At 42.8% G+C, this 72,089-nt stretch overlaps 2 protein-coding genes across 2 annotated transcripts in view; both read left to right on the top strand.

Annotated features, from left to right (window-relative positions):
* The window catches only part of LOC307241253 (nuclear pore membrane glycoprotein 210-like), a gene marked incomplete at both ends in the record, with an annotated part of 32,209 nt that extends 8,417 nt beyond the window's left edge, over nt 1-23,792 (top strand). Inside the window, 26 exons of the mRNA XM_080015293.1 lie at nt 1-11; nt 419-574; nt 666-873; nt 1,587-1,732; nt 6,712-6,930; nt 7,553-7,726; nt 8,806-8,998; nt 9,237-9,343; nt 10,650-10,754; nt 11,142-11,243; nt 11,444-11,572; nt 11,833-11,960; nt 13,671-13,806; nt 13,922-13,984; nt 14,429-14,608; nt 14,693-14,773; nt 15,155-15,286; nt 15,589-15,747; nt 16,092-16,183; nt 16,539-16,713; nt 16,948-17,123; nt 18,470-18,690; nt 19,051-19,187; nt 19,894-20,008; nt 23,079-23,225; nt 23,617-23,792. The exon at nt 1-11 is cut by the window's left edge and continues 127 nt beyond it. Coding sequence (XP_079871419.1) covers nt 1-11; nt 419-574; nt 666-873; nt 1,587-1,732; nt 6,712-6,930; nt 7,553-7,726; nt 8,806-8,998; nt 9,237-9,343; nt 10,650-10,754; nt 11,142-11,243; nt 11,444-11,572; nt 11,833-11,960; nt 13,671-13,806; nt 13,922-13,984; nt 14,429-14,608; nt 14,693-14,773; nt 15,155-15,286; nt 15,589-15,747; nt 16,092-16,183; nt 16,539-16,713; nt 16,948-17,123; nt 18,470-18,690; nt 19,051-19,187; nt 19,894-20,008; nt 23,079-23,225; nt 23,617-23,792 — 3,668 coding nt within the window. The remainder of the gene's footprint in view (nt 12-418; nt 575-665; nt 874-1,586; nt 1,733-6,711; nt 6,931-7,552; nt 7,727-8,805; nt 8,999-9,236; nt 9,344-10,649; nt 10,755-11,141; nt 11,244-11,443; nt 11,573-11,832; nt 11,961-13,670; nt 13,807-13,921; nt 13,985-14,428; nt 14,609-14,692; nt 14,774-15,154; nt 15,287-15,588; nt 15,748-16,091; nt 16,184-16,538; nt 16,714-16,947; nt 17,124-18,469; nt 18,691-19,050; nt 19,188-19,893; nt 20,009-23,078; nt 23,226-23,616) is intronic.
* Nucleotides 23,793-37,990: 14,198 nt separating this feature from the next.
* Nucleotides 37,991-69,813, top strand: LOC307240782 (nuclear pore membrane glycoprotein 210-like). Its single transcript, XM_080014641.1, has 40 exons — nt 37,991-38,265; nt 38,668-38,807; nt 39,441-39,572; nt 43,797-43,893; nt 44,056-44,206; nt 44,500-44,632; nt 44,856-45,014; nt 45,318-45,386; nt 45,487-45,593; nt 45,950-46,090; nt 46,211-46,348; nt 46,781-46,936; nt 47,043-47,250; nt 47,882-48,027; nt 49,262-49,480; nt 50,173-50,346; nt 51,139-51,331; nt 52,049-52,155; nt 52,688-52,792; nt 53,151-53,252; nt 53,452-53,580; nt 54,881-55,008; nt 55,098-55,233; nt 55,347-55,409; nt 55,843-56,022; nt 56,112-56,192; nt 56,781-56,912; nt 57,215-57,373; nt 57,721-57,812; nt 58,197-58,371; nt 58,612-58,787; nt 61,920-62,140; nt 62,447-62,583; nt 63,345-63,459; nt 64,155-64,301; nt 66,494-66,744; nt 67,176-67,380; nt 67,702-67,821; nt 68,111-68,188; nt 68,478-69,813. Exons 1-40 carry the CDS (start codon nt 38,099-38,101, stop codon nt 68,579-68,581), a joined length of 5,673 nt encoding a protein of 1,890 aa, XP_079870767.1. The 5' UTR covers nt 37,991-38,098; the 3' UTR covers nt 68,582-69,813.
* Nucleotides 69,814-72,089: the final 2,276 nt, after the last annotated feature.

Genomic DNA, 72,089 nt, shown 5'->3' with positions numbered 1-72,089 from the left:
ACACAATAAAGGTAATCATTGCTTTGAGTTGTAGACATGCAAATGTAATTCGAAACATTCCGTAAAAAATACATTCAAATAAAATAAAAAAATGAAATCAATGCTCAGTGCATGTTTTTACCAGAGCTTTTAGAAAATATCTTTACAGCTGTCCTTTGTCTACTTCATGGCATGTTACTCTGCCATCCACAGTGCATGTTTATAAAGCTGTGTCAAAGCACATGTTTTATGAACTTGTTGTTCTTTCTCTATAAAGTTATTTTCAATTATGACCTCTCGTACATGAAGTGGTGGTCAATATGAATATGCAGATACACGTTTACATGCAGAACACGTCATGATGCTGGTTTTAGCTGGCACGTGCTGCATTTTTTTTCTTGGTGTAAATGCAGCCACTAATATTTGCTGTTTGCAATAGGCGAGCGGAGGGAGTGGCAATTTCAGCTGGTCCTCCTCCAACATGGCTGTAGCCACAGTGACGGTGAAAGGAGTGATAGGGACCATCAGTAACATTGGCGTCAGCGTCGTGTACGCTCACGACGTACGCAACCCTCTGCACTACGGCCAAATGAAGGTAAGCCAATCATGCTTTTTTGCTGATAGTTTCATAGCAGTTTTAACATGTTCCTCTCTCTGCCCTTCTTTGACTCCTTTTACTCCTTAAGGTGTATGTTGTAGAGCCTGTGGCCATGGATTTCACTCCATGTCCAGTGGAAAGCAGGGTGGGCCAGGTGCTGGAGCTGCCTCTCAGGATTTTTGGGCTGGTGGCTGAGGATGGTGAGGCGGTGGGGGAGAGGGTCATGCTGAGCGACTGCTCCCACTTCGACCTGCAGGTGCAGGAGGAGAACCAGGGTGTTTTTCAGCTTCTGGAGGGTGAGTCACTGATCCAAATTGTTCAAATTCAGATGCCCAAGATGGAAAATACTGCTGATGATGATAATACCAAGATATCTTCATATAATAAGCAATTTGTCTGCTGTCCAATAAAGGGCGTGGTTTCTTTGTCCCATTTGTCTGTTTTTGATCAAAATTAAAGAAAATGTGTATATATATACATACACATACACACACACACACACACACACACACACACACACACACACACACACACACACACACAAATGGGCTTTATTCAAAATGTCTGGACAAGTTCCTTATATCCAATGTATCACTCTGTGTAATCTATTGAAAAGGGCGCTAAACTATTGTGTGGATGCTTTGGAGAATTATTTAATACTATTTTAGAAAAATATTTGAGAAATGCTTGTAGGCATCATTGTGATCCTTCAAGGTCCATCGATGACCCAAAACTGAAATTGAGTATACAGTATAGTGAAAAACCTTTATTTTTTATCAAATGCATTTTGCTGATTTGCTTTTTATATTATTACTCTTTAATTGCCTTCTATCAACATAAATCACTTAAGAGGCACATTGTGTATCAAAAGTTTCATAAGAAAAAAAAAGGTTATTATGGTCATTACGAATGCATGAGAAAATGTTATGATTCTCAATTTGTTCATCTTATTGACCTATTGAAAATAAACACATTCTCTGGCATGGGTTTATCCCTCCCTCTGTTGCAGGGAGGCTGGCTCCAGGCCAGGACCACTGCAGTGGTGTACGGGCCAAGGCCTGGTCTCCTGGGTATACCGTCCTCACCGTCAGCTACACCCTTGGCAACATTCATCTTAGTGCCAAGCTCACCATCGCTGCCTATCTGCCTCTCAGAGTGAGTGCATGGCCATCTTTACACCTGCAGTTATAGCCAACATGTTGGTATATGAATGGTATGTGATGGTATATGAATTACCTTTTTATTTTTTACCTGTGCTGTCAGCACGAGAGATGGGAGGGAGGTTGGACTCTTTTGACTGAATTTAGTTTGTTTTAGTCACTCATGAAAGAGAGTCGAGTTTTTGAGTCACCAAGTCAGTCACCCAGAGCTTGGGGAATCCCCCACTCACCCCAGCACCCACTTTGAGCCGGCTAACTTCCAGTTTAGCCCCCTGCTAACTAGAATGGGATAAAATAATGTGATCATGGGGCTCTTCTAGACTTTCCAAATGTTATCAAACCAAACGGATCAAATTCTGATAGTGTAACGAGTCATTTTGCAGGGGGTTGTGACACTCAAAGAAAATTATCCACCGTTTTACAGCCCCTTTTCCCACGATTGTGTGGGAAAAATGTTTTTGGGCCCCTGTCGGACCTGGCTGTCATTACACGGTTTGACCACTATGTCAAATTGGCATCAAAGCCCCCTACTGTTCCTGGGGACTTGCTCAGAAGATGCACTCAACCAAGTTCAAGTTCAAGTTCAAGAGATTATTTGTCACATAGAACCAATCAGAGATGACTCACGGCTCACGAGTCAGAGCAGCTCAACCAGAGTTGACAGCTGAGTATCAAGTCTCATCCAGCCTCACTCACACTCGCTGTACCAACAAATTCCATCCTCTCCAAGTCCCCACTGATTCAGACGATCAGGCCACCGATTTTCTACAGGAAAATGATCCTCATCATTGTGATTAAAGACTGAAAGACCAAGAGTTGTCAAAGGAAAAACATTTTATTTTTAAATGAGTTTTGATTTAAAATTCAAAACTCATGGACAGGCTACTGACTGTCACTGTGGCATGGATCTTATGGGTGAGTGAGTAAGTGATTTTGGGCAGCTGGAGTCAGACCATGCTTCGTGCAGGGAGAGCGAGTACTGACTGAGTGAGTGAATCCCCACTCCGAGACTCGGGGTCCGAACTTGACTTCACCTCTGGTCGGGCTGGGAGAGCGAGTGACTGGTGCAGCCCGTGTCTGACCAATCAGCTCAGGGCGTGAGGCGGGCTCCAGGCTGCGAGAGCTGAGTACTGAGTTGAAACAAGCACTAAAATAGTTTTTCTCACAGGGCTAACTCAATACAGTAATTTACTTGATACATTTCCACAAATACAGTTAATATAACAGTTACACAATAGTGTCAGTGACACATTGTCGAGCGAGTAGCAGGTAGGAGGGGCGGGTTAGGGAACGAGTTAGTGGAGATGAGTACTTGTCACTTCTGAGTCAGTAAAAAGAGTAGTTCATTTCGAACGATCCGTTCAGGACTCGATTATCATTATTTAGCATGCTTGACGGACAACACAGAGCATTTGTATGACATTGCATCTCGGACAATTAGTCTGCAAGTGGATTTCAACTTCTCAACCTGCAATGCCACTCTTTATTCATTAATCATCAAGAACTGCGTGCAACAAATTTGTCCTGTGGACGACCTGTATGATGACAAGAGCATAGCTGTTTTGTTACACAAGACTGCCACCAATCCCCCTCATTGGAGAACGATGTTACGATGTTTTGATCGATAAACAATTAATCATCATTACTCCTTCGAATTGGAACAGCAATTCGGCATGTGGCCTTTTCCTATGATAGCTATGGCAGTGAGTGTGTGTGTGTGTGTGTGTGTGTGTGTGTGTGTGTGTGTGTGTGTGTGTGTGTGTGTGTGTGTGTGTGTGTGTGTGTGTGTGTGTGTGTGTGTGTGTGTGTGTGTGTGTGTGTGTGTGTGTGTGTGTGAAGAGTTTGCTGCTATCTGGTAATTGCCGGTTTTTGACCGGATTTGTTGAAGACCGTCAGATTTAAATCTCTCCGGTCATATTGTCCGGTGAAAAAAATTCCCACCAAGCACAATTACAATTAGTGCTGGGGTGGATCATTTCCATTAAAAAGATTCCGCAGATCTGTTCATTTCCGCGCTCGACAAGTTGCAACGGGAAGCCAATCAGCTTGAACGATCTAAAGCTCATCTGAAAGCTTCACCTCTGACCAATCACTTTAGTGATATAGAACTATTACCACCCTCCCTGGTGGACGGTTGTGCGTGTATACACAGTAGACGCACACAGTTCACGCAGAGCGGAGAAAGAGCCGCAGCGATTACAGAAAGACGATGTGTCGTTGGGACACAAACATAGTTTGGTGTTTAAGTTCCGACCCAAAGCAGACCGTAAATATTCATTGTCACATCTCAATGAAGACGGACAACACCACAAACTTTATCATTTATTTAAACCTACTTGTCATTTTTATCTTGTTTTCATTTGATCAAAATGTTATTTTGTATGTATTAATATTCATAATTTGTATTTATTTATTTTTAAAATGGCGTTGACTGATGGGACTCAATATTATAAAAAATATTACACACACATCTACAGGCCATGATGATGTCATTCTCTACATAGCCTGCTTATCAATTGTTTTTAAGCTCAAATAACACAGATGCTATTTGACTGGAATCTCTCCCATTTTTCCGGGATATTGAAATCTTCCAGGACACACTCACACACACACACACACACACTGTGCGTGCGTGCGTGCGCGTGTGTGTGTCCGGACAGGGAGTGAGAGAACGTTCATTCTCATTCATTTTCATTCGTGCTGCATTTGTGCTCATTTGTGCCGTAAAATCCAATTTGCGCTGCTATGGTTTTTTAATATATTTAACATATTTCATGAGCTGTTGTGTAACTTTACACCACTCAATGGGTGACCAAATGTCCCGATGTGCGAGGGACAACATTTTAATGTTGTGAAAAATTCATAAAAAAAAACACATTTGCCTTATTTTTGTGCATGTTCAGAAAAAAATCTGCCCAAACCCAGAAAACATTTGGCGACCCCCAGGAACCCACAGTTTGAGGACCCCTGGTCAAGTCTATTGCAGTGGGACGTATAACATAATGTACGGTTGGGGAGAATCACACTGATTTAATAAACGTATAAATTAGAAATATAAAATGATTTTAAAAGGATTTAATTTAATAAAATAATAAACCCTGTAGCCTCGGGTGAGGACGGAGCTGACAGCGGAGTCGTGGAGCTCCAAGCTCCCGGCAGGGGAGGAAGGAGGGAGAAGCAATATTCATTGCAATTTCCCGGGATTTTAACCACGTCACCCTGATAAAAACACTGGCAACGTTCTTCCAGTTTGTGAAGTGCCCCATTAGGGAGAACAAAAGAAGAGTTTTTTGTATAGTCGTAATTGTTGTTGTTGTTGTAATAAATAGGAACATAAAACATTGTATTATCGCTTTTATTATTTTTCAAAAAATATTTTTTTATTATTTTCTTATTATTATGATGATTATGATTACTATTATTATTCAGGATTGAGGATTCAGTTTTTTAGAACAACGCCCAGCAGAATAGGGACGTCACCTGTCTACATCTTCATTGTTGAAAACTTGAAAACAAGAAGCTGTAGCCTACTTTTGAAACCAAATACAATACTGTTGCATGTCAATATGACTCAGTGTGATCACAGCAAGCTCCTTTCCCACCTGGAATCCGTAACATGCTGGACCTTGAAGCAGCGAAGGGACTCTGTTCCCTCTGCTGCTTTAAGGTCCAGCCCTCATCCCTGGACACAAAAACCCTAAAGCAATGTTATTAAATCAGAGCAAACGTTCTCCACCCGTTCCTCTCTCTCACTGTCCGCTTGCTCTCCCCTGTGGTGCAGCCGGTGGAGAAGCGAAGTACTTCTGCCCAATGTCCCCGCACTACACCCCTAACTATAAAAGACACAGCTAGGATCAGAGTGGCATTTTTAAGAAGAAAAATAATTAAAATTAAAGAATATAAAGAGCTTTCATTTCAATTTCTCCTCTTTGCAGCCGAGCGCCACCGTTCAGATCGGACTCTGGCAATGTCTTTTTTTCTTCCTAAAAGACAAAAAGAAAATTAAATATTTGTGCGAAATATATATTGGTGAAAACCTACAGTGCCCCACTCCCCCAATACCACGAGGCACCAAACCCACAGCGACCAGCCACAGTCGCAGAGCCCCGCTCCTTTTTGAGATCTTATGTTTTTGTGTCGTTAATGGCTATCCGATTACAATCCAATCACCCATGACTGATGATACACCCAGGTGTAAACGTATTACACGTAATGTGTTTTTTCTCCACTGTAGACCAATTTGTTTCTCTAATATTAAGTTTCAGCCACTTTGTTGCTATAATTTTAGCTCTTGGGGAATTACTCCCAGAGCTTACTGATATTTCAATCTGCAAATCTTCACAGGGTTAATTGGATACCTTGGCATTAACTTTATCAATGAGGGGCAGCACAGGGTTTAATTGTTCTAAATATTACCAACATTGTTATGGTGTCAAGCATTGAATTGTCATGCATTGTTATCGTTATATATTTTGTACGTTCAATTTTTCTCAGAGCAGCAGATTGTCTTATCTGATTTTATATACATACACGCAGGCTCTCACTGCAGTCATGACAAAAGTGCAAGGACCAGCTATTCTCAAATTTTCTCCTTGGTGTTGTATACAATTTTAATGTGCATCAAGCGCCCACAACCTTGATTTGTTTCCCCTACTTTGGCTCGGAAGTAAATAACATTTTTTGTTGTTTCTGGTTAGAAGACAAATTTCTATGGAGTACATAAATTTACAAGAATTATTCAGTAATTGTTGATTTTTTTTTCACATAATATGATGTTGTTTGCACCAACCCTTTTTGGGAATTATTCTGTCTTATTGTCTTATTCTGGTCAGGCAGGGTCACAAAATCCTTTTTAATAATGCAGCATATTGGGTTTTTTTCCCTCATTTTGCTCTGGCAGCTATAGCATGGCCCAATTTTGCTACCCTCTTTAAACTTAGCGTTGCTTTAAGTCATTGTTATTCACTGTTGCAGGCTGTTGACCCTGTCTCTCTGGCCTTGGTGACTCTGGGCTCATCTAAAGAAATGCTTTTTGAGGGAGGACCAAAGCCATGGCTGCTAGAACCCTTACATTTCTTCCGGAACCCGAATGCTGAGGATGAGGGTAGCGTGAGCCTGGCTTTGACTGGCCCTCCATCCCACAGCTACAACCAGCACTGGGTCAGAGCTACCTGCAGGACCCTGGGAGAACAGGTGAGATCAAGATTTTACCTTCTAGATTCTGGCCTCAAATTCCGCCATGTTTCCGCCAACTTCTGTGTTTGGTTTTCTTAACGAGTTTACAATTGTTGTAATTTTATACCTTCTCGGTGCTGTCAGATCAGTGAGGTGCTTAACTGTTTTGTGACCGTAACAATCTTTTAATGATACAATTTCACTGGGTGATAGAAAGAACATGATTTATACTGTAGCATTTATACTGTTCTGCTGTGTGGTTCTTTAAACATGTCAAAACCAAATCTACGCCTGTTGTTGCATTTCTCCAAATGGAGTTAGTCTTCAGTGTACTTCAAGGGAAACAACGCAGAATAATGCTAAAATGAAATGTAATCACAGTTCTCACTCCGAAGAATTCTAAAGAATTAGATTCTTCAGAAAAACAAACCACAGTCAGTCATTGGTTTTCAGAATATTATTTTTCATTGATCCAATGAAGACATGTCATTATGGAATTGTTGGCTTAAGTCGTGTTAATTTCACGTCAATATAGATCTGCTAAAATGATTGCATTTTGAAGGGGAACAAATTGTTCTTCATATTTCTCGCTGTATTTTTTTTCTTTGTTATTAAATTTGATTTTGATGCTCTTTTTAAGTTATTGGAGGTGACCGTGGGGAACAGGCCCAGTCTGACCAATCCTTATCCGGCTGTGGAGCCAGCAGTGGTCAAGTTTGTGTGTGCTCCCCCCTCTCGCCTCACCTTGGTCCCGGTGTACACAATCCCACAGCTCGACCTGACCTGCCCACTTATGCAGCAGAACAAAAAAGTGGTATGTGTCTCCTAACAAGGATCTAAGTAGCTTGTGGTGTCGGGATGGTGTGGTTTGAGCAGCCACATCTGTCCTGGGTCTAGGCAATTGGGCCTAGTAATCAACGAGCAACAGGTATACAAGCCTATACCAAAAAATCAAACACTCGTCTCTGAAACAGAGTTCCCATACCTCAAACCAACAAAAATGTCTTAACAAAACCAAACTGGTCAAAACTGGTCAGCTTCCAGGGGACCTGGTTCCCCGCTGCTGTGCTGGCTGTTGGAGGTGAAGCCGTGCTTGGCTTTTGCGATGGGTTCTTGGAGGGGTAGCCTGGCTGCTGGGGCTGCTGGACGGTCCCGGCTGTGGCGGCTGGGTGGAGCAGCTAGCTGCCAGCAGTTACTCGTGGTGGTTGCTGTAGCTGCTTCTCCCCCGGTCCGCCGCCCGGACACCATGGGTGCTGCTGCTGCCAGTCGGGAGAGGGTTGGTGCGGTCGCTGCCCGTTGACCTGCTGGTGGCTCAAGGGCGTCTTTGAACAGCCCTTCTGTGTCCCTTCCCTGTGCCGGAGAGTCCCTGTTCAGGGGCCAGTGTGGCTGATCCACGCCATCCCAGTGGCGTTTTCAGGGCCCTCGATCACACAGATGATGGGATTGAAAAGTACCAGTTTATTGTAGCAAGTGGGAAAGGTGCACATGGATAACGTGTCATGACAAGGACTCCTCTCCTGTGTGTGTGTGGGGATGGCACGAACAACAGGTATACAGCCACACTGATCCCAGGCCCAATTGCCGAGACCCAAGACAGGTGTGGCTTCTCAAACCACACCACCTCCACACCACATAGCTAAAAAGCTTTATGTTCAACTTGTAACTTTTTGATATGTTTACCGTGTGAAATCCTTGGAGGTACGGCTGCTGACTGAACTGTATACTGTACAATTCTTTGAAGTAAGAAATGCACAAAATGGCACCTATACTCGTAAATGATATAAAACACAAAATTTATAAGAATGCAGGCAAATAATAGGTCATGGTAATCCTTGTTTCGAAGTAAGGCTATTTCACTCCTGCAAACTACATACGTTATTCTTCTATACATAGGTACCTGTCTCAAATTACCAAAACCCAGTATTGGATTTGGCTGCTTTCGACAGTCAAGGCAGAAAATTTGACAACTTCAGCTCCCTCAGTATGGAGTGGGAATCGACCAAAGTGTCCCTGGCGAGCATTGAACCCAATATGCCCATGGAGCTGGAGCTGTATGAAGAGGCCAACAAACAAAGGAAAGTCCATGGTAAAATATCACATCCAGGTGTACAATTGAAGTTGTTCTCTGACCTCCAGCAGTTGTAATTTGATGATTTGACAGTTTGACATTAGCTTGGATGATTCAATAGGAAAGATGCATGACAGAAAGTTCAGGCAAGGTCCAGATGTGGTGGATGTTGGATACTTGGCACCTGATCTAGCCTCTGTTCATGCCCAGTCTATCCCTTGTGTTTTTATGATTTCCTCTTTATGTACTTTGGCAGGTCGTCAGACAGTTGTTGTCCACCATCAAACTGGGATTAGTGCCATCACAGTTACTGCTCTGACTTACCAACTTCTACATCTGGAAGCTGCTAAGGTTCTTAGTCTGGTAAGAGCAAAAGAGAAGACCAAGAATCAGGAATCTATGATTTTGTGCTTTCACCAATACCCTTCTGTGTCATATAGGGTTATTTCGAGAATTTTGGAATAACGACTCTATTGGACAGTATGGCAATCCTCATAAATGATAACATTGCACAAAACATGAATTATCTTTACTACCCTGACTTGGCTGTACTGACTTTTTCACAATATGTGAGCAAATATTAATCCTCCCTCTATGATCCACTTTCACTTCGAGCAGTATTTGTTTTTCAACATAACTTTGTTCAGGGCTTGACATTAAGTAAGCTTTTTAAGCCACTTGCCCTCAGGCTGAGGGCAAGTGAGCTGAGCTGCTTTAATTGCCCGATAGCCAAATTTACTTGTCCAAAATGAAAATGTAGGCCTATAAAAAAATATAAAACCAACAGGGATTTGGATTTATAAACAAATTATTTCATACAATTTCATAGTTGAAATAATTTTTTGGGAGCTGAGACAAACTTTTCAATGCTACTGCAACTTAAGTGAGTCTCTTCTCCTCGGCCCACCACGTCCGTGTCCGCTCGGTATGTTTGTCTCTTATTAAAACTTTTTTCTTAATTCTACGGATTATATATTAGCAGCATTTTCCGTCTAACATTATCTTATTTTTGATAGCACAATCCAACGCACGTACCGGTGCTGACGCCACCTCTCAAAAGCTGCCGCTCTCCGTTCTGCCCTCTCAAGTGGACAATCAAGTAGACATTGTATTGAGTTGGATCACACTATTTCTTTAAATGATTAGAACTCACAAGCTGTGAGCTCTGGCTCCTTCAGCTCCACCCCCCCACTTGCGCACAGAGCTCAGCTGGAAAAGTTCGGCTTCAGCGGTACAGGACGCATTTAATTTTCAGATGACATTACATTAGAGTTCACATTTATTTTTCACTTGCCCGATCAGAGAACTGCATGAGGCATTCCACTTGCCCGAACACAGTTTACTTGCCCCGAGCAAGGGGACAGGTGTTGATGTCAAACCCTACTTTGGTCAAGGTGTCATTGGCTCGATAAAACTCAGGCTTAAATTGCATTGGCAGCAGTTGGCTGCAGCAGTTGGCTGCAGCAGTTGGCTGCAGCAGTTGGCTGCAGCAGTTGGCTGCAGCAGTTGGCTGCAGCAGTTGGCTGTCATTGGGCTTTATTGCGTCACAAGATTTTAATTCCAAAGCTTGTTGCTGTTGAACAATTCGGCAATAACGGCATTGTTTGTTTGCATAACATGTACATCTGTAAATATGGTGATATTAACTATTACATTTTCTTCACAACAGTATGATCCCTTCACACCTGTCTCGGCCACGTTGGAACTTCTGTTGGTTGAGGATGTAACGGTTACCCCTGATACAGTCACTATATACAACCACCCAGATGTGCGGGTAAGGGACAGATTTGAGATTACCACAATGAAGTTTGTACTTTCTTTTAACCTGGCTAGAATTTTGTTCTTAAACAACATAGGACAATTTTGCTGCTATAGTACATAAAAAATTGCATCTTGCTTTGACTCTGTGACCCCTCTATTCAAATATTGTGTTATGTAGGATCCATGTGGATCAGGTGTTGGGGTTAAAAGGCAGCTAGTGACCCGTGTAAGAGGATTATAACGTTTTTGTCGTAATAATGATGCACTTGTAACATCAAGGGGATTTCTGTTCCAAGAAAAATGCGTCTATTAACTGACTTGTGGTTAGTTTGAGTAACCTTCTGTTTGGAATCATTTCATTGCGTTGTCTTCACGAGTTCTAATGCGCTTTGTCCTGCAGACTAATCTGGCCCTGCGGGAGGGCTCAGGCCACTTCTTCGTCAATACCAGCATTCGAGAGATAGCAGAGGTGTTTTTCCAAGAAGCAGAGAAAAGAGTACAGGTACACTTTCTAGACTACTATTGAATTCCCAAGAAAAAAGTTCCTCTAGAAACTAGGTTAATATGTGAATAAGGTTATCATAACGAATAACTTCCACACAATACTAATAAATAAATAAATAATAATGTCTTGGAATGTACAAAATCTTAATAAGTGTGGAAAAATGCATTTAACCAATAATGTGGTGTATATGTGCTCAGGTTGTTCCACTCCGTCCAGGCACGGTGAAGGTGATGGTCCATGACCTCTGCTTAGCCTTCCCTGCTCCTGTCGAGGCCAAAGTGCATGTCTCCGACATCCTGGAGGTTTACGTCAGGGTGGTTGACAAGGTTGGTGTCTCACTGCTTGAATTGAATCTTTTTTCTTATGCAGATTTAAGCCTCTGAATATATTTTATTTTTCCATTAAATGAAAGCAGTGTTTGTGTCCTGATGTTGTGTGCACAGGATTACATGCCAAATCTTTTTTGAATTGTACTTCAAGCTTAATTCCAAGCTCTAATTATCACATCTGTAACTCCTAGTGGTGACTGTTTACAGTGACCACGGGTTCTTATTTCCCTGATGGCCATTTATCCCCCGCGTTGCAGGTGGAGATTGGAAAATCTGTGAGGGCTCATGTGCGAGTCCTGGATGATAATGAGAAGCCATTCCTTGCAAAATATTTCAACTTCATGAATCTAAAACTCAAAGTAGCCTCTGGAATTTCAACTCTGCAGTAAGTTGTGAGAAGCCTCCTTAACACAGAGGACATCTAATTAGCTAAGGTTTCTATGCACGTATTTCTCATCTTCAGAGCATTACTCCAGCTGTCCAGGGATGCAAACTAGACTTTCGGTGAAATGCAGTTTTTAAATCCAAAATCACTTAGTGTTTACTGTTTGCATACCGTTTTTTTCTTAAAAGACTAATTTCTGTCAATGTCAAGCAAAAGTTGAGTTTCTCAATGTACCTTTGATTCAATTAATATAGTTGAAACAAGCACTGTTGTGGCAGTTCTCCTATCACCCAAGTGGTGTTTTCAGGGCCCTCAGGCACTGAAGACTGTAGGTTGTAAACACCAGTTTATTGTAGAGAGTTGGCCTGTTGGAATTAATTATTAGGAGCAGATTGAACATGTCATTACAGGGCTCCTATCCTGACTGTGCGTGTGGGGATGGGGGTTTTGACCTGTTGCTCGTAGGAACAACCAACGAGCAACAGGTATGCAGCCACTCTGACCCAATCACCTAGATCCAGGACAGATGTGGCTGCTCAAACCACACCAGCCCCACACCGCATACCCCCGACACCAAACTGAGGCCAGGGAGAATTCCTGGCTGAAGCCTACTCCCCCCTCCACCAAGCAGAGAACACAAAATAAAAAAACTCCTAAAATACAGACTCTGACACAGGGATCCTATACCTCAAACAAACGTCCAAAGAAAATTAACTGGTCCACTTCCAGAGGACCTGGTTCCCGGAACACTACGGTCGACCGGCTTCCTTCCACCAAAGCAACGAAGCAGACTCCCCTCCTCTTTTCTGGACCTCGAGCTGCTGTGTTGGCTGGTGAAGGCGTGGCCGGTCTTGAGTGTCGTGGAGGCTACTTGGAGGGGTGGCCTGGCTGCTGAATGGTCCTGGTGATGGCTGCTGGGCAGAGAAGCTAGCTGCCAATGGTTACCTGTGGTGGTTGCTGCGCCTGCTTCTCCCCAGGTGCCAGTGTGGAAGTTTCTCCTACCACGCGCTACCCAAGTGCCGTTTTCAGGGTCAGAGACACAGGAGAAGGGGGGTTGTAAACACCAGTTTATTGTAGAGATGGCTAGGTGGAACATGTGTCATGACAGGGCTCCTATCCTGAATGTGTGTGGGGATGGGGGTTTCAATCTGTTGCTTGTTAGACCAACCAATGACAACAGGTATGCAGCCACTCTGACCCAATCACTTAGATCCAGGACAGGTGTAGCTGCTCAAACCACACCAACTCTACACCACAACTGCATAATAGGGCCGTCTGATTTGCCTGGCCCCACATGCCCCCAACGTTAAAATGGGCCTGATCGCTCTACTTGCTCCAGTGTGGCGTAGGCCCTCGGGTCGCCACTGCCATGATTTCTCACCCGGTTCTCTTTGTGCCTCACATTCGCACACATACTCTGCTGTGTGAATGTGTCAGTAGCAGTGCACACATGCACTGCTACTGACAGGCCCAAGCTTTGCATCCACGACCCCATTGGTTAAAAAATACGTTTCCTGCCCACACTAAAAACTTGGATGCTAATAGTGGATGAATTCTGCCCTCCAAATCCCTAATGGGTCACCAGAAGTGAGCATTTAAAGGCTTGTATATTTTTTAAATTCCTTACGGCTGGGCATGCCCCCGGACCCCCTAGCAGGCCTCAGTTTACACTGCTGACACAATCTTCTCCCCTTTTTCGACCCCAACCAGTTTGCATTCCTGGCTGACGGAGAGAGATACTGCCGTTTTCCAAGTCAAGGGTCTCTCTATTGGCCAGATGACTGTTTCAGCTGTTGTAGTGGACAAAAATGGAATGAAAAAAGTGTCTGCCCCTCAGCAAATAGAGGTATAATGTTTTTTATGAGATACTAAATATTTGTCTTACATACTGACTGAGGAGTCTTGATTACTTTGTCATATATGATTGAGCAACTAATTCAATTTTTAAATCCACTTTCCAGGTGTTTCCAAAATTGAAACTCATCCCGAGGAAAATGACTCTGCTAATTGGATCAATGATACAGGTATGTATTGGAGTGCTCTCCTGCGTTTGTCAGACAAATGCTGGTCTCTGGCCCTTCCCCCTCATGGGACTTTCTGCCAGGACACAGAGTCAAGAGCCGAAATAGGCTGCTCAATTTACACTTCCAGTTTATAGTTTGTGAACGAAGTATATGCTCCGTCCACATGCGAGAGCAGCTACCTGAGGAGCCAGCTAATTCCAGAATCTTAACTCCGTAATGTACACAGGCAACACATCATTTTAATTGGTTCTCAAGCGTTAATTGGCTCAACACCCGAAAGGCTAATCGCCTTCAGCTAATTATCAGACGCTGCTGATGATACACAATGAATAAAACCCGCAGTGTCCGGGGAACCAAAGACAAATGCTTAGCGGTATTATTGTCTCATTGACGCTGTTATTGCTGTTTATGTTTTATGTTTTTATCCCACTGATTATTCCTTAGATCACATCTGAGGGATGGCCGCAGCCTCAGTCCAACATAATTTTCTCTATGGCCAATGAGGAGATCGCCTCTGTCAGCAGCATAGGCCACGTTAGAGGCATCACCATCGGAAACGTCACTGTGACGGGGCTGGTTCAAGCTGTCGATGCTGAGACTGGGAAACTGGTTGTTGTATCTCAGGTAAAACTAGTCCCATCTCAGTAAAAGACCGTTTGACTTATGTCATAGTCTTTACAAATGAGAAATCTGTTCTCCCTTTTTCAGGATGTAGTAGAAGTTGAAGTTGTAAAGTTAAAAGCCATTCAAATCAGAGCCCCCATCACAAGAATGAAGACTGGGACCCAGGTACCGTTACTGTGTGGAACAACTCTGAGGTGGAAATGTTGAGCAATATTCCAGAGTATCTGCTGGTTCTTAAAATATTTATATTTGTAAAAAGTACCCAGTATTCTTCTGGATCAGTCAACATTTCTGATGTGTAAAAACCCTAAGCCTAATGCTGAACCGAAATTATGGTGGCAAAGTATCAGCTTCATGCCAAGGAACCCAACTCAATTTATACTTTTGTTTTAGAGCGAAAGCGAAGGAAATCTGTGTACTCACCGGTCAGTAGTTCTGTGGAAAATTCTAATGTTGAGATTAATTTCCACTACATAATCACTTATCTTGCTATCGAAAGGAAACTTCAATTTGTCATAAAAACGTTGGTGTTGTTTGCATTCCTAGATGCCTGTTTATGTAATGGGTCTGACCAACAGTCAGACGCCCTTCTCCTTTGGCAATGCTCTCCCTGGCCTTGTCTTCCACTGGTCCACGACAAAGAGAGAGATCCTGGATGTCGAATCCCGGCACAATGAGGTAGTACCACATGCAGGTTTACACCCCACCTCCCCTCCATTTCCCCTACAAAGGACAGATTCACATGTTTCTATATGCTGCCAATTACAGATGTTGCCGATAAGCGACTTTCTATTTTTGTCTCTCGTCGTCCCTCCACTCCCTTGATATCAGATTGACATATTTAGGGCAAACAAAGATATGCTCTCCCCACAATATGATAAAATAAGCATCTGCCTTGTCTCATTCCAGCTCGCCGGCAGTGGGTTTTATTTGATTTATGTTGGCTATTTCTGTCATCCTAATGTCCCTCTCTCCTTCAGGCCAACATACAGCTCCACTCTGAGCATAACTTTGCCATGAGCTTGACCGGGAGAACCAGAGGACAGACTGGACTCAAAGTAGTGCTCAGAGCCACCGACCGCAAGGCTGGCCAGCTGGAGGGAAACGTCCAGGAGCTGAGTGATGCAGTGCAGATCCAGGTACAATCTTGAGCCCTTCCCCCCGGGCTTCACACTAGGACAACGCACTATAATAGGCCTCAGTCTGCCTCTGGTGGTTTAATGTGGGGTGAAATGATCTTCTTCACATGGATCCCTGCTCGTCGCTCTTCCTCTCATCGTCACTGTGACCCCTGCTGCTCCAAACCTCAGCTGCAACGAAGATCTGAATTTTAGCTATCTCAAGTGATAATGGTGGAGATAAGTCAGAGTTGAATGCATCTGTGACTTCTCATTAGAGTATATGACATGTCGCTTAAACCAAAGCATCAAAGGATAATTAAACCCCCTAACAATAAGGGTTTGCACTATTCTCTTTGATCAAGGTTTACGACAAGCTGCACATGCTTAATCCAGAAGTGAAGGCTGAGGAGATACTCTTGGCCCCAAACTCAATCCTCAAACTTCAAACCAACCTGTGAGTTGTAAATGTCAGAGCTGTAACATCCCACTCCAAGCCATATTTTAAATGGATCCCTCCACTGACACATGTGATGACATGGCCTAAATGATAATCCTCAACTTTTTTTTATATCAAGGACCCTCAATGTAATATGCATTAGGCCGATGACAGTGAAACTATGATCAAAACAATCATTATTATACATTCTCCAATGGTTCTAACGTAATAATTTTGTTGGAGACCCCCAGGGGGCTCTAGTAGCACCGCTGGGGGTCCCCAAACCCCACGTTGAGAACCACTGGGGTAGCATGTTGGTAATCAAGAGATATAGACTCATTTTAATGAATAACCATGAATGACATCTCAACAGGGACGGTGTGGGACCCCTCTCGTATCGGATGTTTGAACACCCCGACCAGGCTGTTGTTGCGCAAGTGGATGATAAGGGCACGCTGTCTTCCAACTCACTCACTGGCTCCTCCTCTCTGCTCGTCACCTTACTGGAGGCCTTCGGTGTCATTCAGACCCTCATCATTGCTGTGAAGGTTAACTCTGTGAGCCTACAGGAGAGGCTTTTTTATTTATATAGCTAATCCATATCAGTGATTTCCTATTTCCTATCTATTATTAAAATAAGCTTCAGGGACCAGGCTAATGCTCAATGGGGTGGACATCTAGTCACTCTGTTTTGTGAACAATTACACTGACCCTTGTAATGACGGCCGACGTTGACCTTGGATATGTGAAGTACGACACCAGCTCTTCCCTTGATTTCCCAGGTGGTCCCTGTGTCGTACGTGCGCTTCAGTACCAGCCCAGCTCTTCAAATGTCGAGCAGAGAGACCCTGTCGGCCATCCCCCTGGGCATGGTGCTCACCTTCACCGTCCATTTCCACTCCAACACGGGAGAGGTCCTTCACAGCTCCAACTCTCTCCTGACTTTTCACACCAACAGGTACCTCACAACAAAAAAGTCCTGTTACGTTACACATGAAATGATTCTGTCTATGTCCCAACATCAATTGTATGCATGGGTTATATTAGTGAAAACTAATTCACAGTATGCTTGCAAAGTGTCAGGAGATGCTATTTTTTAAATATATTTGCAGGTTGATTTGGGCATTGAGGTTGCAAAGCTATAATCTGTGCTATTCTTGGCTATAAACCGTATATCCATACCAACGCCTCACTTGAGTGCTTTGTTTGTGCAACCCCACCCATTCCTCCGTGAACCAATCTTTCACTATTTTAAACTCTGCCATACAAGTAATGACCTCACCAAAACTATGATGCCTCTACCAGTAGAACAGAAAACATTATTCACTCCTCGGTCCTGTGTGAATCACTGACCCACAAATGAAATGGACACAACCGGTCTGTTGGGATTCATTTTGCAGGGTTGTCAACATTTGATGTGATTTTCTACTGTCATATTATTGGAAGCAGCGAAATGATCTGACATTTGGTTTATAGCGTTTGTGTCGTAAATCTTTTGTTTACAGCACGTCAATACACAAAGTCACCAATAGGTTGAGCCAAAAGATCCAGTCTTAAGATATGAGCAGTATTATCTCATCACTATTTGGCACAGTTTTAGAATACATTTTTAACAGCACAATATTTCCCTGCAAACATAATTTCCTTGTTGATTTCACTTCTACCTTGACCCACCCACAATGCTGTAGAGTACCATAGCGGTTCACTCAACAATACACTTCCTTGCTCATCAAATCAATTGTCTGCTTCACTTTCTGTGGTACACAATATTGTCACGTATATTGAATGTTATTTATGAGAAAGGAGATGGTATCTTGTCATATTGAAAAATACACTATAAGTTCTCCATCTCCAACATGGGGGGGTGCACTCCTGTTGATGGATGATCCCCCATCTTTGCTGCCCAATAAAGTTATTTCATTACCTTGTTCTCTAGGTGCCAGAAAACAATTTTAGGGGGGAAGTAACCCATTCAAACTATAATTGGACTCTGTAGTTACCCCAGTGAATCAGCCGGATACTGCTGGAATTTGAGAAGGGAGCCGCTTGACCCCGTTTTCTCAGCAGTGGCATTAAAGCAGAAGGGGACATGGAAACTGTTGGAAAATAATTGGACCAGTGTAGCACAGTTGGACCCAGATATAGCCCACTAGACCAAATTAATGTCTTGCTATTCAAGGCATTCCACCGTTCTTTTTATTACCTTCAACCGTGATAACCCTCAGTTAGAATACAAATCATACAAAATAATGTTGTAACACACGGAGGGCATAATTTCCCCTATATTTGGGCTCCGTTGCGCAGAGATGACCTGGTGCAGGTGCGCATGGGCCCCAGGAACAACACTCTGATAGTGAGGACCGTCAACGTCGGCCTCACCCTGCTTGCGGTGCGCGATGAGGAGCAGATGGGGTTGGCGGACTACCTCTCGCTGCCAATCGTGCACGCCATCGATCCAGAAGAGGCTGACACACTGGTGGTGGGAGACGTGGTTTGTTTCAGCACTCCGTTAGTTTCCCTTGAAGGTAAAGAGTCAACTCTTCATTAGCATTTTGACCAAACGTAAAAGGAAGAGATGAGAAACACTTGTTAGTATTAATCTGGTAATTCAACAAGGGACTGAAAACATATTTGATTTTCTTTTAAACTGCATTTGTTTCGTTGCTTGATTGAATTTCCTCAAGTTTCCGTACAAAAAATATTGATATTTGATATCAATAATTGATATCAATTATCAATATTTTATATTTATCAAATATTGATAAATATAAAATATTATATTCTACTTTTTTTTTTTTTTTTTTCTAAATCTGGAATATTGTGTGGTAGTCTAAATGTGTCGATGAATTTTGAAGACTGGGGTCAATCAGCTGTGTTCCCTGCAGGCGCTCTTGGAACGTGGAAATCCACGGCCAGTGGTGTCCTTCAAGTGGATCCGAAAACAGGGGCAGCCGTGGCCCGAGACTCGGGTGTAGTCACTGTGTACTACGAGATACCGGGCATTCTGAGAACATACAGAGAGGTATCAGAATGTAGTATTTGTTTTAGTATTAGTAGTAAATGTTGTCATGAGCTAACAGAAAACAGGTTTGATAGATATAGTTATGCAAACAGCACACCCCTCTGGTTTCTACGCTGCACACCTCACTGCTCTGTAGAGGTTTTGCTCTATGTTGGTTTATCAAGGTGTGAGATACACTTGTATTTCAACACTAAAAGGAGGCATACACAGTACAATAGATAACTGCGTTCTTAATCACGCTTTAGAGACCTTTCCTTCACTGATCTGTCTCCCTGGTCAGTGCACATGTTATATCCTGCTGCGCTGTGGAGATTTTGCTCTAAAATTGGGCATGAAAGGCCTTACGTTTCTCCCCTGCTAATCATGTCACTGTATGCTACTTGCTTTTGATTCTTCCAACTCCAGAATACGGCTTGCTCGAAATTATAAAGATTAACTTCTAAATGCAAGTGAATGAATGACTGATGTCATTCATTAATCTCAAGAATTCATATTCACATATTATGTTAACAAATTGATGACTCACTAAGGCATTTACATACATGGGACAAATGCACTCTGTTCAGAATGAATTCATCCCATGACATTTTCATTTGTGAAATACCATTGCTAACCTTAGGGCAGTGCGACTTAACTGTCAATACAGATCATGAACGGCCTGAAGCTGCTTGTGTTTTGGTGAATGTCGTGTTTGTATTGTGTTCAGGTAGTGGTGGAACCGGCAACAATGACTGCCGTTATGGCTCAGCCAGCAGCCGTGAAGAGCGACAAGGAGGCCAAGGTCCTGCTCAACACCAGAGAAACAGGAACCAACCTCATAGGTATTGAGACTTTGCTCTACAGTAGTAGAATGTCAGCAAACCCCTGAGCTTTTGTAATTTTATATGTAAGCTTTGTATGTTGTTTTTTTTATTATCTATTTTATTTTAATTAAAACCCATGGCAGGTTTTAAATGAAGTAGATAGTCCCAAGCATCCTGGAAAATCTGAAATTTTATAATTTGTTTTCCCTGTGATGGAAAAGTCGTGGAATATGAATTGAAAATGCCCAAAATGTTCTGGAAAACACGAGTGGTCCTGGGATTATTCAAGAGATTATTCAATTTGCAACAAAATATTTTTTGTGTAACTATTTTTATAGTGGATATTTATATAATATTATATACAACTAATATAAAGCCAGAGCTACAGGTATACTATAACTTCATGTCAGAAGTCTCCAGAAGAAACCAACTGAAATTCAGGGGTGCTCCTGTTCCTCTGGCCGTGGTCTGTGCTGTGGTCAGAACCCAGCCTCACTTTGAGAGAGAAGAGACAGAGATGAGACACAAAGCATAGCGTGTAGAATTTAGTGGCATCTAGGGTGAGGTTGCAGATCGCAACCAACTTGATACTTTTCACCATGGCGGTACAACATGGCGTTCTCCGTGAAAGGGATGGTAGCCAAGAAAAAGGCAAAGTGGCTGGCTATGGGGTTCGATGGAATGACGGAGGGAGACAGGTTTGGCAACATTTCGCCGGCTTGTGGGTTTTATTTACAAGTTCAACACAGATCACTCTCAAGTGCGCAAATAATAATAACAATAATAGAGATAAAGGCCGGGACAAGATACCATGAACAAAAGACGGAGGGTTTCCGGCTCCAGACAGCGAGCGCTCTGCTCTGAGCGCTCTCTCTGCTCTGAGCGCTCTCTCAGGCTGTCTCTGTCTTCACCGAAAGACAAAACAGACATTAAGAAACAGATCACTAGCCACCACCAGCCAAACAGCTTATTTGGTCACAGCCGGAAGCCCCATTGTGAGCAGCCTGGTGACCTGACTTCCCATCACATCAAGCCAACGGCAATACCATGCCTCCCCATCTGCCACAGCCTTTGTCCGTTCTGGGCTACTGTAGTCAACATGGCAGTGCAACCCTATGTAGATAAAAAAAACACTCATTCTAAGGTAACAAAAACATTCTTATTTTGATGGGATTAGACACTAAAACATACTTATATTATATTCCATTTCTGCCAACTCTGTGCCGTAAATTTTACACACCGCACCAATAAAGCCTCTCTCAATTAGTTCCACTTCTACACACAGCTGTGTCTGCTGCTGCCGGTTGAGCCTCTGCTCCCTCCACCCCGACGCAGACGCCCAGCTTAGGTCAGGGAACCATCTGGCCAACAGCTAAGAATCTCCTCACCTGTTTTTTGTCTTGGGTAGGCCGCAATCGCCGCTGAATTCTCTATCTGAGGACACACCTGCCTGCCGCCCAAGTTTTTACCCAGATATAGTCCCTCCCTCCATTGATGCCTATACATTGGATACGCATCAAACTTGGACACGCCATTCACCCTGCGATAATCCACACAAAACCGGGTGGACCCTTCAGGACCAGCACAATGGGGCTACACCAGTCGCTGCTGGACTCAATCACTCCATGTCTAACATGGTCTTGATCTCTTCCTGGACCACCTTTTTTTTGTGGTTAGGCAAGCGATAGGGCTGGAACGTACCGCTGGGGATGTTTCGATGTGGTGGTCTATGAGGGTGGTGCGCCCTGGCAAAGGTGAGAAAACATCAGCAAACCGTCGTTGCAAATCAACACTTCTTCTCTCTGGCCCTGTGAGCGATGGTCATCACAAGGGACCGTTGGGTTAATTCGACTTTAGGACCTCTGTTCCCAACTCATCTCTCTCCACCACAGTTGTTGCCAGAGAGACGGGGGCCGCCTTCTTCTCTGCTTTTATGAGGGGGAGGCGGTAAATTAGGGTAGCCCCCCCACACACACACATAGTCTTGATGATAAAACCTCATAATCAACATCCCCCACTCACCGTGTGAACGCAAAGGGCCCTTGCCACTTGCTGAGTAATTTGGAGCCAGACGTGGGAAGTAAAACGAGGACCTATCCTTGTGAACAAACTTACGAACTATGTTCTTCAGCGTTTTATTGAACCGTTCCACCAGACCACCTGTCTGGAGATGGTACACTTTGGTCTGAATGTAGCGAACACCCAACAATTCACACAGTTCCTTGAGTGTGCGTGACATAAATAATGTGCCTCAATCAGTCAGAATCTCTTTCGGGTTTCCAACTCGGGAGATAACATGAAACAGCATGTACAACACTCTTTGCAGAGATGTTACGCAGCGGCACTGCGTCGGGATACCGTGTTGTACAATCCACCAGGACTAATACAAAGTGGTATCTCTGTGCACTCCAGTCTGATGGCCCTATGAGGGCCATCCTAACTCTTTCAAAGGGGTCCTTGAGTAAGGGAACAGGACGCAGTGGCGCTATTGGGGTGGCCGGCAGATTGACTAGTCGTGGCTGGACGCAGAACAACCGTCACAGGTCTGCCTGAATCCCCGGCCGATAGAAACGGGCCATAATCCAGCTCAGTGTTTCATCGTAACCCAGGTGACCAGGTTACGATGGAAAAAAAACCGGGAAAAGCCAATGGCTTTTCGGTACTAGCAATTCAGTAACCTCCTCTGCTTGAGTGTCGCAGAAGTACAGGTGAGTCACACCAGGGGAAACCAGTTGACCATCGATTTTTATCAACTGGTCAAAGGCTGAGCTCCAACAGAGCCTGATGTCTACCCCCTGTATATTTACTGGTACATTATACCTCCCTTTTGGACCAGGAGAGGGGGCTAGCTCGCCGATGACCCACGCCCAAACCATGCCCACCTACCACAAGGTCTTGTCAGTCTTATCAGCAGAAATACATAAACAGATGTAAAAATATGTGAGTGGAGATGGCCTTTTTTAATATAAATACACCTGTGGGTCATGAAACATGTGCCGGAAATGCCCTGGGAAATTATTTCTTGGACGTGAGTGGGAACTGCAAATGATCTTTGCACCTCTTCAACACAATTTGTTTTGCCTCACAGGATCCTGCTCCTCTGCTCAGACTGAAGCTGTTGCCCATCTCCACCCAGAGACCTCCATCAGCTGTCGCATCCGCTTTACCAGCAATGCTATTGACTTCTCTGCTAAAAAAGTCTTCAGCATACACACCGGTTTTGACCCCAACGCCGGTAAGCCTTATCAAGAGTCAGCAGCTTTTGATTTTTCATAACAAACATTTATACGTCCTACTGATAAAGCAAAATGTATTGCTTTTGCAGTAGAACTTATGGAACGTTTGGTCAAGGCCTTGAACTTGAACTTGAACTTGAACTTAACAACGAGATATGCTGTTATCAAAATATTTCTGAATCTTGATATTAATAAATGTTATTATTATAATCCTTAAAGCAGCATTATGTAACTTTTTGTATTTGCACCCCTACAGTTTCAGTGCAATTGCACTTTTACACAACTGTCTTGTACGAAAATAATTTATTTTACCCGACAAATTTGAACCTTGTTAGTCACATTTCAATAACAGTCTTATGTTACAAACGCAAATATAATGTACACCTATAGGTTACAGCGATCCTTGCACGGACCTCAGCGCTTCAGCAAGCACCCAGTCCATGGCTCCGGGGGAGCTGCGGGAAGAGAGGGCGTGGGGAGGGACGGGGCCCCCTGCTACCGACGCGACTGTCTACCGGGCCAGCACGTGCGAGTCAGAGGGTGAAACAAAGCCTGTGGCGCGATGAAAGTGACGTCTCTCCCGCGACGTCGGGGAGGTGGAGGACGCTACGTTTTGTATGAGCACTATGACCGGACATTTTGACCGGCAAGTTCATAATTTTTGAGCCAAACGGCAGGGAAGTGACGTAGTGACATAAAGCCTAACACACTTTTCCCACGGTTTCAAGCCCAAACCCAAACACAGAGGTGACAGAGTGCAAGAACAGGCGTTCGGGGCGGGGTGGGAATGAAGGAGGTGACACTCCCCATATTACAAGTCAAGGTTACCATCAAATTGATTTTGAAGCTGTTATTTTAATGTAAACAAAAGTTACATAGTGTTGCTTTAAATAATCCACACTTTTAAGGTGGTAAATAAACTATAGTAAATTGTCAAGTCATAGTCAATTGACGGCCTCCACCAGGAGTGCTGTCCTTGGCTTTGAACACATTAGATCAAGCTATAGTCCTGCATACCGTGTAATGCTTCATATCCAGCTGGAAATAACTGGCGTCCTTGAACTGTCCTCTTCCCTTTGGTGCACATGTGACAAGGTTTTCTATACAGTGTTTTCACAATAGGTCAGCCATTTTCTGTTGAATCTATCTTTGTGGTGAAACACCTTCGCATTAGCAATAGCAATGTTTTTTGGTTGTTGTGGATGAGAATTAAAAAGCCTTTTTAGGTATTTTGACTGAGGGCGTGTGAAATAATCATGACTAATGAACTCTTTGCTGGACCCTGCCTCAATTTTCTCCCTTTCTCTCTCTCCCCTTTCATAGTCCTCAGAATCTGCATCTGTTTTTTTTTTGTTTTGTTTCTTATAAAAGAAAAAAGCGCATTAATCAACTGATTAATGCTGTATATCTTGAAATATAAAGCGGTAGTCAAACAAAAACCTAGCCTCTAATAAATGCCGGGGGTGGTCTACAGGAACAAATACCAGCCTGCTTCAAATATAGACCTGGGGAAAAGCTGATCTGAGCTGCATGTGGAGTTCCACCCCCAAACAAAGCAAATGAAAACAATGTGTTTTTATTGTAGATGTATTTAATTAACTCCATTTCCTACTGCTGTGTAACAGAATGCTTCCTGGGGCAAATGCCCCGCTCTGAGCACTCTCGCGCGCTCCAAGCAGGAAGTGGTGCGTTCAAGGCGAACTCTTACCCGAACTCTCTACCACTACAAGTCAAGACTTTTGGGGTGGCTACTAGCTCTGGCTATTTACACCATACATGTGTTTGCATGGCATGGCAAACAGACAGAGGTTTGATTTAAAATTCAGACTATAATATGATCAAATGTACTTAACAGGGGGAATTAAATATAAAAGCCTGCCTCTAATTTGAGCCTGCTTCGAATAAAGGCCTGGTACCCTCTGCAGTTGAGGTAAATAAAAGCCACGGTCAGGAAATGTAACTGTACTCCGCACTCCTCACTTGAAATAAAAATGAGATAAAAGAAATCATTTGCAGATAATAACCCTGCTCACTTAAACAAACAACGATAAATAGGTCTAAACTGCTGTCTAGACTGTGCGATGGACTCTCTCCACTGTCCAGATCTGAGAGAGAGAAAAAAACCTCACTACAATTCTCTTTAATTTTCCATACAAGTAAAAAAAAAAATTGCGTTTAAAAGAAAAAAGTTAATGGCCACTACCAATCTGTCAGGCCGAGCACCAGATGCGCTCGGCCTGACAGATCGGCTAGCGAACGCGGGTCAAAGGGTGAAACAATCCCATGGCACAATGAAAGTGAGGGCCAGCACACGCCGTCGGGGAGGTGGAGCGGCTGAGTTTTATATGAGCATTATTACCAAACATTTTGACCAGCAAATTTATAAAAAAAAATTTTTTTTTTTTTTTTTATGTTACCAGGCAAAAAACAATGTATGCGCTTTGACAGTGCTTTATATTTATGTGCATAGCTCCTTTTAAAAAAAAAATAATTTGGTTATGATGACGACAGGATGTGACATTTTGGAGGATTTCTGTCATGTGATGGGGACAAATGGAGCACTGGTAAGCTGGTTGACTTTTGAATTACTATCAGTTATTCTATTAACTATAAAAATGATGAGTAGTGTTATTTAGGCCATTCACATGTCACTGCATTCCAAGCAAATCCCTGTATGATTTAATGGCGTGTGCTGGCTGTTTGGAGTGCTTTTACTGGGTCTTGACAGGCTGCGATCTCATCTGCCGCTCTGTCTGACAGGTGCTGCTCCGGGTGCTGGCCTGGAGGGAGGTCAGCCCCTGCAGTGTGGCATCAAACCCTACCTGATGATGATAGTCTTTTTTGCAACAATGGCTGTCGCCTCCAGCTCATACCTCAGTAGGTACCCTTCTCCTCAGGAGCCTAACTCTGTTTTCATTGGCCTCTGACCACAGGCCATTCCTCTCCGAAGGGGAGGTTTTGATTATATGGGGTTATATCTGACCAACAAAAACATTTCATGATTTATGATTCATTTTTATTCACTCTTTAGTTATTTTGTTTGGAACAATGGTTTCCTGCCATTTTCTCATCAAATCTTCTGTGGGATTCATTCAGAAACCGAGATCTTGTCCCACAATGAATGAATATTAGTTAGTGTATTAGGATCCCCATTATACCATATTATGCAAGTATGGCCAGGAACATTACTTGTTACCCAAGCTTGTAAGAATACCCATAAAATTGGGTCTTCTCAGTATAGATGTCAGAAAGAACAAATAGAACATCTGCTACTTAAGAATTATTGTTCTAGTCATGGGCGCCTGATTGTACCATGTAGTTTTACTGAGTAAAATAAAGTAACCTACATCTAAAATAAAAACACTGTTTTGGAGCACCAATCACCGCCCATCGCCCATTGCTGGCGCACCGTGGGTACGGTCGGAGAGGGAGTGATTGGGGGCGCAGAGCCAGCTCTGCCGGGCTATTTTAGATCAGGGGCTATTCATAAAACCTTTGGGGCTTCACCTAACGATGCCACTGTTGCCAATGTTCTATTACCGTAATACCTGATAATGTGGGGACAAAAAATCCCAGTGTCCCCCCTATTCCCCACTATTCCTATTCCGCCGCCGCCTATCACAGCAAACTGTCTAAACTAATGTGATTATAACTTGTATGGATATACTGTAAAACAAACAGTTTTGCTTTAAGAATTTGTTTTAAGTTATTTCTTTTGTTGGTTAATTAAGATTTTTATTTTTATTTTTCTTCAGTCTACCACAATGTCTTCGCCCGAAGGTACACAGCTCTTCACTCTCCTGTCATTTTAAGGAGACCGCCTCCGAGAGGGTCCAACTCCAGCACCTCAGGCTTTCCCCCTCAGATCTCTCTCAGGCCTTTCAGACCTCTCCCCTCAGGCCTCTTTCGTGGAGGTATTATCACCCTCCCGCTGAGCGAAGGATGTATTGTATTTTCTTTGGTTTTTCATGGTCCACAAAATATAATTATATGAAAACTATATATAAGGAATCAAATTATAAATATATGAAGACTGTATAGTGTATACTGTATTACAAATATTAAAATACATCAATATTAGTTATTAAAATAATTATTGATGTGCAAAAATATATGTATGTATTGATATCATTAATATATTAATATTTGTGTGTGACTTCTCAATCATTCCCAACTACAACTACAAGTATGAGCACTGAAGCTCCACAAACGTCCATTATTTCCATTACATTGATAATTGTCACTCCCGTTATGTAAACCTATACCTTAGAGAAAGCTGTATACCTATCAGATAAAAAAAAAATACAAATACCAGTGTAGCTGCAGGCGATGATTGTAGAGAGGATAACGTGTGACCAGGGACTAGGTCCCTAGATTATCAATGACTACACCAACCCCATTGGCTGGGGGTGGGAGGAAACCCGAACCACAAACAGTTATACAGGTACACTTCAATAACAAAGCTAAGTCAGTCAGTGTGGTCAAAATGCCTCTACAGAGCCCTTTTATTTTTTAAGTTTTTTATTTTAGTGTGTTGTAGCGCCACCATCTGGTCAACATGGGTAGTTGGCCTTGCCTGAGTAGTGGGGGGGCCATAGGACCCACCTGCCAAACGTGGTTTCTCAGGGACTTACGGTTTCTGAGCTGTGCATATTTAACAGAAGAAAATAAAGATAAGAAGAATCCCTACAAATACGATATAGTTCCAGCGCCTGCGGTTTTGGGACTCTTAAAGATTTTAATATACATCTTTACTAAAGCTTGAGCACACCAGAAAGTTAAGAGTGTCTCTGACTTGAGTGCGATGAACAAACCAAAGTTACCTTGACGTTCAAACTCAAACAAGAATTCTTCAGCAATTTAGTACAGTATGTATCACGGTTTTTGGGCCAAGGCAACAGTACGGTTTCGGTATCTTTATATTTATATTTAGGAAAAAAAACTTAAATCACCCTTTAAACAGTTAACTCTTTATGTTGCCTATAGACAAATAAATAAATCAGAAAAATGGAAGCACGACTGACTAGGCCTGGTTTCTGTCTCTACCGTATGAAATCAAGGGGAGAAAAACATTAACGTTAAAAGTGCTTCTTAGCTTTGACAACCTGTACTGGTGGTGCATTGCCTTCTCTATATGAAATAAACAGGGCACATAGCCTACTTGTATAGGCAATATTAAATGTAAAAATAACAAAAGTGCATTATTGCACTAAATATTTTTGCCATGAATGGCAAACATTAATGTTAAAGCTAAACAGCTCTAAACTTTGTTGTGAACAGACTAATCGTTACAGAGGAAATCGGAGACCAATACTTAAGGTTAATAAAGTATTTAATCTTGCGCAAGAGGAGCATTTACAGAACAACAACACAATACGATGCTTGGCGCCTGTCCAGCTGGTTGCACTCCTGTGTTGGTCTGGTTGAGCCTCGTCTAGCTCTCCCAGTACTGAAACACAAACTCTGCACACACACACCATATGATAGGCCGAGGTTTGCATGACAAGTGGAGTGCAAGCTTTTTGGGTAGAGGCGCATAGGGCGGCTGCAATCTGGCCCGCAACACTCCTGCCTTGGTCTGCTTGCACCTCATGATTGTCCTGCAATTGTTATGCCACTCATTCTAGATTAGTATACATACTTTATACACGTACATAAGTCATACTCCCAACACAAAGCGTGGCCAGGAACATTACTTGTTGCCCAAGCTTGTTAAAGAATAGTATTATTTAAGTTAGAAAATATAAAGATATTTTCCAATTTTGTTTGCTTTAAGTAACTTATGTTTACGTGTTATGTTACTTAATTTAAATGTCATGTCATTTTTTTTTTCTTTTCAGTCTATGAACAAATCTTCTTCCCTCACCATGCCTTCATTAGGAGACCGCCTCCTCGGGCCTTCTCGGGTAGGAAAATGTTTGGAACTACTCACATTAACCCAAAAGTGAACGTTCGAAGCAAGTAAACTTCAGGCAACAGACATCAATCCAAACAAGTTATTTCTTGTTTGCAATCAGACTTTTGAGTTTGTTCCACAAGTGAATAAGATATGTCCCAACAATGTAAAGTTACCGAGAGTAATGATTAGAAATGACTGATCACCCATTTTTAACAAACCATTACTCAACCAGGACCTGAATTGTTCCACACTGCTGACAAGAAGACAACTAAACATCCTAATTTCCTACCTAAGGTGCATCCTCAGGTTTTTGCTTTACTTCTCATCTGTCCGTTTCAGGCTTCATCTCTCCAGCGATGAATTCCTTCGACCATGCACTTTCCAGTCACCGCCCAAACAGTAACTCCAGGCAGCGGCTCTTCTCGCCAGGCTACAGATCCTGATAAGGTCCTTCTTTTAGCCCCTTTTAGGGGAGTATCACCACTGGCCATTAAAATCTGTTCAAGGTGTGTATCGTTTGTCGGAGAAGTAAACCTACTTCGCTATCAGGAACAAAACCGAGATCCTTGTTTTATTAACGACATTTATTTTGCAAATTATTGAGACAATAAAGTGATCCACACTCAAACAGTGAAACAGAATTGTCTGACTACATGCGTCTGAGACCGTTTTATATACACAGAAAATTGGCCACACCCCTTGACCAGTCCATACTGTAACTTCATGTTTCCTAACACATACGATAATACAGATGTGTGCTTATTGAGAATAATGAGCAGTACAGTTTGGGTACAGGTACAAGATAAAATAGATATGAAGAAGGGAGTTGTGTCTGAAAAAGATCATTTGGGAGGAAGGGAGTATTTTCTAGATGTCTCAAAAATAATGAGCAAATAGGGAGTACTGAGCGGTGGCCTTCACTGGCTGCAGAATTGCAGACATAGCAAAATACAGAATTTGGCTTATACAGGAGCTATAATATAGAAATATATAAGAATATATCTTTAAATATAGAATTTTCTATCACATGCGGGCTGCTGCATTCTGGATGCTCTGTGGATGTATGATGGAACAGGCAGGTAGTCCAACTTGAAGACCGTTGCAGGAGTCTAGACGGGAGATGACAAAACGTCTGAACCAGAACTTGTGTTGTGTTCGTTGTGAGGTATGGCCGTATTTTTTGGATGTTGTCAGGAAAATCTGCAGGAGCTAGTTGTAGTTAAAACTGGTAAATGAAAAAACAGTTTATGACTGCGGTGATAGACGTCCATATTCTTCAGGGTCGTCTTTTCTCTGTTCAGTAATTCTCACACGGCATATCAGATAAATACCCAACTACTTCTAAATCAAACAATGCTTATTTATAATAAATAATATAATATGGTAAAAAGGTTGAGGTAGAAATGGGGAATTATAGCAAATTATGCACACACACACACGGGAAGTAAAGAGCTTGTTCTGGTGAGGGTGGAAGTATTAACTAGAGATTGAATTGAGGGATTGCATTTGGATGCACACAAAGGGTGCAGCTAACTCATTCTAAACGGAATAATAAAAATTTTAAAAATCGCTGTACCCACACCAAAATCAATTCGCCACTGGAGCCTGAGCCCACTGGATCGCGGTTAGCTGTTAGCTGTTGGTGTTGAAGGTTGGTGCCTCATATCAAAAATAACTAGACTACTGGTGTCCTGTGGTGCCTAACAGGTACAAGACAGGAGGTTTAAAAGATTAAGTGTCTCTGAGGATCTCTATCACTCATCGGAGCCGTGGTGGTAAAAACGTGGCTTCAGAAAAAGACAAAGAAAAGGCAAGACCAGGTAAAGTAAAGTGCCTTGGTAAACAAGGTATTTGCAAGAGAGCCGGGGCCACACACAAAAATAAATCTTGAAATAAAAGAAGATTAAACCACACACCAAGATAAATCTTGAGATAAAAAGAAAACACACAAAAATAAATCAACCGCTAGGGGGGCGTCCCAAGTTCAGCAAAATGAACACAGTTTAACCACACGTCAGTATCTCATCCCTCGTCCCTCAAAGTTGAGAATATTATCGTTCTTCACAAAATCACCTCTAAGGGAAAACGTTAGGCTGTTTACACTTTAATTTCAACATTTTCAACAGTTCAATCCAATCTTGTTCTTAAGAGGTTCAGAATGAGTATTTTTGGGCAAATAGCCCACACAAGGGGACGTATAGACAGAATGATACGGATCCCTGGCCTTGTGTCCCTAAATCCCAAGACCACACACACTGGCTGTGAAGGCCACAGAGACACAATGTGATACTACAAACACCCCAATCAGTAGTGATAGCTCCCCATTACCGAGTTCAGGTGCTCAAGAGAGGTTCAGACTCCTTCTGATAGATAGCCCCCCTCTTTACACCCCTCTATGTGCTTGGGCCCCCTTCCCCTGGCCCAGCCAACCACGATGGAAGACTTGGATAGATCGTCAGCAGTGAGGGAGATATGGGAATGCAACTGTGACATTGTGCTGGAGCCCTGGTAGCGGGAAGAGCTATGTCGGGTTTTGTCTGAATTCAAGGACGTTTTTGCTCTGACGGATGGTGACGTGGGCCTGACTCATCTGGAGCAGCATGAAATAGACACTGGGGATGCTCAGCCCATCAAGACCAGCCCCGCCGTCTTCCCATGGCACACCATGAGGCCGCAGACAGCGCAATTGAGGAGATGCAGCGAGCAGGCTTCATTGAGCCCTCAGACACCACTGTGGCGGAACTGCCACAGCGGTGCCCAATGAGGGGTTCGGCACAAGGAAGGGACACAGAAGGCTTCAGGGGTTGTAATGGTCGCTAAGAAACGGAGCCCCAAGATAAGATTCTGTGTCGACTACAGGCCTGAAAAATCTTGAGAGAAGGAGAGAGTAGCAGTGGACATCATGGGCCCGTTTCCCCACACCGACAAGGCAACTGTTATGCCCTGGCTGCCATGGACTACTTTACAAAGTGGCCAGAGGCATATGCGGTGCCGGACCAGGCGGCAGAAACTGCTGGATGCCCTCGTGGAGGGCATGTTCAGTAGATTTGGAGCGGTGGAGACTATCCACAGCGACCAGGGAAGGAACTTTGAGTCGTGTGTCTTCGCCACAATGTGAGTAGATTACTTTCCGTGTTTGGCCTGATGAAGTTTAATGTCCCCGACGACCTCTGTAATCTTATCTAGCAACTTGTTAGCAACCGCGTTTTTTAAGACATGTAAAAGCTTCAAAATTCACGAGTGGGATATTTACTGACACATTTCATAGAACAGAATATGAAAATCTCTTAAGCTTTTGTTAACCACACACCTTATTTCAAGCATCAAACCAAAAACCTATTCAAAAAACCAATTGACTTATATAGTTCAGATTATTTTGTCTAAGACCATGCTGTGTCACCACTAAGTTTGTTTGAAATTAGCGTGCCAATTTGTACTAAATTACTTATTGTCTTAGTGTATATATACACTACTCACAAAAAGTTGTTGGGATATTCTGCTTTTGGGTGAAATTTCAGGATGAACCTAAAATGCATTATAACCTTTATAGGTGAACTTAATTTGACCTTCTCCAAACTTTTGAATGCACGTGTCCAACTGTTCAATGCTTCAGTACTTTTTGCACAACTTGCTGTTCTCTAACAAGGAGCTGAACGGCAAAATCCACAACAAGTGTTTGATCCATGAATCGACCAATACGTTTCCTGGTTCAATTAGAATTGGTATTTAAACAGTCCTCTTCATCATGCTGTTCACATTTTGACATCATGAGACCAAGACGACACCTAACAATTGATCAACAGTACCTCGCCGTTGTGAGGCTTCAAACAGGATGTTCTCAGAGGGAAGTGGCCACTGGGCTTAGAGTGTCAGAGAGTGTCATCAGCAGGTTCCAACAGAGATACAGAGACTGGAAGAGTCACAGAAAGGCATAGAAGTGGACGTCCTTTGGCCACAGCCCACACTGATGACCGCTTCATTGTGAACAGTGCCCTGCGGAACCGGATGATGAATGCCACTCAACTCCAGGCACATTCACGGGAGGTGAGAGGCATCCAAGTGTCACGTCAGACCATTCAAAACCGTTTACATCAGCGTGGTCTGCGTGCTAGACGACCTGCAAGGGTACCTGACCACACCACCAGGCACAGACATCATTGTCTTGCACGGGCCAGGGAGCATTTACGCTGGACGAGGGAACAGTGGCCTAAGTGCTGTTCTCTGATGAAAGTCGATTCACGTTAAGCAGAAATGATGGCCGCCAACGATGTTGGAGACGTCAAGGAGAGCGCTATGCATCAGCCACTGTTGTCACCAGACGAGCCTTTGGTGGTGGTGGTGTTACAGTGTGGGCAGGTGTGTCTAGTCAATACAGAACTGCCCTACACTTTGTGAATGGTACAGTAACAAGCCCATACTACCTGAATAACATCATTAATCCAGTCATTGTGCCCCTGCATGAACAACACAGGCCTCATTTCATCTTCATGGACGACAATGCTCCAGCTCATCGAGGTCGCATCATTAGGGAACGGCTGCTGGAGACTGGGGTACCTCAAATGGAGTGGCCTGCACTTTCTCCAGACCTGAATCCCATAGAAAACCTATGGGATCAGCTGAGTCGCAGTGTAGAGGCTCCTAACTCTGTACCCCAGAACCTCAAAGACCTGAGGGCCGCCCTTCAAGAAGAGTGGGGGGCCACGCCTCAGCAGACAATAAGTCGACAGCATTGTTGTCAAGCTGTAATTGATGCTCAAGGGCACATGACAAGTTATTGGGACATTGACATTTTTTGTTGTGGTAAACCCACCACTGTTGTTGGCTTTTGTTTCAATAAATTGTTTGAGATGAGGAAATCACCATTGCATGCTTCTACTTAAATGCCCTACTTTCATGATATAATATCACTGTAGCGTGAACTTTTTACATTTCCATAAATTTCACCCAAAAGCCAAATATCCCTAACTTTTTGTGAGTGCCAAGTGCTTGTGGACACTGGGTCCAGCATCAGTCTCGACCCTCCCTTTCCTGTCACTGACTCCGGCAATCGCTACGTCCTCGTCCCCATAGATAATTTCACTAAGTGGCCCGAGGCATACGTGGTGCCGGATCAGAGCACGACTAGAACAACAGAAAGGAGGAGATGGTGTTTGGGGGCCCCACCCGAGCCTGACATTGCCGGGGGCACAGAACTGGACTACTACTACTACTGAGTATACCCGCCAGGCCCAAACCAGTTCAGGGGTGCGGCAAAAGAGGGCCTACGACACCCGTGGTCTGGGGCAAGCTGTTCTGCTATGGGACAAGGTTTGGATGTTCTGTCCTACCGGCACAAAAGGGGTGTCCCTCAAGCTGTGCAGTCACTGGCAGGGATCTGGTGAATTACTGAGAATGATCACTAAGGTGGTTTACAGGTTGCGCACGCCGGGTTGGGGCACGTGGTCGTTCTGCACAAAGACAGACTCGCTCCCTATCGGCCCCTCGTCCCTCCTGCTGCTGGGGACAAGGGCAAGCAAAGCACCCCATGCCCGACCGGCACACTGTGCCCACAGAGATTTACAATGAGCCCAATGGATCAGCCTAAATTCACCATTCAGTTGCCAGCTTGCACATTGACTACTGGTTGTGTTTCATAGTGCGGTTTTATATCAGATAAGCAAAACTAAATATGTTATACACATACATGAAATACATTAACTTTTTTATGGAAAGTGAGGACATATATTAAGTGTCTACAAACATTACATTGGTGATAAATAACGAGAAAGCAAAAGGCGCATGCGCTCAACCCAATTTGCGAGGGATTGTGCAATCTGAGATGAGGCCCGGCTCATGAAATACGCAAAATCAGCGATTTTGAACACCAAAAAAAAACCATAAATTACATTTACAGCACAGATCAGTAGACAAATATTAATATTTATTTTATCATCATTTGTTTTTTATTTTCATGATGACAGGTAGAGCCTCACCTGCCTCCTCTGACCACACTCCCCTGAATGTCATATATATATATATATATATATATATATATATATATATATATATATATATATATATATATATATATATATATATACACACACACACACACACATACACACATACACACACACAGTGGGGCAAAAAAGTATTTAGTCAGCCACCAAGTGTGCAAGTTCCCCCACTTAAAAAGATGAGAGAGGCCTGTTATTTTCATCATAGGTATACCTCAACTATGAGAGACAAAATGAGAAAAAAAATCCAGACAATCACATTGTCTGATTTTTAAAGAAAAGTATTTGCAAATTATGGTGGAAAATTAGTATTTGGTCAATAACAAAAGTTCATCTCAATACTTTGTTATACCCTTTGTTTGCAATGACAGAGGTCAAACGTTTTCTGTAAGTCTTCACATGGTTTTCACACACTGTTGCTGGTATTTTGGCCCATTCCTCCAAGCAGATCTCCTCTAGAGCAGGGATGTTTTGGGGCTGTCGCTGGGCAACACGGACTTTCAACTCCCTCCAAAGATTTTCTATGGGGTTAAGATCTGGAGACTGGCTAGGCCACTCCAGGACCTTGAAATGCTTCTTACAAAGCCACTCCTTCGTTGCCCGGGCGGTGTGTTTGGGATCATTGTCATGCTGAAAGACCCAGCCACGTTTCATCTTCAATGCCCTTGCTGATGGAAGGAGCTTTTCACTCAAAATGTCACGATACATGGCCCCATTCATTCTTTCCTTTACACGGATCAGTCGTCCTGGTCCCTTTGCAGAAAAACAGCCCCAAAGCATGATGTTTCCACCCCCATGCTTCACAGTAGGTATGGTGTTCTTTGGATGCAACTCAGCTTTCTTTCTCCTCCAAACACGACAAGTTGAGTTTTTACCAAAAAGTTCTATTTTGGTTTCATCTGACCATATGACATCCTCCCAATCCTCTTCTGGATCATCCAAATGCTCTCTAGCAAACTTCAGACGGGCCTGGACATGTACTGGCTTAAGCAGGGGGACACGTCTGTCGCGGCGTAGTGTGTTAGTGATGGTAGCCTTTGTTACTTTGGTCCCAGCTCTCTGCAGGTCATTCACTAGGTCCCCCCGTGTGGTTCTGGGATGTTTGCTCACGGTTCTTGTGATCATTTTGACCCCACGGGGTGAGATCTTGCGTGGAGCCCCAGATCAAGGGAGATTATCAGTGGTCTTGTATGTCTTCCATTTTCTAATAATTGCTCCCACAGTTGATTTCTTCACAACAAGTGCTTACCTATTGCAGATTCAGTCTTCCCAGCCTGGTGCAGGTCTACAATTTTGTTTCTGGTGTCCTTTGACAGCTCTTTGGTCTTGGCCATAGTGGAGTTTGGAGTGTGACTGTTTAAGGTTGTGGACAGGTGTCTTTTATACTGATAACGAGTTCAAACAGGTGCCATTAATACAGGTCACGAGTGGAGGACAGAGGAGCCTCTTGAAGGAAAAGTTACAGGTCTGTGAAAGCCAGAAGTCTTGCTTGTTTGTAGGTGACCAAATACTTATTTTACAGAGGAATTTACCAATTAATTCATTAAAAATCCTACAATGTGATTTCCTGGATTCTTTCCCCCCCATTCTGTTTCTCATAGTCGAAGTGAACCTATGATGAAAATTACAGGCCTCTCTCATCTTTTTAAGTGGGAGAACTTGCACAATTGGTGGCTGACTAAATACTTTTTTGCCCCACTGTATATATATATATCAATATTTCCTTATTTACATGAGCGCTATTGACTGGCGGATGGTCCCAGAATAACCTTTTTATGAAACGTACAGAATCAGCTTTTAAAACAAACAATACATGTAACCAACATCCCATGTGACTGCAACCAGCCCCGAGGTGTCCATTGGATGGTTATCCCTGGACCACCTGTATATTGATACTATTGTATATTGATATTATTTATAGCTTTGCTATTAGTGGGACTGAAAATACCTTGGCAAGAGAAGTGTGCAGACACTATGCACACGAAATACGATTATTTGCGATAATTTGTCCTTCTCTTAAAAAAAAGAGAAGGACAATAAATAAAACAGGAGTTTGAAATTGTGAGTTGGTGTCGACTTCAATCAATTTCTTCGACATCAATTTCTAATTCAAAGGGAGCACAATTTAGCACACATGGAACGTTCAGATGATGACGCACGTAATGGAATGGCTTTCGATCCGTTTCAGTACAATTATAAATGACTTGTGCGTTTGGTAATCGATTGCCAGGATGCTTTTCTGTCTCTATGAACAACTTCAGCATCCGCCCTTCTTTTTTTTCTGTTTTTTTTTTTTTTTTTTTGCAGCCGCCGTGTGTTTTAACATGTAAATATTGTTCAAACGTTGTCCCATAAAAGTCACGCGTACTCTGCAGACGGGAGGGAAACGTCACATTCCGGTATTGATCCGGCATTGAACCGCGTCCTCTGATTGGCCGATCCTTTAAATATCAAGAGCGCGCGCGTACTACCTCCATGCGCCCCCCCCTAACGCGCGTCACGGAGCCCGGCGTCCGGTTCACGCCCCCTTCCCGGCATGCACGCTGCTCGGAGCTTCAACAGTTACGAATGGCGGGGTTTTGTTTAGTTTTTTTTTCTGTGTATAAAGTGTGTGTATAGTTTTGAGTGCATAACGTGTGCATAGTTTCAGGTCCACGTTCGCCCGGTGGACGTAACCGAAACGCGACGCGGTCGAAGCGGACGGTCCGGCTTCGCCCGCGCGGTCGCGTTTGTGAGGAAGCACGCGCCGAGTCACGTCACGTTGCTTCCTGTCCGGGTCCGTCACAAACGACCGTCCCGGGCAGCGTGGGTTCGACTTCCAGGCATGGCAACCGTTGCTGCCTCGTAGCCGGAGAGGACGGACCGCTGCACGACGCGCCGACGGCTGGGAGCCGCGGAGATGTTGACGGGTGCGACTTTGGTTTAGGACCCCGGGGGTCGGGGGTGGTTGTCTTCCTTAAGTGCCCGCGAAGCCAAAATGGCGATAGTTCCTCTAAAGTCATCGCTGTTTGCGGGGCTGCTTCTCGTGGCTGTTGTTTATATCACCCGTGCCTCGAAGCTCAATATCCCCAAAGTTTTACTGCCGCTCGCCAGGAGCACCAGGATCAACTTCACGTTGGAAGCCACTCAGGGCTGTTACAGATGGTGAGTGAAAGTGAAAGACCGAAACGCTGTACTTCATCTCATTCATTCGGGAAGCTGCCGCTTCACCCTACCGTGCGCGTGTGTTGCCTGTCACGTGTTGAGATCTCGAATTTCAAGGGTCAACAGAAGTCACTAGTATTTCTGTCTGGCAGCAGTAAAAGCAGCTTCAGTCGAAATGTTCGATCTGTAGTTGTCGAATTGCCCAGAAATCAACTTCTGGTGCACTTAACTGCAGGTGATTTGTGTCTTTTGTTTTTCTTTTTCATCCATCTGTACTGTACGTGTGTCTTCAAGTCGACCTGTCCCAGCACAGGGGTGGGGGGCTGAGTGTTTTGAGTTACACGTCTCTGCACGGATATGTGTCCCAGAACGGTAACGGGAAAGCCTCATGTCGCCTTCCAGGTCCTCCACCAGACCAGAGGTCGCGAGTATCGAGGCCGTCGGTGCGGACGGCAGCAGAGACTGTTCCCAGAGCGCCGTTCTCCAGGCCTTCTCAACGCAGCCCTCCCGGCTGACGAGCATCATCCTGGCTCAAGATGTTGGTAAGTTTAAAAAAAAAAAAAAAAAAAAAAAAAAAGCAAGATCCTTTTGAACTTTTCCCTTTACGTCTTTAATGCGGTGTTTGCTGACCATTTTTGATGTTGAAATAATCCCACAGCACACCCATTATCCCGCTAGCCACTAACAGTGCACACTGTCAATCTAGTTTCCAGATCCCGTGACTTGCAACAGTTTTGGGTAGTAAGTGCTCATGGTTGCGATTCATGTAGATACTGGTAGAATTCAGCTTTTTTTTTTGTGAAACCACATTGTTATATCAATTAAAATGAATGAGTGATTGTATGGAAAAATAAAATCCATCCAGTCATAATTCAATCGACTCAAGGGAGTCACGGCAAGGAGTTTAATTTAATTGGGAATGGCCACTGCCAGGGGAACCATGGGTATGCCGGAGACAAAGCTGGTAAATACATTTTTAATGAATTAATAAAATACATTTCTAAGCACCGTCAATCAAAGTCTTTAATCTCTCTGGCTCTGAACCAAAGAATGTTGTTCCACTGGAAACGGTTATATCTTTTGAAGTAATTGTCTTCAGTTATTAGTCACATCCATTTAGTGAGCCCACTGCTTCTTTAACTCTTTCCATTCCGTGTCTGTGCTCCCATTTGCAGTTACAGGGCACGTTCTACGTTGTGACGCAATTGTTGACATCATCAGTGAGATCCGGGTCGTGTCCACCACCAGAGAGCTGCACTTGGAGGACTCCCCGCTCGCACTTAAAATCCACGCATTTGACTCTGAGGGTATGAAGACGATCAATTTCTCACAATCTCCCTCTGAAGAGCAAAATCTGCAGGCTTGAAACGCAACCTGCAGCAGCTTTGCTCGTTCAATTCACCCTGTTTGCTGAAGGCTTATTATTTATACAGCTCTTGTTGTATTTCTCTTGGGGGGGGTGCATTTATTTTACATTTTAAGCCATTTCACTTCCCCTCCCGGTTTTAGATGTACAAACCCCAATTCCAATATAGTTGGAATGTCGTGTAAAATGTAAATAAAAACAATACATTGCAATTCCTTTGCAACCTATATTCAATTAATGTTCAAAGTTCAAAGCTTTGTTTTTCTGCAAATATTCACTCATTTTGAATTTGATACCTGCCACACGTTCCAAAAGCTGTGACAGGGGCATGTTTACCACTGTTACATCACCTTTCCTTTTAACAACACTCAGTAAGCGTTTGGGAACTGAGGACACTAATTGTTGAAGCTTTGTAGGTGGAATTCTTAACCATTCTTGCTTGAGGTACGACTTCAGTTGCTCAACAGTCCGGGGTCTCCGTTGCGCTTCATAATGCGTCACTTTTCAATGGGAGACAGGTCTGGACCGCAGACAGGCCAGTCTAGTACCCGCACTCTTACAACGGCGCCACGCTGTTGTAACGCATGCAGAATGTTGATTGGCATTGTTTTTCTGAAATGAGCAGGGACGTCTCTGGAAAAAGACGTTGCTTGGATGGCAGCGTATGTTGCTCCAAAACCTGTATGTACCTTTCAGCATACATTCAATGTTGGTTTTTGGCCTTGCCACTTATGTGCAGAGATTTCTCCAGATTCTCTGAGTCTTTTGATGACATTATGGACTGTGGATGATGAAATCCCAAAATTCCTTGCAATTGTACGTTGAGAAACGTTGTTCTTGTTGGGCTATTTGCTCACGCAGTTGTTCACAAAGTGGTGAACCTCGCCCCATCGTTGCTTGTGAATGACTGAGCCTTTCGGGGATGCTCCTTTTATACCCAATCATGACACTTGTTTCCAATTAATCTGTTCACCTGTGGAATGTTACAAACCGCTGTTTTTTGAGCATTCCTCAACTTTCCCAGTCTTTTGTTGCCCCTGTCCCAGCTTTTTTGGAACGTGTTGCAGGCATCAAATTCCAAATGAGTGAATATTTGCAAAAAAACAATGAAGTTGATCAGTTTGAACATTAAATATCTTGTATTTGTAGTATATTCAATTGAATATGGGTTGAAAAGGATTTGCACATCATTGTATTCTGTTTTTATTTATGTTTTACACAACATCCCCACTTCATTGGAATTGGGGTTTGTGCCTGCTTGTCTGGGAAATAGGGATGCAAATTTAAAACATCACTAAAATTCTTATCTTTAAACAGAAACAAAATTATTTAGTTTGATTTATTTTATTGGAGTCAGAACCATAGCAACATCACTTGTTTGGTTTTGCCGTCGTACCCCCCCGTGCCGTTCAGAAAGTGCTGTTGTCCCATTCCTGTCTTTTATCCGAATGCAGCATTAATTGTTGAGGTACAATACACATGCAGTTTCCCACTCGGCATTAACACGCGCAGCCATGTTTGTCGGGTATTTTTATTCTGGAAACGCACTGCGCCCGAAAAAAACGGTTGTTGATACAATAACAAGACCCTAGATTATCCAGTTCCAAATCTTAATCGATTAAATTCTTATTAGCAATTAATCGAGTCATTTCATTGGTAACATCCCTACTGGGAATTATATTTCAAATTATAATGTAGTTCTGGGCCAGTGTTAAATTGATTATGCCAAGAGGCCTTTGATGTCTTGCAGTATCCATCCAAGTTTATAAGCCCTCTGGTGTATTATTTCCTTGCCATTCTAAAGACATTTTTTCGGGGGATGATTGAGTTTGCCCTTGGTAGCCCCCCCATCGTGAAGTGGCTCAGTGTACTCCATTCCATGTGTTCTGTATAAGACAGAGCGGTAGCCATAACACAATTCTTGTTAATGGTGCCAAGGCTGGTATTCTTGTTTTCTTCTGGCCTGAGTAAGTAATTTGAATTTGTCAAGATCCAGGAGCCTTATTGTACAATACTGTGCAAAAGTTTTAGGCACTTTAGATGTTTCACAACAACACTTGTCTTTAACTGTTATTTTCTATCCTGCATTGGCGTGTGAATATGTTTGTAGCATTACAGCGACCTCAATCATACAGCCAGAGTCATAAAGAACTATCTTGAGTGAAAATTAGAAAAAGGAGGCAACAGATGGTGTGGGCCCCCACAGAGCCCTGATCTCAACATCATTGAGTCAGGCTGGGATTACATGAAGACCTGAGCTCAAATCCGCAGAAGAACTGTCAAGTTATCAAAGATGCTTGTATCAACCTACTTGCTGAGTACCTTAAACTGCTCGCAAGTGTACCTCTGAGAAGATGCCGTAGAGCCGAGCCTAACTAACTAAAACCAATGTGGGGGCGGGATATGGAGGAACGTGGCACGACTCGTGAAGATTATTTTCTGCACATAAATCATGGAACGCGGGTGTTCGAGGAGAGAGTCATGGAGAAAGTGTCCATTTCGTTCTATACCGTTCCATACGCACATATTTCATTCCATAAGGAGATAAAATAAAAACACACTGTTCTGACGCAGTAATCTAATACATTACCACAGCTATTAGTGTGACTAGTGCTAAACTGCAAAAGAAACGGGCAGCACAATTTTTTTTTAAATACTTAAATTTCTCTCTGCAGCTTTGTCATAGACAGTCTGTATTGATTCCTCTTTTAAAATATTTGAGCTGGTCTGTGCAGCCAACAACAGAGCGGTTCCCATAGTTGGCTCTGAGCTTCGACATAATGCTAGTGGGTCCGGTGCCTGCGAGAAATAAACTTGCGCACCTTCCCAAAGGCAGTTCTCAAGCCGTGGGTGGAGATACTCAGATGGGGGGGGCATAATTCTAATGAGCCCCCACTTGACTTGGGAAGGTAAATCTGAACGGCTTGTTGAATCACATGTTTTCTAAATTTAGGAACCGCACAATAAACTGACAAGGTTGTCTTATACTGTTTGGACACCAAAATTAGGGGTAAAATAGGCACATGACACCTTAACCATTGCAAAGAGAAATGCCTTTTTAAAATGTTTTATTTATTTTTTTACTTGTCACATTCGACCTCAAACACATCGGAAAAGAGGCGTGTCATGGTTCATGTGATGGGGGCGGAGTGGACAGTAGAGGAGACAGCAACTTAAACAAACAACAACATAATACTGTAGAACTTGTGGGGAAAACCGCTGATCACCCAGCAAGACTCCCAGCGGTTTCCTTCGTTCCTATAAAAAAGCCGTTCAAAAGATTCTACTCGGAGAACGACCCAACACTACAGTAGAAGCAGCATGGAGTGTCCTTGCCCGCACCGGCAGAGCCCGGTGTGTCATGCGCACCGGGGAGTGGAGACGCTCCTCCGGTTCGGAGACCAGGTTTGGGCGGTGCTGGACACTTGAGACATTTCATGGTCCCACATGAAGGGAAAAAGTCACAAACTTTTGATTTTCGATTTTGAATAGGATATGAAACGATGGACTGATACACGGATATTCCTAGTCTATTTGTGAGCCAACGTGCTTTGGATGGTGCAGGTAGAGGGGCCACATTTGCCTGTCCACACGGGTGTTCTGTTTACATCGGAGCCGATTTAAAAACCTTTGTCTATTGCACGGCCATCGACCCGAGACAGAAACTCGTATTACTTTTCCCATTGGTGACAGATGCCAGATGTTAGTGGGTGTTACCGTGTTTTTGGTGCAGTGGCAAAGGGGTATTATTTCACAGTTTGTGTTATAGGCCCATCAGGGACCCAAATGTATGTGCACATATAAAGTGAGTTTTTCGTAATTGGTGACCTTTAAGGTTCTTTCTGTTGACCACACTTTGTATATCCAAAAATTGATGAATAAAACTATTCATGGCATTATTTTTGAAAGCATCCTCACTTAACAGCATTTTTTCCACAAGTGCCTAAGACTTTTGAACACTTTTGTAACCGATAATGAAAGATGTCTGTTTTGCTTGGGCTAATTTGACTGTCAGGGGGCTGTCAAACATGTGTGCGCAGCAGCCATCATGAAACAAACAATTTAAAATGTCTATGCAGATGTCTTTGCACTGAACCTACTCATGCATTCAATTGTGTTTTATACGGGAGGTTGAAGAAAATGCCAATTTCTTTTTGTCATGCAGGGAATATCTTCAGCACTCTTGCAGGCCTTGTATTTGACTGGACTATTGTAAAGGATACAGACATGGATGGATTCTCAGACTCCTATAATTCATTACGGTAGGCTTCTTTTGTGTATATGACCTATTAGTTCATAGAGCAAATGGTTTACTTATTAGATGTAGAATGATATTTTCTTGGAGTTGAAAAATCTGAAAACATGTTGTTCTTTACATTTTGCCACACTAGTGATGTAGTCATGCATTTTGTCTTTCTTCCAAGGGTCCTTAAATTTTCAGAGTCTACATACACGCCCCCAGGATACATCTCTGAGATGGAGCGTAATGGGAAACAGGGAGATATTATTTTGGTGTCGGGACTGAAAACCGGGCATGCTAAGTTAAAGGCAAAAATACATGAGCCTTTGTACAAGGTAAGCTGTTTATTGATTTGCAAAATGATTTAACTGTTGAAAATTGCAGACGGACAAAATATTTCACTATGTTATCAGTAGATGTTTCTCAAATCCTCATTGGTTATTTTTAAAATCAGGCAGACAGAAGTGCATTAAGCTCTCAAAGAATTGTGGTCTTTATATGGTATCCACGCCCCTGAATAAACATTTTATTTGACTAATATCAACCTATTACCGGTGTTAGCTGTCACATTGGCTGACATGATGGCATGTGTGTTGCGGTGCTATAACTATGGATATCTATGCTACAGGATGTGGGTGCAGCCGAGGTGAGGCTGCTGATTCTAGAGAACATCCTGCTCAGTCCTGCGCATGACATCTACTTACTGGCAGGAACCTCCATCAAGTACAAGGTCCAGAAGATAAGACAGGGCAAGATCACAGGTCTGATGCTTCTCAACTCCAAAATCAAACCATTTTTCCTGATTTTACCTAAACTGCTACCATGCTCGCTCCAGATAGAAAGTAGATTATTGCACTGCACTTTTAATGACTAAAGGAGTTATCTTTTTTACACCTGTACATGTATGCAAGTTTAAAATGTCCTTTTGAGGGTTTAAGAGGTTTTGTACTAGATTAACCTGTTGTGTACATGATCTTTTTCCAGAACTCTCTATGCCCTGTGATCAGTATGAGCTGCACCTTCAGAACAGTGTGGTTGGCCGTGATGGAAACCCTGATCTTGCTGTGGCCAGTCTGGACCAAAGCAGCTCCATTGTCACAGCTGTTCAACTTGGACACATTAACGTGGTGCTGGATTATAAGAGTATCCTTCTGGCAAATCAGGGTTAATCAAAATCGGGTGGTTGTTCATGCAAGACACATCTGCAGTGCTGTTTGGCTGATATGTGTACATGCTTTTATAATGCTGGAGTGTAATTTGCAATGTTATTCATATGGTATTGTGATAAAATGTAATTTGTGTTGTTAACCTACAGGTTTTTATGACTAATATTTCCACCCCCTCTTCTCCTCCTCGGTGCTGGTCTATTATCTTTGAGCTCAGTCAGCCAGCAATGTAATTTGACCTAGGGTATCAGGGTGTTTTTTCTTAACGGCAAACCTGAAGGCCTTCGCATGCAGGGAGTGTCCCGCTTGCCCAATAGTACTCTCTATGTGGTGGAACCAGGCTACTTGGGTCAGTTTCTTTATTTTATACTTTGTTTGTTCAGTATTATGAGAAGTATTGAGTTAAACTGCTCACAGCGTTTCTAATTTCAAGAAATTTTTCATTTTAGGTTTCAAGATTCATCCTGGAGACAGTTGGGTTTTAGAAACTGACCGAACGTATGACATCGTCATCGAAGTATATGACAAGTCCGGTCATAAAATGTATCTGTCTGAGGTACACACACACACACACACACACACAGAGCAAGGGGCAGTTATCAGTAGTGCTGCATTACTTTAGTAAAAGGTAAACATTTAAATTAATTTTCAAATCAAGTTTAATTAAACTTAAGAATCTTCCTGAAAAGGTCCATCAGCTACAGATTTTAACGCATCTGACAGATATTAAAGATGAAATTTAAAGTACATTGAAACTTATTTATTAATTAGTATTTGTTTGTTATTTACTATTAACCCTCAAACAGTTTGGGTGTTTCTTGCTCGTGTAACTACTTTTGTCATCATTTTGCTTGCTGTTATATCTGGCTGTGTTGATGTCCCTTTGGTTTGTGGCTGTTGTTGGTTGTGCAGAATGTTCGTATTGAAGCAGCGTTTCCCCACGAGTACTTTGAGGTTGTCTGGTCTTCATTGAATGGATCGAACCACCGTGTCAAAACACGGAGAGACGGCCAAACGCTCATTGACGCCACACTCAAATCTGTGGTGGATAAAGTGAGTTATGATTTCACCCTTAAATGAATTGTCCTGCTTTATCCCGTTCAGTGGTGTTATCTGCCCCATTTTCCTGCTTAATTAAAGTGAGTTTTGTGAAATAAACCTGTTTTCTTTCAGAGTGGAGTAGTTATTGCTCTCACCAATCCAGTCTACAATGAACAAGATGTGGAAATCTATAAACCCATTGTGCTCAGTCCTGACATTCTCACATTTCCATGGCAACCCAACGTGGGATCTTACCAGTACACAATAAAGGTAACCAGCCCGATGCAGAATTTGCAGAAGAATTTAACTTTTCACCTTGCTGTGAGACATACAAATGTTATACGACATGTTGTGTAAAAAATGCATTCCAATAGAATAAAAAAAAATAATAATAAAATCAATGCTTAATGCATGTTTTCACCAGAACCTTGAGAAAATATCTTTAGAGCTGTCCTGTCTGCTTCATGGCATTTTACTCTTTGCACTGGTGCCATCCACAGTGCATGTTTATAAAGCTGTGTCAAAGCACATGTTTTATGAACTTCCTTGTTCTTTCTCTAAAGTTATATAAAACTTTGACCTCTGAATTTGCAGATACACGTTTACATGCAGAACAAGTGATGATGCTGGCTTTTGTTGGCACATGTTGCATTTTTTTCTAACAGTGGACATGTGCCGACTAATATTTGCCGTTTGCAATAGGCGAGCGGAGGGAGTGGCAATTTCAGCTGGTCCTCCTCCAACATGGCTGTAGCTACAGTGACGGTGAAAGGAGTGATGAGAACCGTCAGTGACATTGGCCTCAGCGTCGTGTACGCTCACGACGTACGCAACCCTCTGCACTACGGCCAAATGAAGGTAAGCCTGATCATCAAATGATCAAATCATTTTTTTGCTGATAGTTTCATAGCAGTTTTAACATGTTCCTCTCTCTGCCCTTCTTTGACTCCTTTTACTCCTTAAGGTGTATGTTGTAGAGCCTGTGGCCATGGATTTCACTCCATGTCCAGTGGAAAGCAGGGTGGGCCAGGTGCTGGAGCTGCCTCTCAGAATTTTTGGGCTGGTGGCTGAGGATGGTGAGGCGGTGGGGGAGAGGGTCATGCTGAGCGACTGCTCCCACTTCGACCTGCAGGTGCAGGAGGAGAACCAGGGTGTTTTTCAGCTTCTGGAGGGTGAGTCCCACTGATCCAAATTGGTCAAATTCAGATGCCCAAGATGGAAAATACTGCTGATGATGATAATGCCAAAATGTCTTCATATAATAAGCAATTTGTCTGCCATTAAAGGGCATGGTTTCTTTGTCCCATTTGTCTACTTTTGATTGAATCTCAAAAAATATTTCTAAAACAAAAAATACAAATGGGCTACATCCAATGTTTCACTATGCATTGATGAGGGCTCTAAACTATTGTGAAGATTCTTTTGAGAATAATTTAATATTATTTGAGAAAATTATTTGGAAATGCTTGGAGGCATTATCGTGATCCTTCAAGGTCTACATCGATGACCCAACACTGAAATTTAGTATATAGTGAAGTAAATGACTTTATTTTTCATCAAATGCATTTAGCTTTTTATTTTTTACTACTTACTTCTATTAACACAAATCACTTGAGTGGCACATTGTGTTTCAAAAGTGCTATATAAATGAAGGTTATGTCATTGCGAATGCATGAACATTTTATGATTCTTAATTTATTCATCTTACTGACCTATTGAAAATAAACACATTCTCCAGCTTGAGTTTATCCCCGCCTATGTTGCTCTATTTTACATTGTTTCTCTGTTCCCCTCTTGCTGCAGGGAGGCTGGCTCCAGGCCAGGACCACTGCAGTGGTGTACGGGCCAAGGCCTTGTCTCCCGGGTATACCGTCCTCACTGTCAGCTACACCCATGGCAACGTTCATCTTAGTGCCAAGATCACCATCGCTGCCTATCTGCCTCTCAGAGTGAGTGCATGGCCCTGTTTACACCTGCCATTATAGCCAACATGTGCTTGTATACAGACGGTATACCATCTGATGATACAAACAGATGGTATACGGATAACCTTTAGTCGTATTGTGATTACTCTTGTAACTAAAATGCCATATCTTCATCTCTGCCTGGTTCCTCTTAAAATGTGAATGGTACCTGTCATCTGCCTTCACTTTCTTAAAATGTGGGTGTTTGTCTGTCATAATTTTTTCCTAGCTTTTTTAAACAAGGCATTATGACCATTTTGGCCTGCTGTCCATTGAGGATGATTTGTGTATGCGTATCGACAAGTCAAATTCATTCACACTAACTTTTGCATCTTAAAACTGTGACACATTGAATACTATCGGGTTTTTAACATCTTTTTGAGATGTTCAATGTTTTTGTGCTGTTAGTGGCTATTCGATTACAATCCAATCACCCATGACTGATGATACGCCCAGGTGTAAACGGAACACAATGTGTTTTTTCTCCACTGTAGACCAAATTTTTTTGTCTATCAAGTTTGGGGCACTTTGTTTCTATAATTTCAGTTCTTTGCCATCCTCCCAGAGCTTTCTGGTGTTATTGCAATCTGCAAAATTTCACCAGATTAATTCATAAATGTACTTTATCAATAAGGGGCGGCACAGGGTTTAATTAATAATTAACCACTGTCTGCATTGTTATCTTTATATATTTTGCTGCAATTGGCCTTTATCATATGATGATGATACACACACAGCCTCTCCCTGCAATTAGGACAAAAGTGCAAGATCAGCCTGCACAAATGTTCTCCTTTGTGTTGTATGCAATTTGAATATGCATCATATGATCACAACCTTGATTTGTTTCCTGTGCTTTGGCTCTAGAATGGGGCAGTAAATAACTTGACTTTTGTTGTTTCTGGTTAAATGATAAATTACTAAGCAGTACATGATGGTGAGAAATCACTTGGTGAGCGATTTTACTCATCAAACTTAGTGGAAAATATGATGCTGTTTGCACCAACCCTTTTTGTGAATGGTCTTATTCTGGTCAGGCAGGGTAACAAAATCCTTTTTTAATTATGCAACATTGTTTTTTTTCACTCGTTTTTCTCTGGCAGCTATAGAATAGTCCAATCTTAGTAACCTCTTCAAATGTAAGGTTGAAGAAAATCCTCTATTTACTGTTAAAAATGTGAAATTTTTTTATTTTTTTTTATTTTTTTATTTTTCCCGGCAGGCTGTTGACCCTGTCTCTCTGGCCTTGGTGACTCTGGGCTCATCTAAAGAAATGCTTTTTGAGGGAGGGCCAAAGCCATGGCTGCTAGAGCCCTCAAATTTCTTCCGCAACTTGAATGCTGAGGATAAGGGCGGCGTCAGCCTGGCTTTGACTGGCCCTCCATCTCACAGCTACAACCAGCACTCGGTCAGAGCTACCTGCAGGACCCTGGGAGAACAGGTGAGATCAAGGTTTTACCTCAACATGGCCTTACCATACCTGGGGAATAATAATCCTCTGTGAAATTCTAGATTCTGGCCTGAAATTCGGCCAGTATTTTGGTGGGTGATGTGCTTTATTGTTTTGTGACCCTGGCATTCTTTTATTGATCCATTTTCACTGGGTGATCATGAGAACATTGCTTTTTAATGGAATCATACATGCACAATTGCTATTTATTCAATGTAACCCACTTGGGTATATAGCATTCTGCTGTGTGGTTCTTTAAACATGACAAAACCAAATATCTATGCTTGTTGTTACATTTCTCCAAATGCCGTTAGCCTTCAGTGCACTTCAAGGGAAACAACGCAGAATAATGCTAAAATGAAATGTAATTATTGTCTAATGCGGTATAGCTCGGTCAATCTGGGTTTTAAACAATTTTGGCTCTTAACGGAATGGAATACAAATCTACAGTCTCTACAATTTACAAAATCTTTGTTTTCACAATAGAATGTTTTCATTGATCAACTGAAGGATTTGCTTTTCATTTTGTCTCGGTCACTGCGATGTAATTGTTGGCTTAAAGTCGTGTTCATTCCATGTCGATATAGATCTGCTGAAATTTTTGAATTGAATGGGGCCTAAATTCATATTTCTAGCTATAATTTTTCCTTGATATTTAATTTGCTTTTGATGCTCTTTTTAAGTTATTGGAGGTGACCGTGGGGAACAGGCCCAGTCTGACCAATCCCTATCCGGCTGTGGAGCCAGCAGTGGTGAAGTTTGTGTGTGCTCCTCCCTCTCGCCTCACCTTGGTCCCGGTGTACACCGACCCACAGCTCGACCTGACCTGCCCACTTATGCAGCAGAACAAACAAGTTGTAAGCTTTACCTGCCATGTACTGCGAATTAGCTTTAGGTTTAACTTTTATGATAAATTTTATTGTAATCTTTGGAGATGTGGTTGCCGACTGAACTGTATACTGTCCCAATTCTTATCCCAATTCTTATAAGAAATTCACACAATGGCACCTACATTTGTCAATGACGTAAAACACAAATTGAATACTAATCGTGTGTGTGTGTGTGTGTGTGTGTGTGTGTGTGTGTGTGTGTGTGTGTGTGTGTGTGTGTGTGTGTGTGTGTGTGTGTGTGTGTGTGTGTGTGTGTGTGTGTGTGTGTGTGTGTGTGTGTGTGTGTGTGTCAGTCAAAAATATCATCACATGAAATGTCTTCACACAACCATATGTGGTCATATATCGCCGATTCCCACTGCATTTAAACACCCCTGGTTGCCCACTTGGTAGTATGCCTGCTTCCACGACGTTGATTTCCTTCCCGGTTCCCGATAAATCCGTAAGGTAGGGTTGTAGAACTCGTGGAAATCGGACACGGCCAGTTTCTGATCCCTATTACACAGAAACGTCCTGTTTGCTTCACTTCTTGTTTATATTAGCCCGGCAGAGATTTTGTCATAGTGCACTGCGCCACACAAATGTTCGACCAAGTTGAATTTTGGGTGCCAAGCTCGACACCACCTGCTACAGTGCAACAAAGGAGTCCAGAGCACAAAGCGCACCACATCCTATGTGAAAGCCCCTTAAGGGTATTTCACTTGTGCAAGGTACATACCTGATGAAACTATATTTCATATGGACATTATTCCTCTCTAGGTACCTGTCTCAAATTACCGGAACCCAGTATTGGATTTGGCTGCTTTCGACAGTCAAGGCAGAAAATTTGACAACTTCAGCTCCCTCAGTATGGAGTGGGAATCGACTAAAGTGTCCCTGGCGAGCATTGAACCTAACATGCCCATGGAGCTGGTTCTGTATGAAGAGGCCAACAAACAAAAGAAACTTCATGGTAAAATATCACATCTAGGTGTAGGTTTTTATCTTTTATGTACTGTTTTATAGAGAAGTGTGATTGTTAAGAAGTTGTTCTGACCTCCATCTGTTGTTATATGATTTGACAGTTGGACATTAGCTTGGACATTCAATAGGAACATTGTAAGACAAAGTTAAGGCAAAGTCCGGATGTAGTGGATGTTAGGTACTTGACACTACTAATAAATATATCTAAAATTATTTTAAACTAAAATAATAAATCTGCTGAAAAACTGCATGTCTTTGTTATGTTAATTTTCAGATTAACACCATTACAAGGCTTCAAGTTAAATCAATGAGTAAATATTCTACTGTGATTGACGGTTTTTCTTTTGACAATTTAATAGTTTGGGAGTAAAAATATGTTTTTCATATCAATTCATGCATCAATTCATCTCATTTCATCATATGATGGCCTACACGAAAGAGCAGTTTATATGTTGACTGTATCCATTTTTGTGATGGTCATACTACAATATAGACTGATTTATTGCTGGTGTTTAGTTAATCATACAGAAGATCAGGAACCTTCAAAAAAATATCCCAAATTAAATCTCAATATTGTTCTAAAAGCATCCCAATTGGATTTTTTTTTTCCCCAAATCGTGCAGCCCTACTTGGCACCTGATCTAGCCTTGTTCATTCGCAGTCTATCTAATGATCTAATGATTTCCTCTTCTCTGTACTTTGGCAGGTCGTCAGACGGTTGTTGTCCACCATAGAACTGGGATTAGTGCCATCACAGTTACTGCTCTGACTTACCAGCGTCCACATCTGGAGGCTGCTAAGGTTCTCAGTCTGGTAAGAGCAAAAAACCGAGACGTTACTGCTTTTGAACATAATCAGGAATCTTTGCTTTTGTACTTTCACCAATAGCCTGTTGTATCATTCCATGTTGTTAAGTAGAGAATTTTGTAATAACTATTGGACAATATGGTAATCCTCATAAATGATGACATTTCCAAAAAACATTAATTATCTTTACTTCCCTGACTTGGCTGAACCATTGGACGCTGCCCCCCCCATATTTGAGTTAGTATTTATCCTCCCGCTATGATCCGTATATAGCTATGTTTCTATGATCCACTTTCATTTTGAGCTGTATTTGTTTTTCAACATAACTTTGTTCAATGTGTCATTGGCTCGATAAACCTCAGGCTTAAATAGCATTAGCGGTTGCAGTTGGTTGTCATTTGGGTTTTATCGCTTCACAAGATTTTAATTCCATAGCCTGTTTCTGTTCAAAACTTTTACAATAACTGCATTGTTTGTTTGCGTAACATGTATATCTGTAACCATTGTGATATTTACTATTATATTTCCTTCACAACAGTATGACACCATCACACCAGTCTCGGCCACATTGGAGCTTGTGTTGGTTGAGGATGTAACGGTTACCCCTGATACCGTCACTATATACAACCACGCAGATGTGCGGGTAAGCGACAGTTTTGACATTACCACAATTAAGTTCACTTTTTTTAATCTCCCTAGAATTTGGTTCTGAAACAACACAGGACAATTTTGCTGCTATAACATATGAAAGATTGCATCTCCTGCTTGGCATTTGCTTTGACTGTGTGACCCCTCTATTCAAATATTATGTAATGTAGGATTGTTGTGGATCAGGTGTGGGGGTTAAAAAGCAGCCAGTGACCCGTGTAAGAGGATTATAAAGTTTTGTTGGAGCAAGTGGATTAATATTATCTATCGTTTGTGTCTATTTACTGACTTGTGGTTGGTTTGAGTGACCTTCTTCATGGAATTATTTCATTGTGTTGTCTTTATGAGTGCAGGCTGATCTGGCCCTGCGGGAGGGCTCAGGCCACTTCTTTGTCAATACCAGCGTTCGAGGGATAGCAGAGGTGGTGTTCCAAGAAGCAGAGGGAACAGCCCAGGTACACCTTGTAGATAACTATTGAATTTTCAAGAAAAGTTCCTCTAGAAACGAGGTTAATATGTGAATAAGGTTATGATAATAAATATTACACAATCCTGATAATGAAAAATTAATAGTTTCAGAATATAAGGGAGCTAGATAAGTGTGAAAAAATGTATTGTATTTAATCCATAATGTGTCTGTGTATATATGCTCAGGTTGTTCCACTCCGTCCAGGCATGGTGAAGGTGATGGTCCATGACCTCTGCTTAGCCTTCCCTGCTCCTGCCAAGGCCAAAGTGCATGTCTCCGACATCCTTATGGTTTTCGTTCGGGTGGTTGACAAGGTTGGTGTCCCAGTGCCTAAATAGAAGCTTACAGATTATGGTCTCTCAAAGGCATTTATTTCCATATTAAAGGAAAGCGATCCTTTTGTCCTCATTTTCCAATATTTTTCCTGGTTCAGAAAGGGCCTTCGGTGGTACCCAGCGTGCGTGTTTGGCGCTCTGTGTTACGAACCATGGCTGTCTCCGATTTTGGTTCCTAATAGTTTTTTAGTAGGCTTTGGTTGTTAAGTACCAGTAGGGTCTGCCCCTCATTCTACCCCAAACTGCTTTTTTAATCCTGACCTTTTTTAAATTCCAAATCAGTAACGACTCGTTCTGGACTCTTGAGTTTCCCAACCACCCAACCTGACCTCATCCATCCTACCACTATGTGCTAATGTTGTTGATAACTAAGATAATTGAGTGGCGGTGAAAACCATTCCTTCATTGCTACTACGAGTCAGTCATTCCATTTTGAACACTGATGCGCACACAAAAAAGAGATTGCGGCGACAAAGTTTTACAGTCTCAGATGGTGATTCAACAAGCTATTGAATCTGGAGCGAGACTAATTTCCCACTAATCCGCATCATTGGTTGCAGATATCGCAGCCTGACGGGGGGCATTTCACTCTTTCTTTTGTTTTTGTTTTTGTTTTTTTGTGTGCTGCATAGAAGTTCTTGACCAGGCCATAGTAGTCAAGTGTCCTGATCTGGACCATCAATTGCCACTCTGCAACAGACCAAGTAATCCTCCTTTAGTCAATCAATCAGTAACAACCTCCTTTATTTAATTGGGTTAATTATCAATTGTTATTGTTTTTAGAAGTTAGCGCTTTTGGAGCTTAGTTTCGAGCTGGCGGAGGAGTCGCACCACCAAACAGCTGAGCAGACTGTTAACAAAGAGGAATCTGCCTTCTTTTTCTTATCGTTTTATGGCGGATTGCAATCATTGACTTTGAAGGGGCATACTGCCATCAGCCGCCTTCTATGGTGGGTGATGGTATGACTAGAGGTTACAGCGCCATCGGCTGTCCCAAACAACGAGTTGCAGCCAAGAATCCAAATTTAAACGCATTCAGAGGATTTTTATTTCTTTTTCGTTGTTTTTGTTTTTTCATTTTGCCAGTCCTGATTTATTTTTTGTGGTCTCTGAATTCACTTCGAACAATCCATTTTCTATGCAGGAACAACGCTGATGGTATGCACAGGATTACATGCAAAATCTTTTCAATTGTACTTCAAGCTTAGAGCCAAGCTCTAGTTATCACGCTTGTGACTCCTTGTGACAAATTATTCTTATTTCCCCCTTTGCATTTCAGGTGGAGATTGGCAAATCTGTGAGGGCTCACGTGCGAGTCCTGGATGATAACAACAAGCCATTCCTGGCAAAATATTTCAATTTCATGAATCTGAAACTCAAAGCAGCCTCTGGAATTATATCTCTGCAGTAAGTTGTGAGAAGCCTCCTTAACGCAGAAGACATCCAATTATCAAAGGTTTCTCATAAATTTCTAAGCACGTCTTTCTCATCTTCAGAGCGTTAGCCGAGCTGTCGGAAAGAGATACTGCTGTTTTCCTAGTCAAGGGTCTCTCTATTGGCCAGACGACTGTTTCAGCTGTTGTGGTGGACAAAAATGGAAAGAAAATTGCGTCTGCCCCTCAGCAAATGGAGGTATAAAGTTTTCATGAGATTTTAAATTGTTGTCCTCCATACTGACTGAGGAGTCTGATTACTTTGTCATATATGATTGAGCAGCTTCTCTTCTTCTTAAATCCACTTTCCAGGTGTTCCCACCCTTCAAACTCATTCCGAGGAAAATAACTTTGTTAATTGGATCAATGATGCAGGTACGTGTTGGAGTGCTGCTCTGCCTTTGTCAGGAAACTGCTGGTCTCTGGCCCTTCTCCCTAATGGGGCTCAATTTGCTGCCAGGACAGAGTATTGCTGCTCAGTTTACACTACCAGTTTATAGTTTGTGAACCCTAGCATATGCTCCGTCCACATGAGAGAGCAGCTACCTAAGGAGCCAGCTAATTGCAGAATCCTAACTCTGTAATGTACACAGGCATCACATAATTTTAATTGGTTCTCAAGCGTTAATTGGCTCAACACCCGAAAGGACAATTGCCTTCAGCTAATTATCAGGGGCTGCTGATGATACACAATTAATAAAACCATTCGTTCGTCTCCGGGAAAACAAAGACAAATGCTTAGCAGTATTGTCTCATTGACGCTGTTATTGCTGTTTTTATTGTTTTTATCCTGTTGATTATTCCATAGATCACATCTGAGGGCGGGCCACAGCCTCAGTCCAACATAATTTTCTCTATGGCCAATGAGGAGATCGCCTCTGTCAGCAGCATAGGCCACGTTAGAGGCATCGCCATCGGAAACGTCACTGTGACAGGGCTGGTTCAAGCTGTCGATGCTGAGACTGGGAAACTGGTTGTTGTATCTCAGGTAAAACTTGTCCCATCTCTGTAAAAGACGGTATTTGATCACTTATGTCATAGTTTTTAGAAATTAGAAATCTGTTCTTCCTTTTTCAGGATGTAGTGGAAGTTGAAGTTGTAAGGTTGAAAGCCATTCAAATTCGAGCCCCCATCACAAGAATGAAGACTGGGACTCAGGTACCGTTACTGCATGGAGCAACTCTGAGGTGGAAATCTTGAGCAATATTAAGTGGCACGATTCCAGGCTGTCTGCAATTTCTTAAAATTAGCATAGGCCTGAAAAGTAATTTACATTTCTTTAAATGTTTATGTATGAGGACTTCAATTCAAACATTTTGTTCAGATTTTATTTATCTAAATATTTCTATTTGTAACAAGTATTCTAGTTCACGACTATCAGTCAACATTTCTGATTTTACAAAACCCCAAGTCTGATGCTGAACATAAAGTATGGCGGTAGTATCAGGTTCATGCCTTTACTAGAGGAACCCAACTACTTTACATTCCTTTTAGAGCGGAATCCGAGAGAATGTGTAGTTACCTGTTAGTAGTTTGGTGGAAAATTCAAATTTTTTGATTATTTTCCACTACATAATCACTTATCTTGCTCACAAAAGGAAACTTAAATTTGTCTTAATGTCTTAAAAGGTATTGAATGTAACACTCCGATACATAGAAACACCCTGTGTTCCTTGCTTGATGCCATTCTAACATTTCTTGCAGCATATGGGAAATGATACCCATTGGTGTTGTTTGCTTTCCTAGATGCCTGTTTATGTAATGGGTCTGACCAACAGTCAGACGCCCTTCTCCTTTGGCAATGCTCTCCCTGGCCTTGTCTTCCACTGGTCCACAACAAAGAGAGACATCCTCGATGTCCAATCACGGCACAATGAGGTAGTACCACATGCAGGTTTACACCCCACCTCCCCTCCATTTCCCCTACAAAGGACAGATTCACATGTTTCTATATGCCGCCAATTACAGATGTTGCCGATAAGCGATTTTCTATTTTTTTCTCTCGTTGTCCCTCCACTCCCTTGATATCAGATTGACATATTTAGGGCAAGCAAAGATATGCTCTCCCCACAATATGATAAAATAAGCATCTGCCTTGCCTCTTTCCAGCTCGCCGGCAGTGGGTTTTATTTGATTTATGTTGGCTATTTCTGTCATCCTAATGTCCCTCTCTCCTTCAGGCCAACATACAGCTCCACTCTGAGCATAACTTTGCCATGAGCTTGACCGGGAGAACCAGAGGACAGACTGGACTCAAAGTAGTGCTCAGGGCCACCGACCCCAAGGCTGGCCAGCTGGAGGGAAACGTCCAGGAGCTGAGTGATGCAGTGCAGATCCAGGTACAATCTTGAGCCCTTCCCCGCGGGGTTCACACTAGGACAACGCACTATAATAGGCCTCAGTCTGCCTCTGGTGGTTTAATGTGGGGTGAAATGATCTTCTTCACGTGGATCCCTGCTCGTCGCTCTTCCTCTCTTATCGTCACTGTGACCCCTGCTGCTCCAAACCTCAGATGCAGCGAAGATCTGAATTTTAGCTATCTCAAGTGATAATGGTGGAGATAAGTCAGAGTTGAATGCATCTGACTTCTATGTGCATTAGAGTATGACATGTCGCTTAAACCAAAGCATCAAAGGATAATTAAACCCCCTAACAATTAGGGTTTGCACTCCTCTCTTTGATCAAGGTTTACGATAAGCTGCACATGCTTAATCCAGAAGTGAAGGCTGAGGAGATACTCTTGGCCCCAAACTCAATCCTCAAACTTCAAACCAACCGGTGAGTTGTAAATGTCAGAGCTGTTACATCCCACTCCAAGCCATATTTTAAAGGGATCCCTCCACTGACACATGTGATGACATGGCCTAAATGATGATTCTCAACTTTTTTTTTCTCCATATCTAAAAGGACCCTCAATTGAATACACATGAGGCCACGGTCCACATAGTCATTATTTTACCCTCTTCAATGGTTCCTGCGTCTCTTGTCAATTAAATAATAATGAAGTTTGACTATAAATAATTATGTTGGGGACCCCCTGGGTCCGCCTGATGGATCTCTGGGGATCCCAGGACCTCACTTTGAGAACCACTGTCATAAAGCATGTTGGTAATCATTGGGTATCGTTTCATTTTAATTAATATACATGACATGCTCAAACAGGGACGGTGTGGGACCACTCTCGTATCGGATGCTTGAATGCCCCGACCAGGCTGTTGTGGCTCAAGTGGATGATAAGGGCACGCTGTCCTCCGGCTCACTCACTGGCTCCTCCTCTCTGCTCGTCACCTTACAGGAGACCTTCGGTGTCAATCAAACCCTCATCATTGCTGTGAAGGTCAGCTCCGTGAGCCTAAAAGAGAAACATATTATTTTATTACTATAGAAATCACTGAGATCCATCTCAGTGATTTCCGACATCCATTATTAAAATAAGCTTCAGTGCCCAGGCTAATGCTCAATGGGGTGGACATCTAGTCACTTCTTTTGTTAACAATAGCACTGACCCTTGTAATGACGGCCGCCGTTGACCTTGAATATGTGAAGTACGACACCGGCCCTTCCCTTGATTTCCCAGGTGGTCCCTGTGTCGTACGTGCGCTTCAGTACTAGCCCGGCTCTTCACACATCGAGCAGAGAGACCCTGTCGGCCATCCCCCTGGGCATGGTGCTAATTTTCACCGTCCATTTCCACTCCAACACTGGAGAGCTCCTTCACAGCTCCAACTCTCTCCTGACTTTCCATACCAACAGGTACCTCACAACAAAAAAAGTCCTGTTACATCAATTGTATGCATGGATTATGTTGGTGAATACTGCCATTTAGAAAGACCGTACAGCCAAGTGTCAGATGTTGTGTTTGTTTTTTTTGCAGTTTGATTGGGGCATCAAGGTTGCAAAGCTATTATCTGTGCTATTCTTGGCAATACCTGTGTATATATCCATACCAAGGCCTCTCTTGAGTGCTTTGTTCATGCAACCTCACCCACACCTCCGTGAACAAATCTTTCTCTATTTTAAACGCTGCCAAACAAGTAATGACCTCACCAAAACTATGATGCCTCTACCAGTAGAACAGAAAACATTATTCACTCCTGAGCCCTGTGTGAATCAATGACCTACAAATGAAATGGACACAACCGGTCTGTTGGGATTCTTTTTGCAGGGTTGTCAACATTTGATGTGATGTTCTACTCAAGGTAATTGAAAGCATTGGGGGGGGGGGGGGGGAATTGTTATTTTAGAGGTGTGGAAATTTCTCGTTTTTTAGATTCATCGGATGTGGACGATTCTGCATCAATAACATGGAACATAATCGGGAGATTGGAAATACAATTAGGCCTACGAGGGGAGGGGGGCCCTACCATTAATTTCTAATTAACACATTTTATTGTGAATAAAGTAACAGCCTGCACAACGTAATTTATCTCCATCGTGTTCGGGAATCTCCGTTGACTAGGGAGGTCAGGTGATGGACCGGCCAATCAGAAGTCACGCTGCAGAACATGCTGAGTGACGTCAACTGGGCTGTGTTTCGTTCTACACTGAGGATGTCAGCAAGTTTACGGAAGTGGTGTCAGACTTCATTGCTAAGCTAGTGGAAGATGTGGCTCCCATGGTTAAGGTGCAATACCGTGGGTGACAAATCCAAACAGGATGCACTGAATGCGCGCACCGCTGCTTACGCCGTGTCGGGGAACATGGACGAGAGGAGGGCTATGAAAGAGGCAAAGCGTTGGTACAGGGAAAGGGTGGAGTCACAGTTCCAGCTGTCTGACACCAGACACATGTGGCAGGGATTACGGGCTATTACGACTACAGAGGCAGCGCTGCCACTACGGTGAATGCTGATGCTTTTGCATTAGCCCCCTGGTTAGCACAACAGTACCGAGTTCTGCCGCCGAAGGTGAGCGCACACTCGGCATCTCAGCTTGACGTGAGGAGGGCTCTGAGACAGGTGAACACCAGGAGAGCGGCATGTTCTGAAGACCTGTGCCGACATGCTTCCCCAGTGTTCACAGTCGTATTCAACCTCTCCCTGTCGCAGGCCTTGGTGCCCATGTAGGAAATTGGGAATGCGATACATTCAAGATTTTTTATTTGTCACATACATATACATACTTTCATACATATATGCAGTGAAATGTAATGCAACGCACCCGGTGATAGCACACAATATGTCCTAGGAAAAAATAAAAGTAAAAAATTCCTTTCTAATAGACCGACTGACTCCTAAAACGTAATACAGTAAGTTGACTACTTATAGAATAAGATAAAAATATATAGAATAAAATACAATAAAAATAAAATGGAATAGATAGAGGGAATATGCCTATGTATATACAGATATGTGCATTAAAGTGGCATGTGAATGTGAATCGAGTGGGGTAGTGTTTGGGATAATACAGCACAGTATACAACAGTACGGCGCAGCAATACAGCATCACGAACAACCCTGAACAGTGACACAGTATGTGGTACAGTATGCTACATACAGTACAGTAGGTAGTGGAGCCTAGTGCATGGCTCAGTTAGGACCCCTGGTGAGGTCAGCATTGACAGTTCTAATGGCTTGCGGGAAAAAAAAACTCAGTCTCTCTGTTCTCGCTGTGTGACTGCGAAGGCGCTTGCCTGACCACAGCAGCTGGACCAGTCCGTTGTTGGGGTGATTAGGATCCTTCATGATCCTGCGGGCTCTGCTACTACACCTCCTGGTGTATAGCTCCTGCAAGGGGGGGAGGGAAGTTCCAGTGGTACGTTCAGCTGAACGCACCACCCTCTGCAGGGCCCGCCTGTCCTGGGCAGTACAGTTCCCAAACCAGGCAGTGATGTTGCCTGTCAGGATGCTCTCCACTGCTCCAGACTAGAGTACATTGAGATGCATCGAGAACCAAGAACCTCTTGTTTCTATTGGCCCTAAAGTTTAACTTTTTTTGAACTTTGCACTGCTGCACCTGCGCTTTGCTCCTGCATGGCGTGACCAATACACACCAATGGAGTTGAGAGTTCAGCGCTCACTGAGTCCTATGTGAGGGGACCCTAATGCTGAAGGTAATGTACTTCATCAAAGAGGCACTCTCTTAACTTTTACCTGCCACGTTAGTCATGAAGTTGGCATTTGTATGGCCAAAGCACTATTTTTAAAACTCAATCACAGAACATCTTTCTACAGTCTATTTAATGCAACAGTGGTTGCAATCCATGTTTTCAGTTGTTTGTTTTGTGTTTTCCACATTAAAAAGACTGTTTGCATATAAAGTAAGCTTTAAACCCTAGCCACTTCTGTTGTATCTTAAAGTATCCATTCAGCTAGAGTGAATATCTACATCAACAGTATGGGGTGTAACCACACTAGTGGAGGTCACAAGTAGGGTTTGGCACCAGCAGGTGCTTTCAATTCTCTGCATTCATTTGCGAGGCTGGGGGGGCGGGGGAGTTGTTTCCACCTGAGTGATCCAATTTAATAGAAGACTGCTCGGGGGTGTTCTCCCGTTCATGGTCTTCCCCAATCCTGGCTGCCCAATAAAGTGATTTTATTACCTTGTTCTCCAGGTGCCAACAGACAATTTTAGAGGCAATGTAACTAAATCAGAGTATCAAAGGTAACTATAATTGCATTGTGTAGTGTCCCCAATGAATCAGCTGGATACTGCTGGCATTTGTGAAGTGACCCCCGTTTTCTCAACTGTGGCATTAATGCAGTTTGCTGCTGGACGCATAAATAGCCCACTAGACCAAATGAATGTGCACCACAAGTTCTTGTAATAGCAAGGTATTCTACAGTTATTTATACCTTCCTCTCAATCTTGGTATCTCGCTCACTTAGCACATAAAATCAATGTAGTAACACTCATTGCATACCTGTATTTGGGCTCTGTCGTACAGAGATGACCTGGTGCAGGTGCGCATGGGCTCCAGGAACAACATTCTGATGGTGAGGACCGTCAACGTCGGCCTCACGCTCCTGGCGGTGCGCGATAAGGAGCAGATGGGGTTGGCGGACTACCTATCGCTGCCAGTCACGCACGCCATCGATCCAGAAGAGGCTGACACACTGGTGGTGGGAGACGTGGTTTGTTTCAGCACTCCGTACGTTACTCCAGAAGGTAAGGAGTCAACTCTACACTCGCATTTTGACCAAACGTAAAAGGAAGAGATGAGAGGCAAACGCAAAAAAAAAGTAGTGATGTAGTTGGAGGTCATAGTTTGGTATTAATTTGATAATTCAACCAGAGCCTGAAGACATGTTTGACTTTCTCTACACTGTATTTGTTTCTTTTATTGATTTAATTTCCTCGGGTTTTCTTACATTCATACATTTGTAAATATATCTGAATCTGGAATATTGTGTGGTAGTCTAAATGTGTCGATGATTTTTGAAGACTGGGGTCAATCAGCTGTGTTCCCTGCAGGCGCTCTTGGAACGTGGAAATCCACGGCCAGTGGTGTCCTTCAAGTGGATCCGAAAACAGGGGCAGCTGTGGCCCGAGACTCGGGTGTAGTCACTGTGTACTACGAGATACCGGGCATTCTGAGAACATACAGAGAGGTATCAGAATGTAGTATTTGTTTTAGTTATTTGTAGTAAATATTGTCATGAGCTAACGGAAAACAGGTTTGATAGATATAGTTATGCAAACAGCACACCCCTCTGGTTTCTACGCTGCACACCTCACTGCTCTGTAGAGGTTTTGCTCTGTTGGTTTATCAAGGTGTGAGATACACTTGTATTTCAACACTAAAAGGAGGCATACACAGTACAATAGATAACTGCGTTCTTAATCACACTTTAGAGACCTTTCCTTCACTGATCTGTCTCCCTGGTGTGTGCACATGTTATATCCTGCTGCGCTGTGGAGATTTTGCTCTAAAATTGGGCATGAAAGGCCTTACAATTCTCCCCTTGCTAATCATGTCACTGTATGCTACTTGCTTTTGATTCTTCCAACTCCAGAATACGGCTTGCATTTAAAAGTTAATCTTTCTGATTTCAAACAAGTGACTTGACTCTTGTGTCATTTATTAAAAGCATTTTTATTTATTAATTTTTTCTCACTAATTCTTATTCACATTTTCAGCCAAAATATGAATGTTTGGAAAATGCAAATGTAGGTATTCAGAGAAGTGGCATAAATTCATTCGGTGTTGAGAATGAATTGCTGCCATGACATTTGCATTTATGAAATAAAGCATTCCTAACTTCAGGTCAATTTGAACAGTACAGTGAGCGTTCTTAACCATTAATACAGACCATAAACAGCATGAAGCTGCGTTTTGTTTTATTGAATGTCGTGTTTGTGTTGTGTTCAGGTGGTGGTGGAGCCAGCGACAGTGACTGCGGTTCTGCCTCAGTCTGCACCTGTGAGAAGCGACAAGGAGACCAAGGTCCTGGTCACCACCAGAGCAAGCGGAACCAACCTCATAGGTACTGCAGAGAGATGTTGCTCTAGTAGCCTCCCAGCAAACCCCCAAGTGCTTTTGTCGTCTTGTATGTGAGCTTCAACAGCAAAATATGTAATTCCGTTGATTTTTCTTATTTCATTTTTTTGCTTAATTGATATCCATGCCAGGTTTTATAAGGAGACGATGAAGCACATACCCCCACGCATCCGGGAAAACTTGAAATTTCCAACCCCCCCCCCCCCCCCCAAGTCATGGAATATGACACAATGTTCTGGAAAACAAGAGTCGTCCTGGAAAGATTATTCAATTTGCAACCCAACTGTTTTTATATAAGTTTATTTTTTATAGTGGCTATTTAAAGAATATTATATAATTAATATAAAGCCAGCACTATGCTGCAACTTGAGGTCAAATGCGAAAATCAGCAGGTGAAGGGTAAGGTAAGTTGTCCCAATTTAACAGGTACAACAAAACTGAAATAGTACAGTGCCAATCATACACCCACTCTCCACTGAGCCAATCATACACCCACTCTCCACTGAGGAGAGGTCTTATCTTTGTTATCACCAATAATATGTTCTGAAAAGATGAGTGGATTTATATTTTTAATATAAATCCACCTGTGGGTCATAAAAGTCCTGGGGAAATTAGATCTTGAAATGAGTGGTAACCCTGAGATCTTTGCCGCTCATCAACACAATGTGTTTTGCCTCACAGGATCGTGCTCCTCTGCTCAGACGGAAGCTGTTGCCGATCTCCACCCAGAGACCTCCATCAGCTGCCACGTCAGCTTCACCAGCGAGGCTATTGACTTCTCTGCTAACGAAGTCTTCAGCATACACACTGGTTTTGACCCCAACGCTGGTAAGCCTTATCTAGAGGCGGTGGCGGCAGCAGCTGTTGTTTTTTCATAACAAACCTTTTTAATTTGTACTGGTTAAGCAAAATGTATTGCTTTCGTGATAAAGAACTTATACCATGTTTGTACATGGGCATATTTAGACATTTAACACAGCTTCTGCTGTAATAGAAAAATATTCTTCATCTTGATATTAAGAAATTTGATTCAATTCCTTCAATTTACACTTGTTATTTGGTTGATGTTGGTAAATTAATGATAGTAAATAGTAAAGTAAATTAAAATTGATGGCCTCCACCAGGAGTCCATGAACAGCACTTAATCCTGGTAGATAATTATGGTAACAGCATTTGACTGTAGACGTTTGTTAAGCTAGAAAGTAGTGGATGTCACATGTCTTGGGTTAGAAGAAACTGATTCACAAACCTAAGACAAAGCCAATATTGACAGAACGGCAGCCTGTTGGACGTTGGCACATTTCTTCATCAGCACAGTTTTCCTAAACTCCAGGGTTCCTTCCCTCCTTACAAATTTCAGTCAGTCATCCTCAGACAAAGCAGCTTCTCAAATTGGGATGATTGAACTTGCTGTCACTTGGGGTTTTCAAACATGTCATCTGAGGCTTTCTCAGCTGTCGATCACAGAATCTGTCCTTAAAAACCCTCCAGAAGATTTTCCAGCGGTGTCACATACCGTTTTGTATTCTCTCTTAGGGCTTCAGCTGTTTGTCCACTTGCTTTTGACAGATAGGGTCAGTTCTCCCTTTTTTCGCGAGTCTTGCATCACAATTCTGCGTAAGATGTTTAAAAGAATAAAAATTCTACCAACAACTAACTTGAAATTTTTATTTTTATATATATATATATATATATATATATATATATATATATATATATATATATTTTTTTTTTTTTTTTTTTAATTAAAAAAAAAAAAAAAAAAGATCCGCATGGCCACCCCCGACCCAGTACAAAGGCAACTTTTAAAGCCAGCAGTGTTTAAGTGCAGTTTCTGCATCAGGGTGCAAAATATACTGTTTGCAAGGGCGCAATCAATATCTGCAGTGCCCATGAAATGAATTTACCATGGGCTATATACAGTGTCTGGGTGACTTATTGAACGAATGAGGTGCTCTCCAGCCTAAGTTCAGGGGTGTCATTTGTTAAGGAGTATTGTGTTCGACCCTGTCATTAGCTTATCACTTGGGGGGAATCTCAGCAGGTGTTTAACCACTTGGCTGAATCCTATCGAGAATGTAATGGGAGCGTGTCACCGTGAAACGGCCTCATCGCCTTTGTTTATTTAATGTTGAAGATGCAGGAGATGAGGAACTTTTTATTAGGAGACATGAGACATCGATATGAGACATCAAGAAAGGAAATAAGCCTGTTGTGTTCCCTCAGCTATGAGAACATGGCTTTGTGTTTTTGTTAGTTCATCCATATCATCTACTTTTGGTTAGAGGCCTACAACAAGCAATATTCTTTCCCAAGGAAGATTTGAAATCAGGCGGAGTCGTGATAGTCGAGCTGCAGAGTCTGAGCTGTAATCGATAGGTGTGCGTGAATGAAAGACGATCCTAATCTGCCAGGTCATGTTTGATATTAGTGGGGCTAGTCTTTCCATTATCATTTGACGCGTGGGTGTCAAAGCCTCAAATCACAACAGGAACCTTGAACAGCCAATGACATTGTGCACAATGCTGAAGCCAAAGAAAGCACCAAGTGGGCCACTTTTGGTATTGCGGCAGACTCATGAGTGTGTGTATAATGTCAGCACTGCAAGTTTGCTGCACAAACGACCACAGTGGCAAGCTGTATGGCATCCAACATGTTTGTTTTGGTGTCAAAAAAATCCTGTGAGACATTTTGCCTCTCGTGTGAAGGTGGTAATCCCATACTTGCAAGAAAATACTTCCATCTGTTCTCAGTCTTCAGATTTGTGCTCCTCAAAGACAGCAGTTATGTGTGTGCACAAGAGAATAAAAATCTGCAAATGTCATCAAATATGTTAATTGTTGTCGTTCACGATTCGGGCGGGGACATGTCATGTGGCCCAAACTTTCCATTGCGGCGAGGCTGTTTCAGTTGGACGGCCTCAATTTTATACTCATTTTGCACCAAATGTTTTTTTTTTTCCCCCCTCAGAATAATAACCAAAAGTGCGATCATCTCCCTGTGTCCTGGCTCCTCCCTAGGCTTCTACACATGCTCTTTGACGTTGCGGCCCCTGACTGACCAACAGACCCATGTGCTAAGCATGACCATGACCAACCTGCTGGTGAAGGCCGCCCTGGAGGGCAGTGGGTTCTCTGGGGAGCGGCTCAGCGCCAGGCTTCCCATAGAGCTAGGCCTCTACTGCGACCAGACTGAGCTGATGCTCTCCAGCTTGCACCCCACGGCTGACCTCACGGTCTATGGCCCCACGGCGGCTTTATCCAGCATGGAGGTCAGCTGTGCACAGTGCACACAATAATATACCCCAATGCAGACACACACACACTGATGCAGGGGCCTGTTTATTCTTATCCAACACACATTCATGGTGCCGCAAAAGGCAGAGAGACACAGCTAACCCATTATTTTCCATAAATCTGTTGCTTATTTTTTGATTATCCCATCGTTCTATGCCATTAGTTTAGATCATAATATTTCAGTGACATGATAATAAAGAAGGAAATGAGAGTAAATGCTCATCACAAGTTACCTGAGCCAAAACCCAAAACATATTGGAATTGCTTAATAGGTTTACCCAGAAGTCACAAAAACATACCTCATTATGTTTTTCTATGATGCCTGAATTTGCCGAGCAGTTATAATTTAGCTGAATCGATTTCGCACCCGTACTTGAAGTAACTCAGGACTGTTCCATTCCATCAGGTGGTGTGCTCCTCTCCCAGTATTGCTGTTCAGGAGAAAGAGGCCTACCATGGCTTCCCCAGCTTCTCCAAGTTCACGGTGACCGCTGTGGACCTTCAGGGAGTGACTTCTGCTCTCATCTCCATCAGCAGCACTCCTGCTGGCCAAAGCCTGTACATCAAGGTCACATGGATCCATGTGGCTGACCAAAACACTGCCGTGCAAGGTCAGTTGTCTTACCCGAGAACAGCCAGTGTCGTCATTTTGGTGGTCAGAAATTAATTCTGGAAAATGTAAAAAACAAAAAATCCACACATATTCAGCTAATTTGGTTATGGATGACATGAGACACTATAGAATGTGTTATTGTAGAGTACTTCTGTCAGGTGACGGGCGCACCAGTAAGCACATTATTCCGTTAAATATTAAAGTGGTGTGTAATGTTATGTAGGCCGTTCACATTTCACCGCGGCCCAAACAAATCTCTGTCGTGAACGCTACACGGCGTGTGCTGTTACCCGGTCTCATCTGCCGCTCCGTCTGACAGTTGGTGCTCCAGGTGCCGGCCTGGAGGGAGGTCAGTCCCTGCAGAGCGTCATCAACTCCTACCAGATGATGATCTTCACCGTGTTTGCGATGCTGGCGGGCACGGCCATCATCGTCATCGGTGGGTACCCTGCTCGGGAGCGTTATATTTTTGCGCCGGCTCTGGCCACAGGGCGTTCCATTCCAAAGGGGAGAGTTTGATTACACAAACTATGATTCATTTTACTTTTTATTTTAGTCTCTTGGTTCTTTGTTGGGAACATAGAGGTTTCTCGCCATTTTCTCATCTCGTCAAAAACCTTTTTGCTGGGGGCAAAAGTTGTTTTGGTTTCAAAGCAAACAGTTTTGCTCTAAGTAACTTGTGTTCATGTCTTTAGTTGGTTAATTAAAATTAGTTTTTCATTTTTCAGTCTGCCACGCAGTCTTCTCCCCAAGGGACTGTGCTCCTCACCCCGCTTTCATTCAAAGGACACCGCCTCCTACCTCGGGTAGGAAACCATTTGAAACTCCTTATTATCCCACAAGTGAACGTTCATAGGAGGCAGACAACGTCATCCCAACAAGTTATTTCTTGTTTGTTCCATAAGTGAATAAGAGAAAGCGGTCTTTGGGGGGGGGGGGGGGGGGGGGGGAATGACTCATCAGTGATCGAACGTTTAGAAAAGGGTTTACCATCCATCCCTCCCCTGCTGACCTGAAAACAAGGCAGCATCCTCGTGTCCCGCCTCAGGCGCGTCCTCACAGCTTCCCGCTCTCCTTCTCATCTTTCCGTTTCAGGCCTGGTCTCTCCAGCGATGAATTCCTTTGACCACACGCTCCCCAGCGACGGCCCGAACAGCGGCTCCAGGCTGCGTCTCTTCTCGCCGGGCTACAGATCCTGATCAGGTCTTTCTTCTTTCAGCCCCTTTTTTTTTTTTTTTTTTTTAATGGGAGTATCACCACCGGCCATTAATATCTGTTCAAGGTGCCTCTATCAATCAAGATGAATGCTGGACACAACGTGACGCGACTCTGGACGACTCCAAGGGTGACGAAAGTTGAAAGAATTATTTCTAAGGTGGCAGATTGTGGTTGTTTTTTTTTTTTTTTGTTTGTTTTGTTTTTGGGTTTTGTTTTTTAAACAGTGAGCCTTACTGTACATCATTGTTTGTGTTTTTAAGCAGTGTGTGTATATTACACTGTCATATTTTGCATTTCCTTAAATATAAGAAAATTACTGTATTGATTGAGTGAATTTCTAGTTTGCGCTTACAGAGTTTGTCCTCTGCGTTTTTGTTTGTTACCAGCTGTTTTATACTTCTCGGCACTATGGTTTGTAATACCAATCGAGGTTTGGATATTGAAACTCAGGATGTACCAGACTTTTGTCAGCAGATGTTAACTTGAAAATGTTTATTTCAATGACCATAATGATAATGTGCATGAAAATGTAGCCAATTGTTTTTTTGTTCTTTGTGAAAAGACCACTGAAGCCGTCCTTTACATAACGTAACTGATAAGCCCGATTAGCCACGGAGAAGTTGGTTGGTCAGTTTGTTCCCGTGGCGTACTTCTGCAATTCAGCTGCACTTCGATGGCAAGTGCCGATTTTTATGTCTTTGAGCCAGAACATATGCAGCTTCCCTCTCACGAACCAATGTGAAACAGTCAAGGAATGTGAAAACATCTTTCAGCTTTTAGAACGGTCTATTCGCTCCACTGCAAAAAAGCGATCAATGTGACCTGGTTTTGTTTCTGGAAATTCTGTGTGACGGGGGTGTGTGTGTGTGATTTTGCCTGCCTACATCGCTAGGCAGAAATTTACTGTTGTTTCTGTTAAATTATTAATAATAAGACAAAGTGTGGCATTGTTTGTAATGAGCTATTTTTGTATTTGGGGAAAAAGAAAATATTGTGTTGGCAAAGACATATATTTATGTTAGTCAAGTTGTTTTTTACTGTTTCTGAACAAATATTGTTCCCCTGTAGGATTTACAAATATTTCAGTGTGTTTTGAAATTAATTTTTTAGCCATGCCTTACTATCATAACTCAAATGCCTTCAGCATATATTTAAAATTAATTTGCATGTGAAATTATGTCCTTGCCTTCACAAATTAAAATTTGTACCTTTTTTCCTGGCTTGTCGCATCTTTTTATTGTTATTTAAGTTTAAATAAATCACTGTTTATGCTATTACAGTTATCTTTCAGTAGTGGCTCAGTATCTCACTGTGGCACGGGAGTCCAACCACCGGACTGGTAGCAGGGTGCGAGGTCGGGCTATTGCTCTGACCTACACAAGAAGGGTCTCCCTCCCCTGGTAGGTTTGTGCGCATTCAACCCATGGGTGCGGCTTCATCCTGGGCCCTCTTTGTGAGTCGGTCCTTCGTACCTCATACCATTGCAAGATTTTATGTTTTGGGTCTTATTGCACCATCCTTGGACATTCCGTCCAAGCTCACTGTTCGTCAGCTTGAAAGTGGTTGGCGTTAGTCTTGGAGATATGCTTGTCTGGCAATGCAGGAGTCAGTATGTCCTCATAGTGAGATACCGAGCCGACGCTGAAAGAGAACTTTAAGTTACATAGCGTAACCCCAGTTCTCTGATAAAACGAGTGGTGTCTCACCAGAGCAAGGTCACATTTCTCTATAATTGAATGTTTTTGTTTTTGTTTTTTTACACATATAGAACCTATATATTAAGAAGCCATTTGTCACTGGACATAAGTGGCATAACTAAATATTCTCCACACTAATAAAATAATAAAGCCAGACATCTCCATTGATCGTAGGCTGCAGATTTTAAACTTAGAACTTGTCCAGTGAGAGCTTTTTGAGCTCTTACCTTTTAAACCCACTCCCTACTTGAGCACAACAGGTTAACTTTCGCAATAATTTATTCATTTCCCACCGGTTATGTTTTTCCACTGTTCTATTACGGTTGTGCTCATATATATATATATATTTTTTTTAATATAAAAGCATGTTGAAGTGTTTTGACAGCATCAATTCCTCAAGGTTTGTCTTTTATTTCACACTTCACAATCATGCTGTGCGCCTCCAAACATCTGTTGGCCAATTAAACAGGAAAATAAATCAAACCGACTGAATAAGATATAAATAATTTATTTATTCCAAAATATCTTTTAACTAGCAAAATATATTTTACGCATTTCTCCCCCTACGTGTGTCCCAGTGTTAATATCAGAGGCCTCAGCCTTTTTCTTGATTGCATTACAGTTGCAGATAATTTGAGATCTAGCCAATAACCCACACCACTCCTCGGGTTGCAGCACAAAAATGGAGGGGATTAAGGGGGTCGGATTCTCCGGCACTTCCCCTGAGACGCGTTAAAGGTCTGAGACCACTGATCAAATATTTCCGTGTGTGTCTGTGACAGTAGGCGGACCTCGGGCCGACGGAGCTCATTTGTATGCCTCCGCCGGCGCCGGGAGGCAACAGCCGCGACACGGGCCTTGTGGGAATGACTTGACTAGAAAGTCGATCGCGTGAGCCATGATAGTTGGTGGTCACGCTCAGCGTCGCAGACACGTAGAACACCTATCTGGTGCGGCGCGTTCGCATCAAACGCTGACGATCAATACGATGAGATCACCACCGAGGTGGTTACAGATGACGCACCGTGGTGCTTTAACCCACAGCATGACTGTGATTATGTCCAGTGGTGAACAACACCTACATACATGACCGCATGTGAAAATATCTCCACATAACAAGAACCTCCACGGTATTGTTCCCATCCCCGTGCCCGAGATGTCACTTTCGGGGGATTAATAGCGAGCGCCAGCTGTTTAACACAGGCCAAGGCCATGTTCAGGGCTCAAGGGTAAACACTAGTTTGACCTGCCCATTAAAAAAAAAAAGACTGTTTAGTGGCATGTTGTATAAAGAGACCAACCACCAGCTGCTTTTGGGAGATATGGACCACATCGGGGTCCGTTTCAATGTCTGCTTCGACATAATCATTCATAACGGCAAAAACTACCATTCCTCAATCGCCGCCTTCACGTGATCGTGGCACGCTGGCTGTGAACACTATGGATATACGTGTTGACAGCCAGCATGCCACAATCATTCGGGTACATCTATTGCAAATTAGGGCGCTCATCCGTGCTAAGCAAAAATGACACTATTTGTTCTGCGGGTGAGTAGCACGGCCCCGCCTGTCATAGTGTCACAGTTGTCCAGATGAAAGCCCTTGTCTCGGCTCCCGAGTGAAGGGAGGAGGCTGCGGCTCCAGATGGCTCGCCGCAGAAGTCGTGCACAAGAAGAGATCAATGAATCTGGACAGAGAGCGAGGCCTGACGGGAATAGTAAGACTGTGACAGCTCTACTCGACCGGAAACATACACGGCTGGGGCGATTCATCTGTCGTGGGGTGATTGGTTT

The sequence above is a fragment of the Zeus faber genome (assembly GCF_960531495.2).
Source record: "Zeus faber genome assembly, chromosome: 15".
Lineage (NCBI taxonomy): Eukaryota > Metazoa > Chordata > Actinopteri > Zeiformes > Zeidae > Zeus > Zeus faber.
This window is presented reverse-complemented; position numbering and strand designations above follow the sequence as displayed.

Excerpts from the sequence above, each read along its gene's own strand:
- LOC307240782 (XM_080014641.1), top strand. The coding sequence starts at position 38,099 with ATGGCGATAGTTCCTCTAAAGTCATCGCTGTTTGCGGGGCTGCTTCTC. Across the intron at positions 45,594-45,949 it reads ATAAAATGTATCTGTCTGAG|AATGTTCGTATTGAAGCAGC; the intron begins GTACACACACAC and ends TTGGTTGTGCAG. Across the intron at positions 68,189-68,477 it reads GACACCGCCTCCTACCTCGG|GCCTGGTCTCTCCAGCGATG; the intron begins GTAGGAAACCAT and ends TTTCCGTTTCAG.